General features: G+C 39.9%; 4 protein-coding genes across 6 annotated transcripts in view; 3 read left to right on the top strand and 1 right to left on the bottom strand.

The window, feature by feature from the left end:
- Positions 1 to 22478, top strand: part of fchsd2 (FCH and double SH3 domains 2) — a 61408-nt gene extending 38930 nt beyond the window's left edge. For both annotated transcript variants that reach the window (XM_080053370.1, XM_080053371.1), the window contains 11 exons: positions 1267 to 1383; positions 1516 to 1620; positions 5286 to 5375; positions 7827 to 7889; positions 12255 to 12389; positions 12749 to 12832; positions 13030 to 13207; positions 14460 to 14680; positions 18124 to 18316; positions 18494 to 18588; positions 22229 to 22478. In XM_080053370.1, coding sequence (XP_079909496.1) covers positions 1267 to 1383; positions 1516 to 1620; positions 5286 to 5375; positions 7827 to 7889; positions 12255 to 12389; positions 12749 to 12832; positions 13030 to 13207; positions 14460 to 14680; positions 18124 to 18316; positions 18494 to 18588; positions 22229 to 22321 — 1374 coding nt within the window. In that variant the 3' untranslated portion in view covers positions 22322 to 22478. The remainder of the gene's footprint in view (positions 1 to 1266; positions 1384 to 1515; positions 1621 to 5285; positions 5376 to 7826; positions 7890 to 12254; positions 12390 to 12748; positions 12833 to 13029; positions 13208 to 14459; positions 14681 to 18123; positions 18317 to 18493; positions 18589 to 22228) is intronic.
- Positions 22479 to 26755: 4277 nt separating this feature from the next.
- On the top strand, positions 26756 to 42653 carry LOC307248425 (NACHT and WD repeat domain-containing protein 2; the record flags this gene model as incomplete). The annotated part of the gene is made up of 10 exons (XM_080024823.1): positions 26756 to 26837; positions 26958 to 27046; positions 28190 to 28297; positions 28638 to 28838; positions 29096 to 29237; positions 29325 to 29464; positions 31293 to 31643; positions 31965 to 32066; positions 38572 to 39352; positions 39475 to 42653. 10 exons carry the CDS (start codon positions 26756 to 26758, stop codon positions 42651 to 42653), a joined length of 5175 nt encoding a protein of 1724 aa, XP_079880949.1.
- Positions 42654 to 45623: 2970 nt separating this feature from the next.
- LOC307248531 (putative E3 ubiquitin-protein ligase HERC4) lies at positions 45624 to 57921 on the top strand. The gene is made up of 23 exons (XM_080024939.1): positions 45624 to 45894; positions 46666 to 46822; positions 46930 to 47006; positions 48141 to 48368; positions 48961 to 49052; positions 49165 to 49292; positions 49433 to 49587; positions 49895 to 49950; positions 50129 to 50220; positions 50342 to 50404; positions 51039 to 51135; positions 51327 to 51507; positions 52625 to 52776; positions 52959 to 53081; positions 53217 to 53315; positions 53499 to 53669; positions 54515 to 54655; positions 54972 to 55138; positions 55295 to 55361; positions 55463 to 55533; positions 55766 to 55949; positions 57183 to 57285; positions 57438 to 57921. The coding sequence occupies exons 1-23, from the start codon at positions 45675 to 45677 to the stop codon at positions 57668 to 57670; spliced, it is 3057 nt and encodes a 1018-aa protein (XP_079881065.1). The 5' UTR covers positions 45624 to 45674; the 3' UTR covers positions 57671 to 57921.
- A 1032-nt stretch (positions 57922 to 58953) lies between these two features.
- Positions 58954 to 68246, bottom strand: yif1b (Yip1 interacting factor homolog B). 2 transcript variants are annotated; one of them, XM_080024941.1, is made up of 8 exons: positions 68112 to 68246; positions 66401 to 66500; positions 65345 to 65474; positions 65027 to 65131; positions 64537 to 64673; positions 63676 to 63831; positions 62941 to 63034; positions 58954 to 60510 (listed from the first exon to the last, which is right to left on the bottom strand). In XM_080024941.1, exons 1-8 carry the CDS (start codon positions 68146 to 68148, stop codon positions 60355 to 60357), a joined length of 915 nt encoding a protein of 304 aa, XP_079881067.1. In that variant the 5' UTR covers positions 68149 to 68246; the 3' UTR covers positions 58954 to 60354. The 2 variants fall into 2 exon arrangements, with proteins under 2 accessions (XP_079881067.1, XP_079881066.1); XM_080024940.1 differs by having other exon boundaries at positions 68103 to 68235.
- Between the last annotated feature and the right edge of the window lie 3843 nt (positions 68247 to 72089).

Genomic DNA, 72089 nt, shown 5'->3' with positions numbered 1-72089 from the left:
GTAACACACTTTTATTACCAGAGTATGGGAACCCCAGCCTCTCAGGTCTGTACATCCTGAGGCTCAGTTTGTGTTGGTTTGAAGTGAAGTGACTTTTTTCTGTTTGTAGCCAGAATAGATGTTTTACTTTACATTTTTTCAAATGTTTTAAACATTATAGGCTTTTGATGTAAGCCATAAACTGTACCAACAGTATTTAAAGGAGCTGTAAGCGGAATGGTTCTTTTAGCTAACTTCCTGTCAGTTACTGCAGTTAGCAGTCCCCTCGCTCGTCCCTACGTCACCACATTAATGCACTGCAGTCTTCGAGCAGCAAGTTATCTAGCATCATCTCAGATCCATAAGTGTGATAAAACATGATAAAAAGCATCAAAACAGACATTGGGAAGGATTTTTACCTGCTCCGCCATTGTAGGCGCATAAACATTCACCCATGTGTCGCTCTGGCGTGCACCGGCAGTGAGACCATGAGTGAGACGGGTGCGGACGGGTGTCGGTTTGTAGCGTTCTCTCTTGTCATTGGATAAAATTTCGGGATACTCCATAACGTTTAATTGCTTATTACATGCAGAGCAGCTGACTAAGAGATTTGCTTTATGAAACGTGCACATTGTGTTAGTGATTACTGTATGAATAAAGAGCGATTTAACACTTATATTAATATAAATAAACCGCTTACTTCACCTTTAAATGTCAGGACTTATTTCTGCAAAACATGGATCAAAGTTTAGATTTTGCATTGATTTTAGTCTGATAATTAGAAGACACAAGTTACAGCATTGTTGAAAAATAAAGCAGTTGCAACTATAAATGTACACGCAGTTCTAAAAAGTATCCTTTTTGTTTTCTGTAAAATCAAATATACAAATGACTAAATGTGCAAAGTAAAACACCTTTTTAGGTATTATTTATTCACATTTTCACATGCAGTCTCATACAGTAACACAGACATATACACACACCAATGCTTTTTTGCCCATGTGATTTTACAGTGGATAGCACTAGAGCTTTGCAACACGCTGTATTAATTAAGCGAGAGGGAAAAAATCTTTCTCTCACCGTTTTTTTTAGCTTAATTAACAGCTTCTGCATATCACACACATTGTGCTGTCGTCGGCAACAGTATACTTATGTTTGCACTTGTGTATGTTTGTTTGCTTGCTTGTATGTGTGTGTTTGTTTGTGTGCGTGCGTGTGTATATGTGTGGGGCTGGGTACATGTGTGTGTTTACCCATGCCTGTCTGGTGCGTGTTTGTCTATATTAGAGTCGTCAGCTGGAGTCGGACACGGGGACGACGGAGGAGCACAGCCTGAACAAGGAGGCCAGGAAATGGGCCACCAGAGTGGCCAGAGAACACAAGAACATCATCCATTATAAGAGGGTGAGAGGAACACACCCACATTCCTCACACATACACAGTTTAGAAATGCAATTCGTGAATATGAATTCAGTTAATTTTAAAACACATACTATTTCTAATCACGTTCTGTGTTTCTGAATGCTTTGTCTTCAGCGTTTGGAGGAGTATGAAAGCCATGGCTTGCCCCCCACAGAGCAAGGTAGACTAGATCTGGAGATGAAGATAGAAGACACCAAAGAAAACATGCGTAAAGCTGAGGTCTGTCAACATTAATTTTTTCATCACAAAGCTATTTAACAGTAATAGGATATGTTCCCTTAGTGTTCTTCTATTTAACCCAACCCCTTCTGTATTAGGATTACCTGTTCTCCCTGTTACTGTATATGGGTTTGGTTTCTCACAGTCCAAAGAAATGCAAGTTCAATATCATGCATAGCAGACGAGGTATGGACAACATTTGGATGAATGTTTAAGATTAATAGTGATTTGGATATGCAATTAATATGCAATTAACAAACGGCACTCTGGATCGATCAATACACCTTTCACATCGCAGCAGAATTCAAATAATTGAAGTTATTCATTAATTTTTATACGCAAAGCCCAATAATGCCTTGCTGTACGTGGTTACGCTGCATTGTGTTCGGTTGATGAGGTTTTAAAATGTGTGTTTGTGTTCGTCTGAATACGTCACTGCGACAGTAAACGGGTGTAATAGCAGCCCAGCGTTTTAGGCTCTCTTTTTTAACTGCCCCGTCTTCCCCTTTCTCATCTCGTTCGCACTCCCCGTCTTGTCCTTCGTCACCTGTCAGCCCTTTCCACTTTACAAAGAGTTATCTATCATTTATGTATCGATTTTTGGTACATTCAACCTGTCACATGCCGAATGAGATCACTGCATCATCCCTCAACCCTCTCAGCATGTCTGTCTCTATTCTCTCTCAAAAGTCTCCGCATCTGCGCTTTTTTAGTCTTCAATCTCTGTTTTTTTTTCAATTTCATTCTCCTCCTTCCATTTGCTGAGCTCACCTTCTTTTAACCCTGCCTCTATACCTCCAGTCCATACTACCTTTCTAACTAGGCTTTCACATATCTGGCACCCTCTGCTGCCAGGTTTGGTGCTACCCACTGTGTGTTTCAATCTACCTCACACTGCAATAATTGCTTTTAGCAGCTCTTTAAAAAAATATATACCGTAAATACATATTTTTTTGGCATTTTGACTCTCTCTCTCTGTTCTGGTCTCTCATGTTCACACTGTATGTCTGCTTTTCTTTGCTCTCCCAAGGCCGACATTACCTTGAGTAAGATGATGAATATTTTATGAGCTCAATTGCTACAAATGGCTCCATCAGAGTGCTCTTATCACAGAATTATAAAGGGATGGAAAGCGGTGCAAAACACATTATCCAGGTTTGATTATAGATAGATCTATATGGGAGATCTTTAATTTTACATGAAATCTCACATTCCTCCCATCAAACATCTTGCAGTAACCTTTTCAACACATTAAGCGCAAGAAAATAGATCTAGGCCTATATTTTAGACAGAGAATGAGCTCTAAAGAAAATAACTTAGATGCAGTGATTGTCAATTTATATTTTAAGGTACCTTCTCTATTCGGGGAATGCATGGTGTTTTTTTTCCGGTATGGTTTTCAGTGTAATCATGAGCTTAAAACTCACTGTTGTTTCAGTAGCGTGTCTGAAATACAAGCTAAAGCTCAGAAAATTGCTCCCTGCCAGTGAGAAAGAGTGATAGCGTAGTTGGCCTCGCTACTTCTCCTCGTTTACCGATTTTTCATAAATTGCCTCATTTGCTTGTCACAACATCTTAAGCGATTTTGACGGCCAACTGACTTTTAAATCAATGCTTGTAGTCGATGCACTGTCTGTGCTAATCGTCATTTAGTGCATGAAGTGTATTTGAATCAAGCAGAAAGATATAAGGATTGGGTTTATTATTATTCGGAGATAGGTTTGATATACAGTACATACCTGAAGTAAAAGGGACGTCTTGACCCCACAATTTTCCATCAGGATATTTTATGGTAAACATGATGCAGGAAGCAGAAATACTAATGCCTCGAATCATGTTAAACTTTAAAGGGCTTGCAGACTTGTATGTGTCAACCCTCAAACTGTTTATTCATGGTTTATGGTTACTTTCCAAGTATATTTAAAGGCAGAGAAGCTGTTGCTCAGCCACAATAGTAAATTGGATTGATTTGTGTCCATAATAAAGAAATGGTGGAAATTAATTTCTTGTAAATTGGTCAAAGAATACATGATCAAAATATAAATATCTCCCCTGTTGTGAATTAATGTGTTCCTTTGTTGTTGCATATTAAGAAAAAAGCGGCAAAAACCAAAAGCAATACAACAGGTTTAATGTTTTGTTCCTTTGAATCTATTCAGCAGTGTTCAACACTTTGCACCTCTATCTTTAGAAGGATCCTAATGTTCTCTGTTCGAATGGAATCAATAGAGTTGAAAAGAAAGTGCAGTTTTGTACTCTGTGCTCTGTACAAATGCTTGTCGATTTTACGGCCTTTTTTTGAGTGCTTGATAAGCTAGAGACTGAACACCTCTTTCTCCAAAATGAATTGAATAGTTCAACAAAATACAAGCAAGTGCTCAAGTGATACATGTGATAATGGTCAAGTGAAAATGTCGACCACATTACATTTACAGTAAGTATTATACAGTATATTGTATACATTTGTAAATCCACACAATAATCAGTGATCGGTACTACCCCACTGGCTGCTGTGCTATGGACTCTAAAGAGTGCACAAAAGGCTAAATATGTTTTGGCCTTTATTTGAACTTTTATCCTCAGTAGTCTGGTATGTTTACGGCCCGACGGCAGCAGAAGCAGCAGCCCAAGCTGGCACTTCCTTCAGCATTTGTTTGGTTCTGCTAATGTGAAGGAAAAAACATGGAGGCACTTAGGAGTCTCATTTCTTTTATTGATCAAAGCCAGGGAAGTCTGCCTTGACAGTGTGTGTCTGTCTCACCGACTGCCCGTCGCTGTGGGAGGGAGCTTTCAGCTACCAGTCAGCCCCGAAAGCATTGGTGAGAAAGGAAAGAGGAGGGGAACAAGATAGAGAGGAAACGGATGAGAACAGTGAGAGTCAGCTGGAAAAAAAGAAGAGGGATCCGAGATGAAAGAGTGCGTTAAGGAGGCGAGACGGACTGAATGTAAAACTCACGGGTTTCCTTACTTCATTGTATTGTTTCATTAGGAAAGAAGAAAGCACATATCCGGTGCGTACAGCTCTGTAAAAGAAAGTACAGCAACGTTGGAGGATTTACCATTTAAGAACTGTGCTGCGTGTAATTGAATACACCTGAAAGGCTATTAAATTAACAATAAACAAGTGAAGATTTGATGGAAAGTTGGCTACGAGGTTCAACTTGAGTAGTCTTAAACGTATTACTATTGAGCATGAAGACAGGTGTATCATGACTGGAGACAGTTTTTTATTTTTATTTCTCTGGTGTACAGGTTCACCTGAGGTCTTTTCTCCCTCATCAGCTCCAAAACCAATTACATATGAATAATAGCTGCTGTCTGGGTGATAACTGCATATATAGAGGCCTGCTGGTACTCTTGATATTCATGATTTAAAATTATTTTCATAGTTGTGTCCTTCATCAATCCTATCAGTCATAGGATTTAACTGAACAGGTTAACTGTAGTGATATGGACTTGCATTGTCTTTGTTAGTCACAGGCTTAATTCAGTGTTCCTATTAGGTCAGTCAAAGTTCATTTACTTCAAACAGGTCTCTGTTTGAAATAAAATGGGATAGAAGTTATAAAAATAACAACTGTGGTGTTTCTTTTGAAGGAAGAAACTATGCAGGCCTTGAACATGTTTGATGTTCTTAGCATTCCTGACCCTTTCTCTCTCCTAAGACAATAAAGCTAAAAGCTGAGGCCCGGTTGGACATCCTACGTCAAGTGGGGGTTGCTGTGGATACCTGGCTGAAGAGCGCCATGAACCAGGTGAGTTATGTCTGTGAGTGAAGGTGTGTAACCACCTATACCAGGGCTATTCAATAGGCGGCCCGCAAAGGAATATTTACTGGCCCCCGCCTTGACTTTTTAGTGGTGCACAATTAATGTACTTGCACGTGCGATGTGTGCTTTTGCATGGTCATAACTGCGCGAAAGGCCGCGATCTGCAGTAAATAAATGTGCACGTGTCTCCAAGCGTTTCTCTATCAGCTGCTCTGTGTATGCAGCTTTGCGGGCGCGATTGTACCGCAGTGTAAGTGTATGGTCCATTATTTGTATTTAGTGTGTCTGCATAATATTGCACCAGTAGAACTTTGCATGTTTGCACAACATTTGTACCTTCACATAGCAAACAAAATTGCACAACTGTAAAGTCAGTGTCTGTAGTTTTTTTGTATTCAAATAAGCAGTTGTTTATTTCTGTACTGTGCATTGGCATCTTTGAGCAAAATACAGCCAAAATTTTCACCGCGGCTCCCATGCCCCTGGACAGTGATCCCTTGACAAACATATTTTGGGGGGAAAACACTGTAAGGTGTTGCACTTAGAGTAGCCTACATTTATTTCTATGTTTTTTGATAAGCTGTTGCATTCTTAGTAAACCTAGGCCTACCTGTATTTTGATAAGCTGTTGCACTTAGAGTACATTTATTTCTATGTATTTTGATAAGCTGTTGAAGAGTTAACCTGTTGTGTTTTCCTGAACTGATAAGATTGTTAAACACTTAAACAACAGGCAGCCTATGTTAATCAAATAGGGATTTTTTTTGATAAGCTGGTGAACTCTATTTGATAAAATAAAGACAATATATGCACTCCTATGTCGTTGTAGTGTTTTACAGTATATGTAGCTATTGATGATCAATTTTAGGCATTTTTTTCTGGCCCCTCATTTTGGATCATTTCCACCAACCGGCCCCCATTCAAAACTAATTGAATAGCCCTGACCTATACTCTACTTGTGTGTGTGTGTTTGTGTGTGTGTGTGTGTAAAGGTGCGAACACACTACACGCGTTACCCGCGTATGCTTTACGTGCGTAGCTAAAATGTTGCTTGATCATTTTGTGTCAAAAAAATGTTCTACGCGCGTAACGTGCCTAGTCTCCCTCCCGATATTGTATTTCCCTAATCAACCATGGCTGCGATCAGACCCGACCCGACACAACAGCGTGCATGCACAAAAACAACAACAACACGGCCAACAACTGTGCCAAAAGACAAACTGAACAGCACAAATAGCCTAACATTAAAACAGCATTGCATATTCACGGCAGCTGCATAACAAACACAGTTACAGCAGCATCGGTGCACGGCGGCACAACATAAAGGCAAGTAGCCAACGTTACCCTACCTGGCTGTGACAGGGGACCGTGGCTGGCGTAGATCAACACCGGTGCTTCATGTACTTGTCGTGAAAGTCCCCCGGACATAGCCGTCATGTTTGGGTTCATAATATGAGGCGCTAGCCGCCTGCACACAACAGGGTGAGTTAACTAATGCTATACGGCGCTAACTTGTTTTATCGGCTAAAGCACAGCCGCACATATTCACTGAATTAACCAGGAAGTCCATTCTCCTGGTTTACTCTCCCCACGTCTTCTATTCCCGAGCTGCTGTCATACAGCACCGGCTGCCTGCAATACATTTTCCTCCTCGGTGTCTCTCAGCCTCTGTGTATACTGTTCTCCGACTATGCCAATATATGTGACGTCGGGTCAAGCCCAACGCTGATTGGCCAACGCGGCTAATCGTCACACGTAGGAGCGTAAAAAGTAAAATGTTTTGAACTCCGCGCGTAGCTGCGTATATACGCGGCTCATACGCGGCTAAAGGGCGTTTCAGACAGAACGCGTTTGTCGCCCCTGGCAATGCATTCTCAATGGAGAGGCGAGCGGGCTTCCGTGCTCGTTGAACGCTTGCGCGCGCTCGTAGGGGCCGTTGGAAAAGTTGAGAACTGTTTATCTTTTTGTCGCGGCGGTTGAAAAATCACAATCGCGCTCGTCTGCCCGTCACTTCACACGGGGAGCGCAAAGTAAAGCCGCAGTGCCAGGCGACAACGCTAGCGGAATGTCGCCTACCGTCTGAAACGGCCTTAACGCGGCTAAAGTGTTGCTTTAGCGCGAGTAACGCATCTACGCGCCATGTACGCGCGTAAACCAATGGTTCCCTATGGAAAAATTGCCGATTTTACACGCGTCTGTACGTAACGCGTGTAGTGTGTTCGCACCTTTAGTCTCTCTTCTCTACTCTGTGTGAAAGTGTGAAACCGAGTTTGATACATGGTTGTGGGTGCATTCATACATACATGCTACCCCTCGAAATGGGTGTGTATTTACATCCCTTCACGCATGAATTCCAGTTTGTGTAGTGCCATAGCTTGTGTTTGAGTTTGCAATATGTGTATAAAACCCCTGTCACTCTCTCTGTGCATGCTGTAGGTGATGGAGGAGCTGGAGAATGAACGTTGGGCCAGCTACACTTCCCATGATCCCTCACTGTCGGTGAGACACCTCCCCCCTCACTGTATGTGCGTTGCTGGTTCTCGCCAAGTCAGCAGAACACGTCCTGTTTTCGTAAAACAGAACGTTTTATTATGAAATTTGGAAACATTTGGAGGAATAAATCGACAACAAAGATGTAGACATAACATAAACCCTGAAGTGTCTAACAATATAAAATATAATACATATATGTTACAGTGCATTAATGATTTTTGACAAAAGTTTCTGACTTGGCTGGAAAGTGCAAATCTCAACAAATCTCTATAAATTTGAAGCAGACGAAACCTTTTCACCAAATGACATGAGTAGCTGATATTTGTTGCATGCATTGTGACCTCTTTTACCCTCTTCCAGGGGTTGGTGATTTTTTTAATTGGCTCAACTGTCTCCGGATACAGTTTTTCTTCTTGAACAACACAAACACTGCACTCAATGCAGCACACAGGTGTCGTTTTAGACTCTAGAGCACTGACTCATCATAGTCAGAGACTTTTCATTCATTCTGATTTAATTTTAAGTAGAAACCACCCAACTATAACAGTTATCCTGACAAATCACTTCCTGAATGATGTAAATTGTAAAATAATTGACCTCAGCCCTGCTGCCTAATCATCTGGCACATCAGTTACAGCCTCTTAAAACGCCCCACTTCCCCACCAGAATACTGATTTAATTCTCGCACATCTCTCACTTTTTTATTTCATGACCCCTTACTTTAATGGCATGATAGACTGAGCACTGATCTGAAGCCTGAAAGGAACCTCACCCCATAATCAATGAATCAACGAGTGTGTGTATAAACTGCATGCACATCAAGGGGGGTGGAAATGGACTCCAGGCAGCTCAACATCCCTCTTCCTTCATTGACACAACTCTCATGTTTTACGCTAAATATGTTACTAGAGCCGGGAGCCAGTTGAGAATACAGAATAAAAATAGGGGCAAAAAGCTAGCCCGGGTTCTGCACAAAAAAACAAAAACAAAAAAAACATCTACTTCCACTTCTTAAGCTCACTTATTATATTAATGGATTAATTAAACAAATATGATAAAATGTGTTAAACTGTGAGCTTTAAAATGGTGGATTTTGTTAGCTTTGGATAGAGCCAGGCTAACTGTGTCCACCAGTTTCCAGTCTTTGAGCTAAGTTTAGGGGCCCAGCTACATATTTTGATTACAAACATGACAGTGCTGTTGACTTAGTTATTTAACCCTGTACAAGAAAATTAATAATCAACATTTGGAACCATTCCTTAACATCAACCTTAAAAGTGACCACTTTTCCCCAATGGGCTGGTCAAACAATAAATATGTCTTCTTTTGTCTTTTATAGCTTTTCTGAAACAGATGATTTCCGTGTATGTTTTTGTTATTTTTTTTAAATGTCATTGTGTGTCGGAGACTTTTTGTGTATGTGTGTTATGGATATTATTTACATTTGTGCATTTGTGTGTACGTTTCTGTCTCGTAATTGGCTAGGAGCAGAGTGCATGTTCACGACAGGACTTTGGGGGAAAAGTGTGTATTTGTGTGTGTGTGTGTGTGTGGGGGGGGGGGGGGGGGGGGGTTTGTGTGTGCGTGTGACAACAGGACTAAACATAGTCGGTCTGCTCCATTGGAAACCCTTGACACTCCGCTCACATGATGTTGCAGCTCGCAGCTAACACCATAGAGAGAGAGAGAGAGAGCGAGAGAGAGAGACAGAGAGAGAGAGAGAGAGAGAATGAGTGTTAGAAAGTAAGAGGGAGTGTGGAGAATGAGGGAGAGAGCAATCTAGGAGACAAATGGAGAGAGGGAGAGATTACAGAAGGAGTTGTGCTGTGACAGTGGGAGCGGAGCGTCAGAGAGATAATTGCTGAAGAATGAGAAAAGAGGGAGGGAGAGCCTACTGAGAGGAGGTGGTGTAATGTGGAGGAGAGGATGAGGGGGAGAGGTGGCGGGGAGTGATAATGTCGAAGTAAAATTGGATGCAGAGGTGAGAGGGATGGGGGAGGGGGATTTTGAAGAACTGCAGAGAATGTATAAGAAAATACTTTCTGGCAACAGTATGCTGCCAAAAATATATATGAATTGGCATGTTTGCAGTCATTGGTAATGTTGGGGATTTTATCTTTGAGCATGTGTTTTTCCAAATTTGAGCAAGTTTTCGTTCAACTTCCTCCCACCTTTTATATAAGATATATCAGTTGGAGGCTAGACTTGCTGAAAACTCCTCTATCTGTTGTGGGTGTCATTAAGAGAACAGACCAGGACGCACATTCAGGCATTGACAGCACTTCAACAGCCTTTGATTTTATTTGGAGTGCACTGGAGCTTAAGAGACTGACAGCAGCAAAGATAATAACAAGGCACATCAATTAAAGAAATAAAGAAGGAGAGGAAAAACAGTTGGAAGGATTGATAACAGCAGTTTTTGCTGATTAGGGAGAGGTCAGGGAGTGATTGGAGAGATAAGAAAGGATGGATGGATGGATGGATTGTGAATAATAACCTGCGGACAAAAGCACAGAACAACACTGAGAGCGGGCAGCAGGCTCTCTCCTGTGCCCCTTACTTCATTCCATTTTATTATTACAACTATGAAATACTGTAAGCCATGGACCCTGGGTCCCTCAGGCAGCCTCTGCCTTCATTACAATATCACAGTTATTACCTTCAGGACCTATAAAATCAGCCATTGGTCTGTGCAGTTGCTACACATAGTAAGATGTATTTTTTGGGGATATTTTATTGGGTTATACTGGTCATTTGACTCCAAGGATAAAGTTGAATTGGCTCTGAGGCAGTGCAGGGTACTCTCAAATCAACGCAGTAAAGGGGATAAGAATGACGTAAGACAACAAACATGCAGTCAGCAGAAGTAGGGCCCTGTCACCAAACCTGAAAATATGGGAACAGACGTCAAGTTGTTCTTCATCACACTGGATCATTCCCTATTTACAATATAAGTACTTTCCCTGAACAGGCGTTAGTGGGAAAGGATTTATTACGGCTAGGGGGAATTAAAAAAGCACTAAGCCTTGGGTAACAGGCCAAAACAGTTACTCTCCTTACTTGAGTGTGTCTGCTAATTAGCAAATGTTAGTTACCATGCCAAACTATGACAGTGAACAAGGTTAAACTGTACTTACTAAATGTCAGCATGTTAGCATTGTTTTTATGAGCATTATGCATGAGCAACATTTTTTCAAGAAAAGACAGAAACATAAAAGTATGAAGCATATGTATTTCGGTGTTAATGTTATTAAGTTATCATTCCCGTTGGAGAAGTTTGATCAAGGTTTCCTTCTTTATTACACCTGAAGGCTATTTTCCTATAGCAAATATTCTCATGTCTAGGAGAACATCTTGTGATATCATCTCATATACAAACACACACATATTTGTTCTGCACTGGTGAGAAGTTTACTGTGTCAACAGAAATCTGATGACTAAACACAATGACTTAGGAATATACACACACACACTCTCTCTCTCTCTGTCACACACACACACACACACACACACACACACACACACACACACACACACACACACACACACACACACACACACACACACACACACACACACACACACACACACACACACACACACACACACACACTCACTCTATTGTTATGGCCAGGCCAGCTTGCTGTGTGTGGTGGATCGTTCTACCACCAGCTAGATCACATGTCCTTCATACAAGCCAGTGAAATGATTACGGAACAAAAGAGGGAGGGGCTGGATCTTGTGAAACATTAGCCCCTGTACACCTGTCCCTGAAAGCTGTAGCACCCACACTGAACAGAACAGGCTCAGAAGCTCTGCCAGGAAGGAAAGGTAAGCATTGCTATGGATGACTATAGGTCAGAGATAGACAGCAAACACACAGAAAGACATGTGTAAGCCTGTATTTGTTTAATGCAACAGGTTGACGACTAAAGCAATGTACTTGTGATTATAACACAGCAAGAGCGTCAGTGGTAGAAGTGGTGAACAAAAGGGTTTACGGGAGAGTACAAAAGGGAACAGAGCAGTAGATACAGGCCATGCAGCTGGTCATCATATTGAGACATCAGGAGTTAAAGCAAGGAGCTTATATACAAATACATATTTTCTAAAATTGCCTTAAACTGCGTCTCTCTCTAGCCTAACTTCACGGATAGTAGTAGTATTTTTGAGTGTTATGAATGTTTGTGTGTTCAATATGTGATTGACTTCATATAGGAAAAACTTTTGAGTTTTGTGTATTGAGAGAACTTTTTTTGTTTACTTGTCTCTGGAGCATGAAAGCGTGTTTCTTTAGAGGTGAATTTTTTTTTGTCCTTGTAGTTATCAGAAGGGTTTGACTTTATCTGGCTGTGTGTGTGTGTGTTAAAGGGCACAGTGGACTTGGAGCGTGAGGACGGAGAGGAGTGTGAAGAGAATATGGAGGTTTTTGACGACAGCAGCTCCAGTCCTTCGGGGACCCTACGAAACTACCCGCTAACCTGCAAAGTTCTGTACTCATACAAGGTATAAACCAACACACGCACACACACACACACACACACACACACACACACGTAGTTACCCGGTTACACACCTACACATATCAAATGTCTGCAGTTTCCTTCTCAACCACATCACAGTTTCACACACACTGGGAAGTGTAAAATGCATATGAATCTGCTATTTATAACGGTTATCTTTTCTTAAAATTATAAAAATGCAGTGTTAATGATGGCTCAGTCTAGTATGCAGTATGTTTTACTGTACTATAGGAATTTCTTCCCGACAGAAAGAATAGTTTACTGTAAAGCCACTGAAAATAAGATCTCCTCTTTCTCTCTGCCTGTACCTTTAAACGCATTCGGTGTGTGTCTCCCTCGCAGGCCTCTCAGCCGGATGAGTTAACTATTGATGAACTGGAGATGCTGGAGGTCATCGAGGATGGAGACATGGAGGACTGGGTCAAGGTGCACAAACACAGACACATGTGGCAGTCAGACAGATGTGCATTACTGTGTGTAAACAGTTACAACAGGAGAAGCCATGTTTGGTTTCACAGCCTTATCTGGTCTTGGTGTTTAACTTTTTTCTTCTTTTATGTTGCTTTTTTGTGCGTGTGTGTGCGCCATGTGTGTGTGTGTGTTTGTGTGCGTGTGTTTTCCAGGCTCGCAATAAGACAGGTCATGTGGGTTACGTCCCAGAGAAATACCTGCAGTTCCCGGCCTCTAACAGTCTGCTGAGCATGCTCCAGTCACTGGCCACTCTCGATGCTCGATCGCACACCTCGTCCAACTCCACCGAGCCAGAGCTGCACTTGGGCTGCATCAATGGTGACACTAACAGTAAGTGTGCTGTAAAAACCTGGTAGTGGCAATTTATTCTTTGAAATTAAAATGCATGCAAGGAGTTTTTAAGCAAAACAAGCTCTCGTACCGGTGTGTAAATTATTTTTTACCTCCCTATAATGAGGTTATTATGTGCGAGTCTGATTAAACATTTTTCTCCCTGCTGCACCACTAGAGTTGCTTGGAATCAAGCTTTAGACAACACTCATTTTGCAAAGCAGGCTGTTGTTAGGATAAGCCAGTGTGGTTTGTTTACCTTGCTCAGTCATGGAAAAAAAGAAACAGACACAAGAGCAAGGCAGTTGTATACAATTGGTCAAAAAGAGAACAAAACTGATCAGTTCAGTAAAACAGGCAAAAGCTTAGCCGAATCGATGAAAGATATTTCATATAGTTATGAAAGTGAGATCTATAATGTTTGATATTGAGATGCTGCATGGAGTGTGTAAAAAGGATTGATTAGCCCCAGCTGGACGCTTTTACTCTGCTGCACTTATCCGATTGACAGTGAAAACTTAATTACCTCAGATGATAAAGTCTCGTGTTCAGGATACCTGATTGCACAAACCTTTTTTCACTGCACGGCAAAACTATATGGTTAAAAAAAAGACCTGATAAACGCAAGTCAAGTCAAGTTTATTTATATAGCACATTTATAACAGCTGAGGCAGACCCAAGTGCTGTACAGTAAAATAAGTAAAATACATTACATCCAAAACATCATAAAGACACGTAAAAGCAAAACATTGAAGTAAATTAAAACACAAAACAATAGTAACATTTCTAGTAGACACTGCAGGATAAAACACTCAACTAGAGATAAAAGCCAAGGAAAATGGGTTTTTAACAATGACTTAAACTGTTCAGTCGTGGCAGCAGATCTTATTTCAAATGGTAAGACTGGATTAACATCTTGTCATCTTCCAACAGTCATTTTTTAAGTCTTAATTCTTCCTTTCTAACCTGCCTTCTTTGCAACTTTCTTTCCTTTTCTGCTCAATCTTTCTTCAAGCCTCTTTCTGATGCTATGTGTGTGCTGTCACTGAACTTGGACCAAACGGACGAGAAAATTCTAGAACCTAATCATTATTACAGTTACCGCTCCCTGTCGTCTCTGTTGTGCAGTGCGGTGTGCACCATTCTCTTTAGGACAATAAGGTCCAGACAGACAAGGATGAACATTTCCCAAAGAATAATGATTCCTTCTTTGTATCTTCTTATTGGCTTTCTTTGTCTCCCTTTGTTGCAGTGATGTATGTCCGCGCACTTTATGATTACGAGGGCCAGGCGGAGGAGGAACTGACGTTTTCCGAGGGAGCCGTGATCCGCCTGTTGAACCGCGACACGCAGACGGATGACGGCTTCTGGGAGGGCGAGCTCAACGGACGGGTGGGCGTCTTCCCCTCTGTGCTGGTAGAAGACTTCACAGAGAACGGGGAGCCCACCGGTGGAGTGCTTGGGGATATACAGGTAAAATATTAACTGAGGCGTAGGTGATAAACGCAATCTTAAACATACAGACTGTGTGGTAAAAGCACAGAAAAACAGATTTACAGACAGATACTACCACTGATAATAACACAGAGACGTTCAACAGATCTAGATCCAGAGCTGGAAACATAGTCTTATCAGTCTTTCCTCAAGGCAGAAATACCAAAGGACATAGTGTATCCTCCTGTCCCCCCGAACCCTCCCTTCCTGGCTGTTGTCCAGTAGATCTATCAGCAGGGCAGAGTTCACAAACAGTGGCTCAGAACTGCGGTGATCCTGCTGTACTGTGCTGATTAAACTGTTTTTTAAACTTTGCCGCAATCACAGAAAAAGGTCTTATCTGTGGCACATAGTGCTGCCCTATAAGAGGTCCGGCAACAGGAAGGATACAGCCTCTCCCTTCCTATGCGCCTGTAGACATAACACACGCCACAACAACTCTTTACGGCTTTTAAGTTATTATGTGGGGAAGATTGGTAAAACTGGTTGCTGCCAAAAGTAAATTTTTATGAAGTGTCAAGTCACACTTATGTAAGGCATTCCTTAAAGTATCCCTATAGTGTTACAGTAAATACACAAGTTTGAAAGCTTTTTTAATCAATATATTAACTTAAAATGTCCATCAAATTACTATAAAGTTAAAGGGGTTGCCTCTAGTGACAAACCAACAGAGACCTTGTAGCTCCCCTCAGCCCAGTAGTGATTTCAGCATTTTTTAGGTTTGTGGCTTTGGTATTAGCACCAAACAGTAAACAGATACTGGGAAACATAAATAGTGGAGCATTTAGAGATGAAGAGATAAATATTTTCCACATGAATTGGTAGAGACCAAAAATAGATCTAAAAGAGAGGGAATATTGAACCTTATTATGTCTTCCTGAATATTCATCAGGTTGACTAGACCTGACTCCTAGTTAATGCTAATGTCGATCTGTGTCTATTGGATGTGTAAGTAGGCAACTGTTTGCCAACAATAAAAGCTATTACAGTCCCCTCCATAAGTATCGGAACAGTGAGGCCAATTCCTTTATTTTTGCTGTAGACTGGAAACATTTGGGTTTGACACCAAAAGATGAATATGAGACAATAGCTCAACATTTCAGCTTTCATTTCCAGGTATTCACATCTGGATCTGATACACAACTGAGAAGATATAATTTTTTGAAAAAGAACACAACATTTTTAGGCAAGCAAAAGTATTGGAACAGATAGACTTTAAATAAATTAAAGTGAATAAACCGTAATATTTTGTCGCAAATACTTTGCTTGCAATAACTGCATTAAGCCTGTGACCCATTGACATAACAAAACTTTTGCATTCTTCTTTTGTGGTGCTTTTCCAGGCTTTCAATGCAGCCTCATTCAGTTGCTGTTTGTTTTGGGGGGTTACTCCCTTCGGTCTCCTCTTTAGCAGGTAAAATGCATGCTCTATAGCGTTTAAGTCTGGAGATTGACTTGGAAGTCTATAACCTACCATTTCTTGCCCCTGATGAACTCCTTTGTTGTTTTTGCAGTTTTTTTGGATCCTTATCTTGCTGCATGATGGAGCATCTTCCAATCAGTTTGGTTGCATCTTTCTTTAAATTGGCAGACCGAATGTTTCTGTATACTTCTAAGTTCATTTTGCTGTTGCCATCATGTGTCACTGTGTTGTTGTCAAGATAAACCTTTACCAAAGTGATGGAAAGGCTAAAGTTTGGAGAAAGAAAGGATCTACTCATGATCCCAAACATACAGGCTCATCTGTGAAACACGGTGGAGGCAATGTCATGGCTTGGGCTTGCATGGTTTCTTCTGGGACGGGCTCATTATTCTTCATTGATGATGTAACACATGATGGCAACAGCAAAATGAACTCAGAAGTTTACAGAAACATTTTGTCTGACAATTTAAGGAAATATGCAACCAAACTGATTGGAAGATCCTTCATAATGCAGCAAGATAATGACCCAAAACACAACAAAGGAGTTAATCAGGGGCAAGAAGTGGAAGGTTTTAGACTGGCCAAGTCAATCTCCAGACTTAAACCCTTTAAAGGCCAGGACACACCAGCCCGATAATCGCCGTCGTCAAAAAAAAAGACGAATCTGTTTGGTGTGTGCCGTGACGTCGGCCGACGTAGAGGTCGTCGGGCTTGTTTTGAGCCTGTCGGCCGCCGATTGAACATGTTCAGTCGGCGGCCGACCGTCTTTCATTTGGAGCAATTTGATTGGTGGAGGGCTAGCGAATCAGTGAAGCCCGGAAGTGAGGCGGGTAGCACAAACAGCTAACAACAGCTAGCCATCGTTTTAATGTGTTTGTTCGTTTCGTTTTGAGAGTACTCACATGCATCAACCCTTGTTGACTGCTCGACACCATGCTCGACACTCTCTGCTAAAAATTGTGCTCTTATGGTCCATAAATATAAATACGTATTTCTATCTATGTTTATGCTCTAGAGATGTCCAATCATTTCCGGCTTTCGTATTTTTTCGGGCCACAATACAGATTAGCGCCGCCTGCTGTTGTGGAGACATTACGTCCCGCGAGCGTACGGAAAATAAACAGTCGTCTCGGTGTGTTCTTTGGCCGCGACGGGAAGACTGGAGCTTCCTGAAACGGCCGACTCCATTTTTTGCGTAGTCGGAACATGTCGGACTGGTGTGTCCTGGCCTTTAGAGCATGCATTTTACCTGCTAAAGAGGAGACTTAAGAGAGTAACCCCCTAACACAAACAGCAACTGAATGAGGCTGCGGTGAAAGCCTGTAAAAGCATCACAAAAGAAGAATGCAAAAGTTTTGTGATGTCAATGGGTCACAGGCTTGATGCGGTTATTGCAAGCAAAGGTTTTGCGACAAAATAGTACGTTTTATTCACTTTAATTTATTTAAAGTCTATCTGTTCCAATACTTCTGCTCGCCTAAAAATCTGGTGTTCCTTTACAAATAATGATATCTTCTCAGTTGTGTATCAGATCCAGATGTGAATACCTGGAAATGAAAGCTGAAATGTTGAGCTATTGTCTCATATTCATCTTTTGGTGTCAAACCTAAATGTTTCCAGTCTACAGCAAAAATAAAGGAATTGGCCTCACTGTTCCGATACTTATGGAGGGGACTGTATAAGTTTGAAAGATTATATTATTATCATGTGTATATTTTGCCTGCTGCCCCCAAGTGGCCAAAAAATACATTCATGTAAATTGAATGATCTACACTTCAGATTAGATCGACTGTACATTATTCAGTCAGCCTTATTATGCATAGTTTTCTTTCCTTTCCATACATATTCTTGCACATTGACATATGTTTTTTTATTTATTATTATTTTGGATGCCTATCTTATGACTCCAAACGGTGCAGCTCAGTGAGTTGACCTCATATCTTTGGTGCTGTGAGAAAGAGCACACTACTTAAATGTTTTATCTGTCCCCTTTGTCTAGATTTCGCCGTCTCTGAAGTTGCCATCCTCGCTGCCACCTCTTCCGCTTTACGACCAGCCACCCATCAGCCCTTTCACCAGCCCCGAGACCTCCACCCCTCCTCCTCTCCCGCGCTCACCCTCCACCACACTTAATGGGGAGCACAAGCCTCCACCGCCGGCCTCGTCTCACAAGGGACCGTTATCCACCCATAGTAAGACAAACACACACACACAGAGAAAATGTTTGTGTGCAATTAAGTTAATTAAGAAAAGGTCATCGGTCATAGTGGCTTTTTTTCTGTGAGTAATTAGAATCCACCCCCTCCCCTCTCTCTCTCTCTCTCTCTCTCTCTCTCTCTCTCTCTCTCTCCCTCTCTCTCTCTCTGTAGACCATAGCTCTGGCAGGAGTCCAGTGTCTCCAGGATTTCCTCAGACTCAGCCAATGCGGTTCACCCCTGAAGCAGGCCCTGGCAAACTACGACCTGTGAGCATGACAGTTATTTAAGAAGCGTGTTTAGTGTGTTACATGTTTATGGATTATTCCTTTGTTACTATTTTATGATGATAAATCAGTCATGACTAGTTTGAAGTGTCCAACCAATATTTCCATCACGGTTTCAGACAGAGCCGGCCCAAGCCTTCAGGGGGCCCTAAGCGAAATATGATTAGGGGGCCCCTCTCCAATGTTAGCGCTGCTGAAACTATAGATCTTTGTTAAATATCATTCACACACCCAGTGTTTTCCGCTAGTGCCTCCACTGTGCGGCTGTGTGAAGATATTAGACAGCCGAGATTCAGACCCTACTAGGGGGGTCCGGGGGTATGCCCCCCCGGGAGATTTTTTTAACCTTTTTAAAGTGAAATGCATGAATCTGGTGCACTTTGAGAGGAAAATTAAGAGGCTAAATCTGAGAAATGTTGTGTGGACAAATAATTTGGAGACACTGGGTCAGATGAATTAGAAGCTATTGAAGAAGGACACATGGATTTTCCATAAAAATATTAAAGGGTAACTGCACCCCCTGTTTGAGCTACTGCACGATTTTGAAAAATGCTTTCAGACCATGGATTCTGAATTCCGTTTGAGAACCATTGTTTTTAAACATTCCGACATCAGCCGGCCGACTTTCGGGAGGGAGGGGGGCGCGCGGTGTCAGTGAAGGAGGGGGCTAGCTGCTAGTAGCTGTCACTCAGGAAGATCTGAATGACATGACTTCATTGAAATATCGAGTGACACAAAGTCTAACGGCACTATCGCTACACAGTGAGCTCATATGCCACACAGATGGGTCGTCTGAGGTGGAGGACTTGATGACGTACATTAAGTCAACATGTACGTCATTTTTCGAACCCAAAAGAAAAAGTTTTTTTCAAATCTTAGTAAAGTTCTAAAATGATTTACAATACAAAACATTTCTTAAATTGCCGATATTTAACATATTGCAATTTTTTTCAATATCAACACCAGCATATAAGTGTTCCTTAACAACATAGTGATTTAATTCAGCTTCTATCTCAAAAAACAAGTAAAAGGGTGCAGTTACACTTTAATATAAAATAAAATATTATGGGTTGGGCTTGGAGCTCTTTTTCTTTTACGGGACATATTTCTCTGTAATATAGTGAATGCATTTAAATGCAGAGAGGAACGAAGCAGAAGAACTCTGTTGTCCAGCTACTGTATCTTTTTTTCCACAGACAAGGCTGACATAGGCTATAGACCAGGGGTATTCAACTAAAATTCAAATAGGTCCAGTTAGAGAAAATGTCCTCAAGCAAAGGTCCGGAACATCATAATGTCTAACTTGCGTTATGATTCAGTGTGATATATAGTGAAGTAGCCTAGTAGTTGTATCAACGTCTGCATGTAATTAACAACTGACTGTCAGATCAATATAGAAAGAACAATTCAAAAACATTTCAACAATATTTATTCTCACTTTTAAATAATTATAGATATATAATACTGAAGATATATGTATTTAAGTGACTCAACTGAAACTAATCTCTTCATAGAGAAGGGCTGCATTTAAAAATAAAATGGTGAAAATAAATATAATAATAATCTTAAAATAAAGATAAAATCTATAATTCATTTTTGAAAAATTAAATAATTTTGAGAAATATTTTCAATGTATAATTTCTAAACTTCACTATACCTACTATGTTTGTTTAACATAGTAATCTCCCACTTTGTCTAATACTGGATTTTTATTTTGCAATTTTGAAAAGCTCTGAAAAAGTGACATGTCAGAAACTAAACCCCTGTAGGGGGGTCTGGGGGTTTCCCCCCCAGTAATTTTTTTTTGTGTTTTTAGAATGTAATCGGAGCATTCTGGTGCATTCTGGGGAAAATAATAAAAGAAAAGGTCAACATTTAATATAGTTAAGATGAATAGAAAAATTAACAAAACAACATAACTTGCTAGCAGCCAGATAACTGGACTGAGGGACGGATGACCACTAGCTTTCGCTAATGTTAGTGGGGGCTACTGCCAAATATCTTGCTAAAAAATTAACCTGTATTTATAAATTCTGCCATTACTAAGAATATGTAAAACTTAAAATGTAGATAATTGAAACTACATACAAAAAAAATTTAAAAATAATGTTTTTCCTGTTGCTGTTGTGGGCAGTGATGCAGTGCTGCTGGCGATTGGTGATTATGTCAATCTTATGTCTGTGTCATTCACACATAGGTCTACATCAGGGTAATAGAGAGTCCACATGATTGCACCTTGATCGGTTTTCACCAGTCTTACAAAAGGGGAAAAAACCATAGATAGTAAATAATAGGAAAAAACTCAGCTGTTGATCGCTCGTTAACTCGCTCGCGACACACGGAGCCGGTGAGCGAGCGTGCAGAGAAAGCTGTCTCTCACTCTCCTCCCGCTGTCTTTCTCACTCTAATCTGACTTATTTCGCTGAAATTCTCGTAATTCTTGCACTTCTCTCTGTCATCTCTCGCATGATAGCTCACTGTCTCTTTGTCTGTGAGCCAGCCTGAGCCGGGAATGCACAGATTCGATTGGCTGCCTGAGTAGCAGGAGGCGGGATGGCTTAACTCAAAAGCATTTCCTGATTCGCTAAACCAGTACCGTAAAGTCTAGAAAAGCTGCGCCGGTCAAAATAGAAGCGCCCCGTCAAAATTTTAAATACTTAAATAATTGATTGACTACAGGTCCGGGTCCGTATAGGACGGCGTCTGGGTCCGGACCCGGACCGCGGTCCGCCTGTTAGTGACCCCCGCTATAGACTATACACAGTGCATGGGCAACTGAGGGCAGCCCCATTTCCAATTGTTTTTAAATAAACTCAATACAGACTGTGCATGGATGTGAACGTGACATGATCAGATAATTTTGGATTTCCTCCCAGATGAACTGATTACATTTTTAGGCTATTAATTATCTAGACCAAAACATGTTATTCCTTTTTTTGTATGATAACTCACATTTGCATAGTATTATGTTAATACCAAACACACAAACTAAAAAAAAAAAAAAAAAAAAGATTTTTTTTTTTTTTTTTTAGGGGGCCCCCCAGGCAGTCGGGGGCCCTAAGCGGCCGCTTAGTTCGCTTATGCCTCGGGCCGGCTCTGGTTTCAGATGTCAGAATCACAAAGTGAAGTTTTAGATTTAGTGGTTTTTGTCTAAGTTACATAAGCAGGTCATTATTTTTTTTGTCTCCCTGGAACAAGGCCAAATGAGAAATTCAGATCAGGGAAAGACTTTTCACTACTGGGGAAAGACTTTTTTTAAATAGAAAGTATATCGTGGTTGTTGTGTGTTATATTTAATATTTGTAGGTATTTTAGAATGACACTTATTTTTTCTCATTGCGGTGTTTTAAACAGCATTCAGTGAATTAGTATTCATTTTAAATAAGACTGGATTGCACTGTGTGGCACATGAACCCCACATATGATTTATATTCAAAATATTGCTTATTTAGAACAAAAGAAGAGAATATATATGCTTTACCTTTGGAGATAAAATAACATTATGCTGTTTGTGAAATGACCTTAAGTAGGCCATCTCCTTTATTGCCTTGAGCAATAGTAGTTTTCCTGACTTTGCCCTTTTTTTTTTTCTTAAACTTACACTTTTTCTTTTTTCTTGCAGGTGCGAGCTGCTCCTCCTCCACCAAAACAACACCCCCGCCGACAGCCGGAGAAGAGCGACAAGACAGAGGAGGTGGAGATCACGCTGGTGTGACAGACAGACAAGCTGCTTACAGAGACATTGAAAATACAAAACAGATGACAGACAAATGTATCCCACAGGCTGGGGGAACTGAACTGCTCTGAACTCAAGTCAGCCTAAATAAAGTGACCTGACGTAAAACAAGACTGAATCACGTCAGACCCTCCCTCCCCCCCCCGGCCTCTCCATATCTTCTCTCATCCTCAAGTTGAGGGGGAGAGCAGACCGAGGTGATGACGGCAGAGTATTCACTTAAATAATCTCCGTATTAGCTTCCTAAAGAAGTGCAGTAGTAGCCGCCCCCGTATCCCTCTCCGCTGTACCCTCGTACTTCCATTCTTGCCTTAAAACTTCACCTCATCGGGCTGTAAACTGGAGAGGAGGAAGAATGTTTAGAGGGGGAGTGTGAGGGAAAGTTAATGATGGGTTTGGCAAGTTTTCTTTTTATCTCATTCAGCTTACTTCCAGTTTTTGCAAGTCAGTTCATCTCTCAGCACAGGAAGATCATTCTGCTACGACAGAGATTTCACTTTTTTTCCAAACTTCTTTTACAAGTAGACATTTAACTTGAAAAAGTAATGGAGCCCTGAAACTGACTAAAACTAAATGTTTTTAAGTCAAAATAAGTCAAAAATACTAGCACATGCACAATAATATTGTTAGTTTGAACATTTTAAATGCAGGCAACATTTCCTTTTCAAAACCACATTTCTATTTTCCTTACGTGTGTGACGCAATAATTGAGATTTTTAAAAATAAATTGAAACAATGGCTGCGGCCAAGTGGCTTGGCTTTATTAGTTTAAAAGAAAAACACTGGTAGCTAAAGACACTGAACACCAAGCCTCCCAGCTAGCTAACTGTCCTCGTAAAAAACAACACCAGCCAGTTCATGTTATGTTAATCATCCATACACTGCACTGCATTCTGCTGTAGCCTACCATCACTGAATAAACCCTGCTAACAGTAGCTGAAGCACTTTAGTCTGCAAGTTAACCCTTTATATAAAGCTAGCTAGCTAAACTTTTTGAAAACAGACAATCTACAAAATGTTGAGAACACATAATTCAAGGATTTGTTTGCATTTCAACTCAAGTAGCGTGCCTCTCTTAACTCTGTGAACATACAAGTAGCTAGCTTGCTAAAGTGATTTAGCTTCTGTTAGAACAGTCAATATAATGCTTCAGCAGTATGCAATATAGCACACAATTGATTAACGTTAGATGCATTGGCTTGTGTATGTGTTGTTTTATGCTAAAGGTCAGCTCCAGCTTTATAGCTAGCAAGAAAAGCCTATGCTAGTTGTTTTTAGCCCTCAGTGTTTTCATGTGAGCTAGCTAATTTTGTCTGATAGGCTTCAAATGGGTAAAATAGGGAAAAACAGGAAAGTGATAAATTAATAAATGTGACCCAAAAACATAGAAATATAATGAGCTAGTGAAAGATTAATAGAAGAAAAAAAATTGGGTACATTTATCACTTATATAGCAAGTTATGTTTTTGACTTATCTGATAGGCTACCTGTTACAGAGCTGTAGTTTTGGGTTTCGGGGCTCCATAAAACGCGAGCTGGTTGAGAGTGAATAAGTATCAAACTTGCTGATCATTTCATGATTTGGATTGTAGTTTGGGTTCAAGTGAATTGACAGAGAAACTGGGCTGGTTTATGGATGCGTGCCCCCCCCCCCGCTCCCCCAGCCACCCATCGCCAGTCCTTCCCTTGCCATATATAGTCCTTATCATAATACGTATCAATGTGTATTAGTACAGTACATTACTGTTGTCATAGGAATGTTATGCACAGCGTTTCATATAGACTAAACTCAGCTGAATGGAAGAAAAAAAACATGTCTGATATGTATTGGAAGTTTTTATCCTCATCTTGTACTGAAAGGGCATTGTAAATACAGTATGAGGGAGAGACAAGCGGGGAGAAGGAAGAAGAGGGTGAGAGCGAGAGAGAAGTAGGAGGCTGGATCCTCCCCTTCTGTTCTTTTTACTCCACCTCTCTTTCTGTCCTTCCTTCCCTTCTCTCCCTTCTTTTCTCTCATGTCTTTTCTGTCCGTTTTGGCAGTCGAATCGGTGGCTATCATATACACACATATGTTATATTACGCACATATTGCTATATCTCCTCACATTCTGTGCACGTGTATCACAGATTGCTTCAGGAGGAGGATGAAGCCGGTTGTGCTTTCAAAGGCATTGAAAATGTATGGTATTCACTATGTGGTGACAAAGAAAAAGTTTTATTTGAGATGGTGTACATACTGATCCTATTTGGGGTCAGATTTTTTTTTATAAATCACATAACAAACTGTTTTTTTCTTTTTTACTTTTATCCCCACAGATCCTATCTCCTCTTTCATTGATTTTGTTCACCTATAGCATACATCCACCTTTAGTTGACGTGCGTGATACGTGCACAGGTTTTATTTTTACCCTCTTGTCTTGCCAAGAAACTCCCATCACATCCACTATGTGGAGAGGAGGAAAACTTCCATAAAAACAAATTAGTTTTCCTTGTGTCTTACATTTCAACCATGATTAGCGCTGGTATGAGAGAGAGAAAAAGAAATGTATACAATAAATGCGTCACGATTAATGGACAGTCCAAGCAAAAGACATTCAAAATGAAGCTAAGTACAATTCTGTCATTTATTTTTTATTTGTTTAAGTTGGCTATACATCTTTCCATCTCACATGCCCTTTACGCCTTTAAAACTCCTTGCCTAACAGGCAGCACAGCACTTTTATTTATTTGTCCTAAAAGTAGCAGTACCTTAACAGCATCAGAATGGACAGAGGGAACTCAGGAATCAAGTGTCCCTCTTCTCATTCAGATTCTGTGGTTGATCCTCTTAATTTCAGTGTGACTGACAATTTTTTTTATATCCTCCACTCTTTCAAAGAGAGATAATTGTGGACAATGTCATTTGGTGTTATAAAAAACAAAACATTCATGTAGGGATGTTTTGAATGAAGCGTGTGTGGTTGTTTAAAGGGGGAGAGAACACATTTTGATCAGATGTGTGTTTGATTCTGAAGATGTAAAGATGTGTCCCACTTCCTTCCTACATATTTATTTCATCCAGGGTTTAACCATGCTATTTAGCAATACTCAAAGATGTCTGCGTGGAAACTACATTTGTTTGTATTTTTGAGTCTGGCATTGATGGACAATAATTTTCTCAAAAAATGTAACACACAATAAAAGAGGGAGCTCCTCACAGCTTGTTGTGAGACACCTTCACAACTATTGTGGAAAAGTCTTGTCTTTGTGAAGGCCTACTCCAAAGTTGCATAATCTTAACTAATTAACACATAAATTGTCTTCTTGTTTACTCAATGTAAAAAAAAGTATTGGGTATGACGATTAGTTGGAGTTGGGGCACAGCTTTAAGAGAAAGAAGTCTCCTCTGAAGTCCTCATCTACATTCAGATTGATTTGGAGGTGGAGGTAAATTATGTCAGATCGAGAAAAAAGTGATGCTAGAAATGACTAAATATGTCATTCAAGTATCAGCTTTCACAACATTTTGTGTATCATCCATGCCTAAAAAAGTTAAGCATGCTGGTGTGTCAGATGCAAAGCTGTGGCCCTTTGACTTGTCACAGTGTGGTTATTTTTCACAGCAGCCTCCCCCTGAACTCTCCCAGAACGTATTTATAATGGCTTTCAAACTTGTTTTCATTTGGAGCAGCGTCCCACAGAATAAATGCTCAAACAGTCTGTCCATCAAATAGAAGTTGTATGGCTTTTTGTTGCCAGTTGACTCTTTTAGTTGATTATTTTTAACAGTCCCTCCACAGTGTTAAATTATTGGGTGTGGGCCTGGGTTTGAAAAAAATAATTATTACTTCATTCTTTTATTTTGCGTCCCTTGATTTGGTGCAGCTGCTGCTATTCACAACATGGAAGAACAACTGGCCTCTCTCGCTTCACTGACTGTTGCCATGGTGACAATAATGAGAACAGGTGCAAAAGTCTTTCTGCATATTATTATTGGCTGTACAAAAATAAACAAAGTTTGTATTTATTGTGTACAAATGTTAATTAATAAAACAAATATTGTAAAATTGTTTGTTTTTGTGTGTTCATGTGCGGTGGTCTCACTTCTCACATCTAATTGTGTTTATTTATGCACCTGAACTGTCCAACACATTTGAGAGAGTAAACTATTGACCGCATGTAAAGTAAGCCTGTGTGTGCCTGTGTGTCATATACAGTAGGCTATGTTCCAGTGGCAAGAGGTGGGTGTGATCATGATAACACATTCTATAAACACCCGTGGCCACAGTTTCCTGAGCGGAGCAGGAGGCAAAAAGAAACAGCAGCGCAGAGGAGCACAGCAACAGCACAGCAACTTTTTATTTGGGCCACAGGATATGTTCATGCCATATGTTTTTCTTCTTATTGCTTTTTAACAATAGCTGTTAAATAAGCATGCGCTCCAGGGGGAAACAAATGGACCGGTCTCCTTCAAAGTCCACCTGTGTGAAACTCTATTTGTGCTCAAACCCAGAGGGTATGTAGGCTATACATGGACATACCAACTTGACTTTACTGAAATGTAAAAAAGCAAATGATGTACGTGAGTGTATGTGCATTTTTCCTCATGTGTATGTTTGTGCTCTGTACTGTTTAGACAGCGTAATGGAGCGTAGAACTTTAAGAGAGACAGTGTTTCCCAAACTCAGAGAGCTCTGTCGGCACACAATGGGACTGGACCTTAGGGTGAGTAGGCCTACACTCTCATTTTATCCAAATGCTGCTCACTGCATAAAAAATATATTTTGATAATTGCATATCTGTATATGCGACAATGCTACTTTTTTCTGGTTTAAGTTTTGGTACTGATTTAAGTTTTAAGTCATGTCTGTCCTTGTAGGAAACATATAAATACAGACTGTATGAGGCAGGATGCAGGGGCTTTTGATGCTAAAATAAGTTGTACACTCACTGTTTGTGACTCACTTTTTCTCATGACAAAATGTTTTACTTATTTGTCTTCACATTTTTCTTATAAAATGTTTGATATAATGGCTGTTGCTGCTATCAGAATCAGAACCAGGATTATTGCCAATAAGGTGTTCACGGGGGCGTCCTTAGCTCAGTTGGTAGGGCGTCCCCCCCCATGGGCCTCGGCCAGCAGCGGACTCGGGTTCGATTCCAGCCCGTGGTCGTTCTCTGCATGTCACTCCCCTCTCTGCCCCATTTTCAACTCTGTCTCTACACTGTCATTAAAGCATAAAAAATGCCAAAAAATATCTTAAAATAAAAGATAAAATAAATAAGGTGTTCAACATAAAATTAATTTGCCTTGGTATTTATGTATAACGGTCACAAAAAACAAATCAAGACAAAAGAAAAAAAAAACATTGCAAAAGTCAGGAAGCATTTATATAAAATTAATTTTTTATTTACAATAAAATATATTTTCATTGTTGAATTACACTATTGTTAATGCTTACATTGGAATGCTAATTAAATTGCAATATTATTATGGTAGTTCAGGTGTGTGTAATCTTAATTATTTGGGAAGAAAGTGCAGCCAATTCTCCTCAACTTTGCCAAATTAAAGCTGACAAAGAAAGGAGAAAAAGAGGATGTGCAGCTGTAAATTTGTGTTTGTTTGTGTGTGTCCGTTCTGCCAGTGCATGGTGCCGTCTCTTTCCAGCAGAACTTGTAATTAGAAAACATTAAACAATATCATATGTCACTGAACCACCACGGGGCCAATTGTTATTACTCCTCGCTGTGTGCTTTCATAAACTGATTATCAGTCATCTCTGCTCTAGATTATTTCAGCATTATCTGGTGGTGGTGTTGGTGTGTTTGTGTGTGTGTGTGTGTGTGTGTGTGTGTGTGTGTCTGCAGGTCATAGACCCATTTGAGTCCAGTGATTCCAGACGTTGGCCTGATGAAAACACCAGACAGCAGCTGATTAAAGAATGCAGAGAGAGCTCAGCAGGACCTTTTTTAATGGTAAATAAAGCCCCACGGGTCATTTAGCCACGGGTGTAGAGTAGTTCACCATACCTCAGTCTCTAGAGGACATCCATAAGTTTAAATATATCAGTTGAATTATAATTTGAGATATACGGATTGATTAGCTGTTTTTTTTTTCAACCAATGCAGTCTTTTTCTCGGCACAGTTTCTTTGGAAATAAAATTCAGATAATTATTTGAAAAATTAACAAGCTTTCATCTTGTCTTACCACATGGCAATAACTCATGTATCAACTTTCCTTATTAGATTTTTTTATAAAAAAAAAATGCTCTGAAATGCTGCTGTTCCTCTTGCGTCCACATGGTGGTGCTGCAGGCTCTGGTAGGACATCAGTATGGCCAAGCCAGTCTGCCCGCTCAGGTGGAGGTGTCAGAGTTCCAGATGCTGCTGCAGCAGAGCCAGCAGGCAGGCGTCAGCACCCAGGAGCTGGAGAGAGTGTACCAGAGGGACCAGAACACTATCCCCGCCTCTTACTGCCTGAGGCCTCTACACAGAAACACCTTCTGCTGTCCACAGGTGATGATCACACCCAACCTCAGATGATTGATCGGTCTTAATCAAGCAATATTTTCCTCATGACATTATTTAAAGGTTCTGGAAATATAAGTTAACTTTTTGAATCAGTAATAATATGTGTGTCATGATGTGTTTGGAATCATATTTTTGTGATAATTTGCCTGTATGAATCCTATGTATTTGTGTTCTAAATGTTAGTAACCATTACACTGTGCTGCTGATTCCTGAAAAAGGAATTAAGTGTTTTTGTTCAGCAGGCAGATGTAAAGGAGGGAGAGGAGATCAAGATGAAGGCTAAAGAAGAGAAAGAACTGAGGATGGTGATACAGTCCACTGTGAGTCTGTGTGTCCGCAAAGGCCACATGAACCCAGACAGAGCCAACAGCTACTACAGATCAGGTGAGGAATCCATGTATGTTTTTTTTCCTTCTCTTTTGCTCAATATTGAAATATAATTTCACTTGTGATTTGCTGCCTCTTTTTCAGCCCTCGACGCAGATCTAAGATTTGCTCTGGACAACCGACCTAAAAGTGACATTATTGGACGCTGCCTGGTGTATGTCCACAAAGTCATCAACGCAACAGGAGAGGGAAAGAGGAGCCAGGTGAAGACACCAGGTTCCCAGGTTAGGGTATTTTATTATTATTATACCACTCATGTATTATCATATTCATCCATCTATGATAAGGTACATTTAACACACGCAGAAGACACGAATGAATCCACTCATTCAAAGTTAACTCATGCAACACCTATTGTTCAGTGTTCCTTGTTTTCTTAGTTTTGAAAGGAAAATATTTTTCTAATAGCTCGCCATGTGGGTTAGTCAAAAACAGCTGTACTTGCAATATTTCGCAACACCGCAAAATAACGCTAATTTTCTCAAGATAATGGTGAAAAATAAATACTATAAAATATATACAGTATAAAACTAATTTATAGGGAGAAACAACCTTTTGTTTTATCTACTTATCTCGAGATCATCAGATAATTACTTATCAGTATATATAACAGCATACGTACCCTTTTTTTAGGTAAATGCAACCACGGTTATTCTCCGCTTCCATATGTGGGCACATTTGCCTGTCAGAAACCAAATCCTTACTGTTGTTTTCATAGAAGGAGTAAGGAATCTTTTGATAGATTATGCACTTGCTCATTACGTTTGATTTTATTCTATCCCTTCAGTCTTCTATAGCTTCAGCTAAATAAGCACTAACAGGTTCTTAGCCAAACATGGAGCTATACTCACTTATGAACTCAACTCATTGAGTGACAATGAGCTATAGAAGAATGAAAATCAAAGTATATTTTATTCTTTGGATTGCAGAAAGTACAATGAGAGTCTGCTAAAAGATGGGTCAGAATGCACAGCATCACTATTCCTCCTGGAACCGGATTTAAACCATATAAAACCTTACTGATGGGAGGTTTCTGGTTGGTCAAATTTGAAATTATATTACCAGACCCTTTTGATTAGTAACCGTCTGGGGTGGCTGTGCAGAGCGCTAAACACTAGGGCAGCCGGTCGAGAAGTCACGTGTTCAAATCGGTTCAAATTTCCTGCCATCGTGTCGTCACGATTCCGGATTTTTCCATGTATGGTAACGTGCTGCTCAGGCAAGCTCCGGCCATGCCCCCACCTTCCTGCTCTCAAATCTGCCCGCGCGCTGCTGAAATTGTTCCGGAAGGAAGGTAACCAATCACAACGGAGTGGGGTTTTCAGGTGTGGGGGAGGTGGCGAGAAGCACAAAGCCGAGTGTGGAGAGTTACTGCTGTGCGCGCTAGGGTGAGAGGAAGAGTGTCCCGAAAAATCTACATGGTTTTTTGTGATGTGATTCGTGTCAGGTTGCTCTATAGCAGTTTTTAACAAGAAATTAAGACCAGAAAAGTAGTATAATAGGAGATCTTTAAGTAAAACTCTCTTACATCCTGTAACATAAGTTATACTCCTGCTTTCCCTTATCTCTACTTTAGCTCTACTTTTGGAAAATACAGATATGCTTTAGTATCCACACGTCAGACTTGTTTTTTTACCTCTCTTCAGTTCTTGTGCTCACTTTCTTAACCTCAGAGCTTGATATTTACTCTAACCAAAAAAAACATAACAACAAGGTTGCTTTGATTACATAAACACATCTAGGTTGTATGTTTATGCGAAATGTTAACTTTCTAATAAATATCCTCTGTAAACTACTTAAAATCAATGGCATCAATCATTCTGATTCAAGTAAATGTGATAAAAGGTCATGGCTCCAAAAAAAGAAATTACGAGATGAAGTCTCTCTGCAAATTTTAGTTTATTCTTAGTTCCTGATAAAAAAACATTACTTTTGTCACAATAAAGATAGAGATGTACTTAAAACAGCTTTCACATATTTATGTTTTATATACTTACATGTGCAAAAAAAACTTTTATGTTTTATAAATTATTTATCATCCTGTATTTTCAGGCTGCTGATGATGACCAAAGGACAACACCCACTGATGGAGAGTTATTCTCAGAGCTTTGTGACACATTCCTCCCTGGTCTCATCATGTCTGCAAAGCTTCTTGTCTATACCATCTCCACAGAGTGTGACCGTCGCCATGGTTACACTACAGCCAGGAGGCGGATCTATACCGAATCTCTGTGCCAGCAGGTGCACTCTGACCTTGTGGGATTGATTGACAGTTGGAACGTCTTAAATACCAGTGAAGGGAGTCAGCTTGGTGATGCTTTGGCTAGAGAGCAGGCTGAGCAGGAGGAGCTGTGTCACATCTTGTCCCGATTTTATGACGTCATTCGGCCAGAGGAGGAAGAGGTCAGGATTAAGGCGCTTTTTCTGGGTGGTTTCTAGAGAAACATGTGATAAATTGTTTGCTTTTTAACTGATTATGGTGCCGATATGGTCACTTTGGATCTACTGTTAAAATAGCAGTGTGACAGATTAATAATGCAGGAAGAATAACAAAAACATATTGTATCATGTGGCAGGTACTGATCAATAGATAGGAACCAATTCAAAGTCACATCAAGTTCTATGTGCGGTTCTATTTTCGCTGTGTTGTGACACTATTTAAAAGTAATGAAGTTCATTTCAGCTGCAATGTTTGAGCATTAGTTTACTTTTCATTTGTTGTAGATCAGAGCTTATGTGGAGCAGAGTGAACAACGACACCCCCTAGTGTTGACAGGAGGGCCATGCACAGGGAAGACAGTTCTGCTGGCACACTGTGCTCAAAAGGTAAATGAACAGAAGTTAAATGTGATGAAGAAGTGATGGAGAGGTAATTGTCAAGGTAATCATCTTGGCCTTGGATATTTATTAATGGTTAAGATTACTGGTGCCATAGACTTTGACCTAGAGTTGCCAAATTATCTCACTGTTGTCTCTGAAATGTTGCATGTGTGTCGGCCCCACGCAGGGAACGGATTTTTCTATGAAGTATGAACTGTGTCTCTGTTTACATGCTCTGTACTAATAACTTCTCTGATCAGATCTTTGAATTAAACTTTTGTATTCAGGGACGGACAACTGAAACTCTTCAAGTTATTCTTTATTTATAACTATAGTCGACAGAAACATGTTTCCTTTATCAGTTTCTTATAAATTGATACATTTAGTATAGTATAACCAAAATCAAAAATAACAAAACATGAGTTGTGTTCTAATTAGATTAGAAGTACCATTTCGACTCCTCCTTTCTCAGGAAAGTCCACTTTTTTGTAAATGAAAAAATTTCTTAATCACTTACTTTAATTACTAAATAATTAGAAAGTATGAACAGAATTTAGAGTGAAATTCATATACCTAACTATTCATAGTTATTCTCTATACTATTCTAGCCTCTCAAATGTTTCATCAACATCAGTCCTCTAGTTGGGTTTTGGACTACTGCACAAAAAAATGGTGATTGACATTATATACAATTCTTTGACCTTTAATAGACCAATTAAATTATAGATTTTCGGGTAAATAATCCTCTGATTAGCCACAGTTATCATTACAGTTGCAGCTCTTTTTACCTCAAAAGAGAAGAATTGGTGTCTGGTACCTAGTAAGTTAATCAAGAGAAATTCCCATTATGATCAAATCAGGATAAATACATTGTGTTCAAAAGACTAATTACCCAGGGGGCAAAGTGATTTTATGGACATGGAGCGTTGTAAAAGGTTGTTCACCAAAAATTATATCTAGGACCGTCCACGATCACAACCTGGGTGGACAACCTTGTCAACAAGCTGCGCGAAAGCTACAGCGGGCCGACATAGCAAATCAGAACCACTGTTTAAGTGAATGGGGGTGAATGGGGATGGGCTAATGTGGAATTTTTTTTAACTTATAGATATAATTATGAAACTTTGACAGTTGATTACTGACATTAAAACAAAAACATTTTGTATTACAGTATTTTCCAAAATGTTTAAATAAATATGAAAAATCATCAATATCTTACTAATGATGCGTACATTTGCATATCTACAAAGCCCCAAAATCTACATGTTGGAAGAAAACAAAGTCTATTTGTTTTTAAATTTTGAAAACAAAACAAGTGTCCAACTGCCTGAAGCCTTTCCTAATCACAGTTCAAATTTGATCAATAACCCACAGAAAATCTATGGTAACACTTTATTTGAAGGCGTATACATAACGCTGTCATAAGACTGTCATAAGACTGTCATTACACTGTCATGACACATGTCATGAACATTATGAATGGTTATGAATGGTTATGACTGTTGTCATAAAGTGTCATTCGGTAAATTATGTCACGTTTAATGACACATTGACATTGTATGAGATGTCTTTTTTATGACAACCTGACATAAGCTAAGACAAAATAACTTGTCGATGTCTTGGTAATGACAACCTGACATAAGCTAAGACAAAATAACTTGGTAATGACAACCTGACATAAGCTAAGACAAAATAACTTGGTAATGACAACCTGACATAAGCTAAGACAAAATAACTTGGTTATGTCGACTTGACATTAACCAATAACATGACCTGTCATAAACATGTAATAGTAGGCTTAATAATCAAATGTAAAAAAACTATTTTGATTTATGTTGTAAGATTACATTAAACTGTCATATGTGGAAGGTTTTGATATTGACTGTCATGAGACCTTTATTATACTGTCATGAATGTTTCTGTTGGCCTGAAGTAAAGTGAAACAATTTGGACAGTTCATTAACATGTCATGAAGCGTTATTACACTGTCTAATGCCTTTATAACAGGCTCATGAATGATTATTTTGGCCTCAGGTAAAGTGAAACAATTTGGACAGTTCATTAACATGTCATGAAGCGTTATTACACTGTCTAATGCCGTTATAACATGCTCATGAATGATTATTTTGGACTCAGGTAAAGTGAAACAATTTGTACATTTCATTAACATGTCATTAAGCGGTATTACACTGTCTAATTTTGACATTGACTGCCATGAAACCTTTATTATACTGTCATGAAGTATTGACTTTACCTCAAAGTGAAACAATTTGGACTTTTCAGTAAATATTATTACACTTAATTATACACACAACAGTGTTAACTGCAGTAGTATCCCCTTTATAGATGTAACATGAAGCATATCAGTATTACATGTGGAAAATACCTTAACAAAAGCAATATAAGTCAAGACAGTCTGTTTTATTTGCATTGAGACACTAAACAAAAAATATATACATACACTTAAAACAGAAATAAGAACTACTTTAAAATCAAATGCACTTTCCAGTCCTTAAATTAACAATCCAGAGATTGTATGTTATATAATATATGTTATAATGGCTGCTAAAAATCACCAGGAAGAGATCAGCTTAAACACAAAAAGAGGGCAAATGGCACTCAGCCTTCAAACTTTGTAGGCATGTTAGCTTCAGCATATAACTAGTGCAAACTTGTAAGTGAATACGGTGCTTAAACAGGCAGATTGCAGATCAGCAAATCATAGAGCTATTAGCATACACAATAATAACAGAAATATACATTAGATCAGGTTGAAGTAAATAAAAGATACATAAAATAAAAGAGACTGTGTAGGCCTACTGCCCTGGCAGTGCGTAGTATGGAGCATGACAGCCAGCTAACATTTAAAAGCCCAATAGAGAATAAAAGACACAATGCTTGACTTCTCTTGTTTCTTCGTGAACCTTGTATTGGTAGGTTTTTCTTTGTAAAACTGTAACATAGACATGAAAAAATAAATCAATATACTCACAGTACCAGACCTATACAGACAGTAGACAATACACACTAAGTAGTATATGGTAAGTATACACACAGCTATGCTATTCCTATCTAAGTATTAAACAACACATGACTGTAAAAACACAGCTTAGCATGTATGACAAAGTATAGTGAGCTAGCAAACAATTAGCTTCTGTAGTAGTGTACCTGCTAGCTAACAGGGCCACATGTGCAATCAAATAAACATACAAGTAGCTTACTTTACATTCTTACACCTGAAAGCTAATGTTAACATTGCACACTATCAACACTTACAGACAAATAGTCTCCAAGGCAAAGGCGTTATAAAGAAATACTCAGCAGCATGTATAGGCTATGATGTCCCGGTAGACTGCATACAACTGTGAAAAAAATTGTAAGCTAGTTAACTACCGGAGATTTGGCGCTAGATCCTGTATGCAACACGTGAGGGCTCACTCTGACGCTTTTTCCAAAAATGAAAATATTAAAACTTCATATTTACTTTGAAAAACTGCTATACAACAATAATTACTGACTTATAGTTAAGCCAGCACAGACTGTCTTGACATATTGCAATTGCAAGTATTGTTATATAGCAGTTTTCCTAAGTGAATATGAAGTGTTAACATTTTTATTTTATCTTGGTTTTTGGAAAAAGTGTCAGAGTGAGCCCTCACGTGTTTCATACAGGATCTAGCGCCACATCTCCGGTGTTTCATTGTAGCCTACATTTTGTTCACAGTTGTATGCAGACTATAGGACCAGCATAGTCTACAGATAAATGCTGCAGGGTATTTCTTTATAACGCCTTTGCCTTGGAGACTATTTGTCTGTAAGTGTTGATAGTTTGTAATGTTAACATTAGCTTTCAGGTGTAAGAATGTAAAGTAAGCTACTTGTATGTTTATTTGATTGCACATGTGGCCCTGTTAGCTAGCAGGTACACTACTACAGAAGCTAATTGTTTGCTAGCTCACTATACTTTGTCATACATGCTAAGCTGTGTTTTTACAGTCATGTGTTGTTTAATACTTAGATAGGAATAGCATAGCTGTGTGTATACTTACCATATACTACTTAGTGTGTATTGTCTACTGTCTGTATAGGTCTGGTACTGTGAGTATATTGATTTATTTTTTCATGTCTATGTTACAGTTTTACAAAGAAAAACCTACCAATACAAGATTCACGAAGAAACAAGAGAAGTCAAGCATTGTGTATTTTATTCTTTATTGGGCTTTTAAATGTTAGCTGGCTGTCATGCTCCATACTACGCACTGCCAGGGCAGTAGGCCTACACAGTCTCTTTTATTTTATGTATCTTTTATTTACTTCAACCTGATCTAATGTATATTTCTGTTATTATTGTGTGTGCTAATAGCTCTATGATTTTCTGATCTGCAATCTGCCTGTTTAAGCACCGTATTCACTTACAAGTTTGCACTAGTTGTATGCTGAAGCTAACATGCCTACAAAGTTTGAAGGCTGAGTGCCATTTGCCCTCCTTTTGTGTTTAAGCTGATCTCTTCCTGGTGATTTTTAGCAGCCATTATAACATATATTATATAACATACAATCTCTGGATTGTTAATTCAAGGACTGGAAAGTGCATTTGATTTTAAAGTAGTTCTTATTTCTGTTTTAAGTGTATGTATATATTTTTTGTTTAGTGTCTCAATGCAAATAAAACAGACTGTCTTGACTAATATTGCTTTTGTTAAGGTATTTTCCACATGTAATACTGATATGCTTCATGTTACATCTATAAAGGGGATACTACTGCAGTTAACACTGTTGTGTGTATAATTAAGTGTAATAATATTTACTGAAAAGTCCAAATTGTTTCACTTTGAGGTAAAGTCAATACTTCATGACAGTATAATACAGGTTTCATGACAGTCAATGTCAAAATTAGACAGTGTAATAACGCTTCATGACATGTTAATGAAATGTACAAATTGTTTCACTTTACCTGAGGCCAAAATAATCATTCATGAGCATGTTATAAAGGCATTAGACAGTGTAATAACGCTTCATGACATGTTAATGAACTGTCCAAATTGTTTCACTTTACCTGAGGCCAAAATAATCATTCATGAGCATGTTATAATGGCATTAGACAGTGTAATAACGCTTCATGACATGTTAATGAACTGTCCAAATTGTTTCACTTTACCTGAGGCCAAAATAATCATTCATGAGCATGTTATAAAGGCATTAGACTGCGTAATAACGCTTCATGACATGTTAACAAACTGTCCAAATTGTTTCACTTTACTTCAGGCCAACAGAAACATTCATGACAGCATAATAAAGGTCTCATGACAGTCAATATCAAAACCTTCCACAAATGACAGTTTAATGTAATCTTACAACATAAATCAAAATAGTTTTTTTACATTTGATTATTAAGCCTACTATTACATGTTTATGACAGGTCATGTTATTGGTTAATGTCAAGTCGACATAACCAAGATATTTTGTCTTTATTAATGTCAGGTTGTCATTACAAAGACACAGACAAGTTATTTTGTCTTAGCTTATGTCAGGTTGTCATTACCAAGTTATTTTGTCTTAGCTTATGTCAGGTTGTCATTACCAAGTTATTTTGTCTTAGCTTATGTCAGGTTGTCATTACCAAGACATCGACAAGTTATTTTGTCTTAGCTTATGTCAGGTTGTCATAAAAAAGACATCTCATACAATGTCAATGTGTCATTAAACGTGACATAATTTACCGAATGACACTTTATGACAACAGTCATAACCATTCATAATGTTCATGACATGTGTCATGACAGTGTAATGACAGTCTTATGACAGCGTTATGTATACGCCTTCAAATAAAGTGTTACCAAATTTATTTTTTACACAGTTACATTTCATGTGCCATGGACCAAAAGTGTCCTTTTGGAGTCTCCAGCTGGTATTTTAGGAAACAACCAGACATTCCCTTGGAAAAAACTGTGTAAAAAATTAATTTTCTTTTTTTGATAAAATTTGAACTGTGATTAGCAAAAGCTTCAGGCAGTTGGACACTTGTTTTGTTTTAAAAATTTAAAAACAAATTAACCAACATCTAGATTTTGGGGCTTTGCATGATTTTGATGATTTTTCATATTTATTCCAACTTTTTGGAAAATACTGTAATACAAAAAGTTGCTGTTTTAATGTCAGTAATCAACTTGCAAAGTTTCATAATGATATCTATAAGTTTAAAAAATTCCCTATTAGCCCACCCCCATTCGCTTAAACAGTGGTTCTGATTTGCTCGCTGTAGCTTTCCAGCAGCTAGTTGACCAGGTTGTCCACCCAGGTTGGGATCCTGGAAGGTCCTGGATATAATTTCTGGTGAACAACCTTTTACAACGCTCCATGTCTGTTTTTTAAAAAAAGGGGGTTTTGCCCCCTAGGTAAATTGCAAAGCAATGTTTACAAGACATTTGCATTGTAAAACAGTGCTACAGGAATCTCTATTATACGGTCTTGATCACATGTAAACTAGTGTTCTGTATCTCTCTTTCTGCAGATAAAGTCTTGGCTACCAGACTGTGATCCCGTGGTGCTCACTTATTTTTTTAACCTGTCGATCAGCCCTTCCCTCGAGCACCTGTTGTTTAGCCTGTGTTATCAAATAGCCATTAGATATCCCAGCAAATCTCCTTTGGAGCAGAACCTCAGCGACCTGGATGATCCTAGCTGTATCACTAACCTCGAAGACTACAATTCTAACTGTACCCCATCAACATCTTATGTAGATCCTCGCCATTATCCCACCACCAGAGAGCCTCTTTCTGACCATAACCAAGACCTTAGTACCGTAACATGGTCAGATCCTTCAGGCATCAAAGAACTTGACATTTGTATGTCTAAGCTTAAAGAACGTCTCTCATCCCTCCTCTCATTCATGCCTTCTACTAAACAGCCTCTTATTATAATTCTTGATGTCCTGGGTCACACCAAAAACAACTTTGGAACTCAGATCATTGAGAGCCTACCCTCGCCCCTTCCTCCCAATGTCAGACTCATCCTCAAAGTCTCCCTTAACCAAAGACAAGCCCTGCAAACCATTAACGCACAAAGAAGTCACTATTTGTCAGAGGCCAGTGAGAAGGAGTCAGGATACATGTGTGTACAGTTGGGATTGGTGGACAGGATACAGTGTGTGAAGATGTTGGCGTCCTTGCTGAGCAGCACAGGGAGGAGGGTGACGTCAGGACAACAGGTGCTGGTCAACCAGGCGCTGACATCTTGTTGTCTGACTCTCTACGCTCGACTCCTGCACCTACACACCTCGCTCTGGCACTCTGGTATGACACAAAAATTCATTGTTGGTTTTGGTCTTTTCCTTGAATTTGCTCAATCCTTTAAAATGACCAGATCAAAAACCACTCCTTCTGCCCCTTTTTCTTTTTCTTTCTCTCATTCTCAGATTCAGATGTGAGTGAGTCTTCTCTCCCCGATGGCATCCATTCATCCATTTCTGTGCTGCTGGATCACCTTGAGCAGAAACACGGCCCCTCTATTGTGGGTCGTGCCGTCTCCTACCTCACTCTGTCCAAGACCGGACTCACTGAGGCTGAGCTCGCTGATCTGCTATCTTGTGATGACGAGGTGCTGTCTGAATGTGTTCAGCAGGGGGAGAGCCCTACCTCCAACATGAGACTCCCGCAAATCAACACGGAAAGACTTCTATTGGATTTGAGGGGGGTTCTCCTGAGTAGAACAGTTTCAGGGTCTTGTGTTTTGTTCTGGGTTAGCAGGCATTTCAAGCTTGTTGTAGCTAGGACGTACTTAGGCACTCATGAGTTGAGGAGGGAGATCCATTCTGCGATGGCGGACTATTTCAGTGGCCGGTGGGCTTGTGGAAGCACTAAACCACTTCTTGTAAACCAGAAATCTGGGCCAAACAAGGACACCGTCCAAAAAGAAGTGCACATAGACAGACAGACATGCAGCCAGCCGTTTGACTTTGCCTGTTCTCCCAAAGAGGTTGGCCGGGCAAACTTGAGGAAGGTCTTGGAATTGCCGCATCACTTGAAAGAAAGTGAAAGATGGAAAGAGTTGGAGCAGGATGTATTAATGTGTTTTGGGTTTCAACAGGCTATGGTCCAAGCCGGACTCCTGAGAGATCTGGTAGTTATGATGGAATGCAGAGAGTGGTCATCCCACTTCTGTTTTCCAAGGGAAAGAGCACTCCTAGCTAGCATATTAAAGTCTTGTTCTTGCTTGCTGCAGAGCTCACCCCTGCAGCTGGCCGCAGTGATTGAGGCAAACCTCTTCCCTTATCTGGGTGTCTTTCCTGCACTCAAAAGTTATGTCAGAGAGATCAGACGAGAAGAGAGGAGGAAAACAGGAAGTGGATTAGGAATAAGGATTTGCCCTGCGCCCTCCTCTGTTCCCTCCATTGAGTGTTTGAAGTGTGATGCCGAATCAGAGGATGTCTCGGTTACAGAAGCAGCAAGGACAGAGTGTGGGGTTGTAACAGAGATCATGGATGATGGCACCGCTTGGGTTTTGAACGGCTCCGGCTGTGGTTTGGCCAAACTGAGCTGTGAGCAGAAGGAGCTGAAGTTTGCAGGTGTGAAGAGCAGTGGTACATCAATGCTGCTTACCACGCAGTGCAACAAGCTGTTCTTGTGGGATGTAACAGGCCCAGAAACATTTCTGCAGCTCAAAGAGCCTTTGAAAACAGAGTTTGAACCACAGTCAAGCCCTCAAATGCCAATCGAAATTGAGGGATTTGTTGTGCGTCAGAAAAAGTTATTTATGTGGTGGAAAGACAAGAGTTTTGTGAGTGTGTTTGATGTCCCCAGCGAGACCTTCAATCATGTACAGTGTCTCCATAATGTGACGTGTTTGGTTTGCTCCTCTAATGGCTTTTACATGTACTGTGGGCAGGAGGAAGGCATGGTGTCCTTTTTTGACACCAACACCGGCAGCCTCCTTGGCACCTGTTCAAACTCAAACCACACTGCAATTGCATTAATGATCCTCTGTGAAGATAGCTGGGAGATGACATGTGTCGACAGGGCAGGGAATGTGACCCTGTGGGATATAGCAGCTAAAACACAACCCCCCAGACTTGTCAAAGAAATATCTACCGTGGGTAAATCCAATTCAGTAGTAAATACAGATTACTCGGATGAAATTGACACTTTGTTGGTGTGTCAATCTCACCAGGTTACACTGTGGGATACATGCCATTGGGAGCTGTTGGACCAATTCTTGGCTCCGCAGGGGAGGGCCTTCACCCAAGCTGTTCTCTCCCAGGATGGCCACCTGTTTCTGGCACTGTTACACACTTGTCAACTTGTCTTGGTATGGAGGGTCAGCACAGGGGATTGTGTTCTCGCCTTAGAAACAAACAAGCAGCCTCATGCGCTCCTCAAACTGGCCTCAGATGTCATTTGTGTGGCTCACGACGGCTGCCTGACCATGTGGGACTCTAGGATGATAGACGCTGCAGGGGTGACTCCAAAAATGGGGTGCGGAGTGAAAGAAGTAGTGGTCGAGGGAACAGGGGAGTGGTTCTACACTGTGGATGGGTCGGACACAGTGTGGAGATGGAGATTAGAAACAGGACTTCCACATGATAACTTCCTACATGATGGACCCGTGGAGAAACTGCAACTTTCTCCAGATAACATCCACATAGTGACCCTCTCAGCAGGGGAAATCTACGTTTGGCAGACGGAAACGGGTCAGAACATCCTGCGTATGAGTGGCAACAAAGCGACAGACATCCTGATCACTCCGAATTGTAACTTTGTTGTGAGTATTTCTGATAGACAGTTGTCCCGGGTTTGGAAGCTGGTAAACGGGAGCATTGTGTGCAGCATACACCTGTACCTAACTGACGCCCAGGTGTCTCCTGAGAGCACTTTCCTTATTGGCCTTCGCCGTGGAGACCTGTTGGCTGCCAGTCTGTGGACGGGCTCGATCAGCAAGCGTTTCTCCGGCGTGGTAAGCTGGGAGCATGTTGTTGCTTTCTCCACACTCTCGGAGCACCCAGATTTTGTGGTGGTGATGGCCGCTTCGGGGGCTGTGTACACCTGGAAAGTAGCAGAGGAGACGGTGTGCAAGCACTTCCAGCTGCCTCATACGTTTCACTGTCAGCCGCAAGACTTCCAAATGACCTCTAATGGCAACTATGCCCTGCTGTCCACTGAGAAAGAAGGCATCAATCTCTTGGACCTATCTCAGGTCAGATTGTGCTCAATCAAGGCCGATGGTCTTGTCATTAAAGCCTGTTTGGATAAAACCGGATGCTACGTTGCCTACATATCCTGCCCATCCACCCAGGACAAGAGCTGTGTCTGTTCCCTGCACGCGAGGCCTGTCCTCACGGTTGTTAGACTCGCAGACGGGGAAAGAATAGGAAGTGTGCGTCTGTCTAAAAGTCTGTTGACACTGGTTGTCAGTGAGCAGTTTGTGTTTATAGGATTCGAGGACGGCTCTGTAGGTGTGTTTTCGGTTTTAGATGGTATGAGCAGCTGGGAGTCGGTCGGGTGCAGAGAGGATTTTATTGGTCAGTCAAAGAAATGCCCTTTTGACAGAACACCACTCACCTGGTTACCCCTAGCAACCCCCAATAGTACATGGCCTTAGGTTATTATACAGTGTTATTGGATTGTGGGTTTAAAATGCTTTTAAATTGATGACAAATGTGATAGCACACAAGTAAAGAATGTTGTATATGTGTGCATATGTAGATTCTGATCTATGAATACAAACACTGCATGTGTATTTCTTCTACATTCCTGGGAAACACACAATGGCTTGTTTGTTGGCAGACAACACCTGCAGCATCATTAGTTTCATTTTCAGCTGATCCAAGATGACAATGACTCCATGGAGCATCCCAGCATTTTCTATAGTTTCATTTCTGTGAAAAGACAACCAGTAACAGTTTGTGCCATGTTCACTAGTATGGGTTGTTAACACATACATAGGCCATCTTGATACATTTATTTGAAAAAAAATAAGTTTTGAATGTTGAATGAGGGAATTATTATTTGCCTTATGTTGTATAAAACAGCAATACTATTTTGACATACCTAGATCCCATTTTGTATTCGTAAGAATAAGGCTCCTGCCAGAAATCTCTGAAATTGAGATCATGTCTGTAAAATCACCACCTTTTATAAACCAAATAAATGATTACATGACTTTGTTCCTTTGTGTCATTTTACCCTAAAACTATTTCACCCTTATTCATATTGCATAGGTTAAAGCTCACATATTATACACTTTTCTGTCAATATTATGGTCTTAGAGGTCCCTAATACGTTTTTCTTTAGTTGTTTGCTGAAAAAAACGTTCAGATCATTTATTGTAGTATGCCTCTATACCCTGATGTTCAGCTAATCTCACGATGGCCTATTTTTTAAACCGAGCTGCAGCTCCCCTCGTAAATATACAATCTTTGAGCTGCCCCCGCCCCTCTCTGGAAGCGACGGGTCCATAGCCTGTAGTAGTAGCCTGTCCACAGTGCCTGTACTGAATGTTAGCACGGAAGCTAACGGCTAAAAATATCACGAAAATCAGTGAAAAAATGAGCTTCAAAGTTAAACTTAAACTCTATTGCCTTCCTATGCTTTGTCTGGCTAAAAACGAGGCATGTTCAGACTGCTGTGGAGAATATAAAGAGCGTGTTATGGGCAAAATATCAATGCTTTTCCCGAAGCTAGCTCGGAAGCTAACGGCTAAAAATATCACGAAAATCAGTGAAAAAATTAGCTTCAAAGCTAGACTTTGACTCTATTACCTTCCTATGCTTTGTCTTGCTAAAAACGAGGCTTTGTCAGACTGCTGTGGGGAATATAAACAGCGTGTTATGAACAAAAGCTGGTTGCTTGTCCCAAAGCTAATAGCTATACACCAGGCAATCAAAAATACCAATAAAACAATTATTTTAGTTTCACCGTTTAAAAAAAAAGCACAAGTAGCTTCCTATCCGTTGTGTTATTAAAAACGAGGCATTAATAGACTGCTGTGGTTAAGATAAATTAGTGGAGTATGAGCAAAAGCATTCTGTGTTGGTGTATGTAACATTCAGGCTGTACTATGGGCATCTTGTCGCTTAGCGGGGAAAGCAACATGGCTGTCGCTCGGAAAATTTTCCAGAGGATCTCGGGCCGTGGACCAATAAGAAATGGGGGGTGGGGTTATCATAGACTACTGCACGGTGGAAGTTTCTGGTTACTAATGTGGGGGGGAAGCCCCTGGTGGCTGTTGTATTGCTTATTGTCAATAAAATGTAATAAAAAAAAAAAAAAAAAAATGGGGGGAAGCATGGACATATAAAGAAAATATGGGGATGTGGCTGTGCAGTTTATGACGTCATAAACCGCGAGAATTCTGAATGGAGTATATTGGGGGGGAGGGGTAGGGGTTTCAGAAAGGGGGAGAGTGAGAAAAGGGGAGATTGTTATTTTTTAAAATATTTTGGCAGTCTCTAGGCCAGTGGTTCTCAATTATTTTCTGTCATGCCCCCCCTAGGGGACAGAAATGTTTTCGCGCCCCTCCCCTAAATTGAAATACTATTGAAAACCTGCTAATATTTATTTATTTATCTGTACAAAACCACTGTATGAGTTTCTGGCATGAGCATTATGCATACAATCACCTTATTATCAAATTAGATAACAAAAAAAAATTTCAAAGTTCAGTTTATTACCTCAATTTGTAACATTTAAACAAGTCTCAGCCTGTGTGAATCTCAGGACAGAGAAACAAGAGCAAATGATTCACTGTCTGAGGTTTGCATTTCATTCAAAACATTTTTAAACTGTAAACATAGTTAAGGTGGTGTTTTTTTATTAGTATAGACCAATAGGCCTTATGTGATGTGATAACCAATAATTCATTAATGTTATTATCAGTCTACTTGCTTGATTTCTTTTTAAATAGCCTACAGAGACACTTGGAGACACGTGGACATTTATTTACTGCAAATTGCGGCCTTTCGCGCGGATATGACCATACACAAGCACACATCGCGCTTGCTAGCACTTAATATATATATATTTTTTTGGTCAGTTGGAAATCAAGGCAGCCCGCGTCCCCTCCCCCCCCCCCCACAACTCACGGCGCCCCCCAGGGGGGCGCGCCCCACAATTTGAGAAGCACTGCTCTAGGCACACCGTGGACCCATGGGTATGTTGGAACACATTTAAAAAGTGCATTTAGCATAATAACGTGACCTTTAAAATTTATTTTCCATCTTTTAGAGTTTTTCCCAGAGCTTACAATCGAAAGTGACTTTTGAAAGATAGATATCATCTGTTGTTCTCATGTTGCCTTCCCTGTCTCCTGGTAAGCTAGTAAATTAGAGCTATTCTGTCGTAGGCCTATATCCTTTTGGCTGTGCACTGCAAGCTTTCATCATAAATAAATAATAGTATGCTAAATTGTAGCCTAGCCACTAAAAATCACACTAAAAATCACGTTAAACATTTAAAATGTAAAAGAAATGTAAAAAAAAAAAGTCACAGAAACTGTTGTTCAAAGTGCATACTTCCGATATTAGTAGCGAAACCGACAGCGCATGAAGGCAGCACCAGTTGAGATAAAAAAGAGCCAGGTCAGACGGAGGCTGTGTGTGGACAGTTCAGCCCAGGTGAAAACATGGTGCAGCTGCACTGTTGGGGAGACAGCTCCAGTAGACAGTTCGGTCCGGAGAAAGCCCTGAGTCCGACAACCTGGACCTTCCCCGGGACCATCACCGACATCTGCTGCGGGGAACAGCATACCCTGTTCCTCACCCAGGGTAGAGGCGTATTATCATGCGGACATAACTCACAGGGACAACTTGGTCGAAATAAATGTAAAGATGGAAAGACACAAGGTAGGCAACTTGACAAAAAGAAGAAATATTCACATTACTAGTAGGATTATAGGACTACTACGTTAAAATAATTGGCGTAGGCCTAAGCAATAGTCTACATATCAAAACTAAGTTATAGATGACTTGTTTTATATCTTAGCTTAACTCTTTGGTAACAGAATGTTAAAGTTTCACCTCAGGAATAGGTGTCATCTGTTTTACTTTGGAGGATGATTGAAATAGGTTTTTTGGATCAATCGAAAGTAAATCATGGCCGCCAAAATGAATCTACGTAGGCTAGCTTATGTTATTGCTTTGAGTTGAGTTTCAGTTTCGGTTCTCTTTTTGTCAGTCCTGGCAACGAAAGTTAGCCTATCTGGAAAGCACTTCATTATGCGTTGAGTTCAATGTCAGTTGGGAAAGTTGGACATTTTTAGTCATAGTAGTGTGTTCACAGCTCGGATATGTTGGCTCCATTTGACGTTTAGTCTGAAAAACGGCAAACAAAAGTGTATGGACATAGACATATTAAAACTATTAGTTTACACCATTTACCATATTTCATTTTCAAATTTTACAATGTAGCCTACGCCTCCGTTCAAAATACCACACATTATCAGCTGGCAGTAACTTTACAAGCCATGATAGGGTTTGTAATTTAGGCTAATACAATACTGCTGTATTTAAGTTACTATGTTTAGATACATATTGTTACACTTTAAATCTGAACTGATGTAAACTGTGTGTGTGTATCTTTGTGATTCAGTGTCTGTCTCTTTCGTCCCTCATAAGGTCGTGTGGAGGGGCTGAGGGATGTGGTGTCGATGGCTTGTGGTCAGGACCACTGTCTAGCTGTGTGCAAATCTGGAATGGTTTTCTGTTGGGGGGCACATGACAATGGACAGCTCGGATTAGAGCCCCATCTGCTGTGCAACAGTCACAGACCAAGGCAAGATCTCAGTGTGGATTAAATAATATGACCAATCATATGATATGAGCTAAGCGTTGTTTATTTATTGTTTAAACCTTTTCATACACATGTTCATCAACATGCAGTCGGGTGCTGATACCACTGCTAATACCGGTGATTCAAGTTGCTTGTGGAAACTACCACTCCCTGGCATTGACTGAAGGTAAGGCAGTGTGCCAAATCAAGCTGTTCTATTCCCCACACAGGCATAGTGCAAAGAAGATGTTCTTTAAAGAAGCAGGAAAAGACAAACAGTATATCGATCCTAAGAGATCATCTTGGCAAATAATTAATATTTCATGCAACTTAATTCCACCACTTTGGCACATGGCAACACTGATCATGCTTGTGTTAAGATGTGAATATACAGTAGACATGTCCACACTCCCCTGACCATTTACTCAAGACCAATGTTACCGTAAAAGAAGACCTCTTTTTGTAGCTGTGTACGTCTGGCGTTCGAGTACCTCGCCAATCGTTCATCCGATCTACTTTGCGGGTGTATTATAAGGATGGGAGTCAGGTGCCGAGTACGCACTTATTTGGATCAAGGGTTTTGTAGAAAACGGCGAATAACCCGGTTAGGCCAGCTGCTACCGTAATAGCACGAAAAGACATGCATCAAAATCTAAGCGGTGGCACAGGCTTGTATTGAAAGGGCTGTAGTACATCATATAATCTCCATATGTGTTTCCCTGTGGAATGGATGGGTATACAGAAGAATTTTCTAGAAAATGCTTTACCCAATAAAATACCATTATTTCTGTGTTTCATGTGAAAATGACATTGTTGAATGAGATAAACATTTGCTGATTATAACATTAAAGGATAAGTAAGTGTTATGACCCTTTTAGCTAACTTCCTGTCAGTGTCTGCAGTTAGCGGTCCCCTCCCTCGTCCCTACGTCACCACCATATGAACACACAGCCGTCTTCGTCAGATAGTGCCGCGATGGAGAGCCATGTCATCGTTCAGAGGCACAGAGACCCGCCTCTTTATAGCGCTCTGTCTTCTGATTGGATCAAAACGAGCGGGATTCTCAAATTGTATCTGGCAATTACTTCAAAGCTGAAGGACTGGGAGACCTCTGTTATGAACGGGCGATACTGTTTAAGTGATTGCTCTATGAATATAAAGTGATTTTAATACGTATATTAACAAAAAATATCACTTACTTCTCCTTTAATAAGCTGAAAGGAAAAGTTAGATATATATTTTACATTTATCTGAAAAAGTGTACAGAGTCCCTGCTTACAGTGATTCAAGTTTTTTTTCTCCACTTCTTTTCACTTTCCAGGAGGAGATGTCTTCTCGTGGGGTCGGAACAGTCATGGTCAGCTGGGCCTGGGGAAGGATCTGCCCCTTACCCATAAACCCTTGCTGGTGACCGCTCTGACTGGCGTCGCTGTGAGCCAGATATCAGCCGGAGCGACCCACACTCTGTTCCTCACACTCCCAGGCCTGGTGTACTGCTGTGGGGCAAATAAATCTGGCCAACTGGGGCTCAACAGGGTGGATGAGAAGGGTATAAAATAAGATACTTGAAGACAATCAAAAACTCACTTGTTCACATTTGACAAGCAGCGGGATTTTATTCATTGGTTATTATTATCAAACTGAAAGGTAGGAATGAATAGAATAATTAATTATAAGTAATAGTATGAATACAGTGTTGATCTAGGTAACAGTCCAGTTTGTGCCTTACAGTTATATTCAATTGACAATATACTGTATGAACGTTATTTTGTAAGAAAATATAGATAATGTCAAGTAACATCAATACAGACTGAACTGATGTAAGAAGTGATTATATTACTTTGGTTAACGTTTTTTCAAATTGAACAAGTACACAGTATTTCCAGTTATCACCTTGTAAAATGGGTTCAAATAATTTTTCATCACGCTGCAAACTACCTACTATTTCATCTAGGTGCTTAGACAAGTCTTTCAGGGAGGGAAGAAAGTGATCACTAACTGTGTCAAATGTATTGATCGTACAACTGAGGCACAAGCTGGGGCATTGCACCTCACCTCATCCTCCTGAGCATGTGTTTCATCTTTATATGTTGCATCAATTTGCCCATATATAATTTTTCATTTCCTTTCATCCTCAACAGGCAGGTTTAATATCTGCATGGTACCTGCCCTCAGACCTCTGGGTGTCTCATTTATAAGCTGTGGAGAGGCACATACTGCTGTGCTAACAAAGGTATAAAACTGCATATGCTGGCTTGATTTACAGGATGCAACAACATAATCAAATAGTAAAGATGCTTTAGGTCTTAAGTTTTTGTGATATTATGTGATGCTGTGATTTATAGAACGGCGAGGTTTTCACTTTTGGTGAGGGGAACCACGGTCAACTCGGCCACAACTCTAACGCTAATGAAGTGAGACCCAGACTGCTCGGCGGTCTTGACGGACCTGCCTCACAGATTACATGTGGCAGGTAAAAACTAGGAGGGTTGTAATTTAAATGGTAGTCAAACTTAATTTGGGCTTTTTAGGGTGACACGATCATAAAACGCTTCATATACTGTATATGACTTGACATCTAATTGAATCCACAATTTTCTACTTGTCTGTTAGACGTCACACTCTGGTGTTGAGCTCTTCTGGCCAACTGTGGGCTTTTGGAGACGGAGCCAAAGGTCAAATTGGGAATGGACAACAAAAAGGGAGTTTGTATCCCACTCAGGTACAACTTCCATGGACCGCTGAAGGTGCAGAAGCCATACCCAAAGGTATTTTTGACTGAGGACTTAAACTTATATTTATCCCATTAAGTAATGAAAGAACTCCTGAAGAGAGCACTTCCTCATCTGTAGCAGTGACATGGCTTCCAGAGAAGATGAACATTTTAAATGAACATGTCTCTTCTTCTTGGACAGCTTATGAGAACAGTAACAGCACTTCAAATATAAAGTGAAAGGATATCCAAATACTGTACATTGATTGAAAAAGGAACTCCTTCCCGTTCAGGGAGGAGGTTGGTGTAAGACTAGCATATTTAAATGTAATCTATCAATGGGTTTTTGTTTCCTTATGCAGACTTGAAAATCTCGGCTGGGTGGAATACAAACTTCTGCTACTCTTCATCTGCACCAGTAAGTGTGGATCAGCTTTTTAAAAACTAATTGTTACAGTTTTCTTACACAAAAATTTTAATTGTATTTTTGAAATGAGTTTCATCTGTCTGGATTTAATGTCCAATTGTATCAAACATTTGTCAAGTTCATCAAGTTTGCTGGCTTTATATTTATATTTAAGTTATGTCTTTTTAAGAGCTCACAGCGGGGACAGATAATCGGGCGGCTTGACGAGACCAAACTGCAAAGATGTCTGTCATTGAGGGACGCCAGCCCGGAAAAAACAAAGTATTCTTTTCCCCCCTAACTGTCTTATGGTCGTGATTATGTAACTGCACATGTGAAAGTCTCATATGCAGCAACAACATCCGTTGTAACGAGCCTAATTTTTTTTCTGTTTTTTCAACAGAGAGATTTTATTTTCGATGATTTTGACAAGTTCAAGTCTTGTTGCAAGTTTCACGAAAGCTGAGTGAGTCCCCTTTTCTGTTTGTTTCTCTAAGATAATGAAAGTAGGTTTATCCTAATATCATCTACCCATATTATTGGTGAAGCTACTGTAGTGAGAAAATCAAGCAAACAGTGATATGTTGTATAGCATCAGGTTTATTTTCAATCAAGATAGCAAGAAGACTCCGGAGTGGTCACTAGTTCCAACACACGTGGGTATGTTACAAGGAGTGACAACATGTCCCTTAAATCATGAGCTATTTAAGGACATCGTAGGGACAGGAAGGAGACAGGTAAGGCTGGGTGGGGGGAAGGAGGGGGAGACAGGTTGGGAGGCAGACAGGTTTGAGATATACATTCATATTATAATCGTGGGTGGGGCAGGCTGACCTAGAACAGCAGGAGGCTGTCTGCAGGAACATTGTCACCTTTCAAATGTATAGTCAGGCTGGCTACTCTCCACACGGGAGATTGAGGGGGGATGGTGGGGGGGGAGAGAGAGAGGCCCGTCTGAGTGGTTTGTTGGAAAACACATTCAATATATATATATATATCATTGCACTAAGGTCTATACAAGATATTCCAACATTTGAGTCCAGAGATATCAAAATCTGCTACCACACTACTTTGTTATAATGCTTTGCTTTCGATGTCAGCGGGCCTCCACCAGACCCAGGCGCCATGACTGTGGACCTTGAGGCAGCAAGCCGGGCTTTTGACCAGATGTTTGCAATACCATGGATCAAACAAACAGTTAAGAACACAACCCTTTAATCATTGTCATGCATCACTGAGATCGTTGTTTGAGATGAAATGGCAAAAGCAGTTCCTCTGTTACGTGCAATTGTTTTGGGCATAGAGATTTTGTACAGTAGCGGCTCTTAATTTATATGTCCATGCTGCGTACATTTTTTTTTTATCTCATAGAGTTCTTTTCCACCCAGGTAAAATTTGACGTCCTGATTGGGTTGCTTGACCCTTCAAAAAAGGACCTGAAATCACCGGAGATCTTCCTTCTTCTGCTGACGTGTCCCTTTTTCCAAGAGGACTCTAGCGTTATGAATGGGTCGTTACTGTTGGCTGCCATTATCACAGAGCTGAATGAGAAGAGTCTGGAAACACTAAGTAAACAGCTACAGCAGACTTATGGGGAGACATTTAATGATCCCTGAGCTTATTGTAAATATCACAACAAATAAGATATTGAATATTCTGAGTGGCCTGGCAAATTGACACATTTGTGAGTCAGTGATTCTGGAGAATGCTTGTTGTCAAAATCACTTTTTGTCAAAATCAGTGAATCTCCTCACAATCCTTTACCTGTCCTTTCTTTGTGTGCGCTGAAAAAGATTAAGTGTTAAGACACAGCCTAGGCCCTGTAAACAGACATGTTGCTAGCTACGATGTGCCCCCTCTGTTTACATACCCTTTTTTACATGCCAGTTTACAGAGCCTAGACTGTGTATTAACACACCATTTTTTCAGTGTACATAACTGTTACTAGAATTATTTCATCAAACTACCCGAGTGTTTGAATAATTGAAACTGAGTCAGGCCTTCTTGGAAGCAGGTGAAATTTACTTGCAAACAGCATACAAGGGAATCAACAATGTACCTGGCTTGATACATGGTTGAATACAAAGAAATGAACAGTGTACATGGATTATATGTCCGAGAAATGTGTAGGCGTATACACTCGGTTTGTGTGTCCAGCCCGTTTTGCTGGCGAAAGCAGAAACATTTTTAATTAGGCAGATAACAGGATATGGGAAATTTAGGGAGTCTTTTCTCCTCAACTATTGTGCACATGAATGCGTCATACCTCTGTATGTGCCAAAATCTTATTAGGCAGTTTCTTCTTCAAGGCTAAACAACAACTTGTAGCAAAACACTTTGGAGTTCTTTAAGTTTACTGGGACAAAGTTCAACAGCCAGAAAGCATGTATTGTGCATTAAAATATTATACAATAAAGCAAATTAAATTCTGTTAACAATAACGGTACTGATATGTAGTTGATCGCGAGGGGATATTCACAGATTTTGGCAAAAGTGATTTTGACAAAAAGTGATCTCCAGAATCGTTGACTCCACCTTTTTAAGTTTACATTTTATATTCCCGTTGATGTATAGTTTTCACGCAACCTATTCCAATCACATTTAAAAATGTACAATCCAAAACTAGACGTATTACTCAGGAAGGCCTTTTTAATAAATTTAAAACTGTGTGTTTGTTGTTCTGCAGAAGGCTGGTGGTCGTCCCTGACACCCCCCATGCTAACGAAGCACATCATGGTGTTCAAGAATGCCCTGGCCTTCCTGTTAAAAAATGGCCTCTTGGTAACTCACAACCCGGGAGTCAAATACCTGCTGGAAGCCCTCAAGCTGCTCTACAAAGTCAGTCATTTGTGTTTTTATTTGTCATACTTCATGGGTGTATTGCCAGATCTATTATGGTTTTTGAATTTGGGACTTTTATCCATTGATGGTCTGATAACTGAATGAAAACTATATATATTTTATGTAATGTGTGTAGCCCGTTCTTTGTTTTGTTTCTGTAATTATGAATATTTCCACAGGCAAACAAATCAGGAAGGTTCTACAAAGTCCCATTGAGCACCTTTTATTTGGAGGAAGAAGTCCTTGCTAATGTGGATCCCCACGCGGACGCCAATCTTTGGTGGAAACATTCTGTAGTGGAGGTAAAAACTTACAGTACGTTGATATGATAATACTATGTTAAAGTGTTACTGTGGAACAATTTTTCTGTCTGTCCTGAATAGTTTTAATTTCCTGTTAATTGCTGAAATGATCACCTTTTTTTTTTTAAATAAAAGGATGACGACGAGACACCTGCCATTTTCTGCCGCTACCCATTCGTGTTCACTCTGGTTTCGAAGGTGGCAGTCTTTAACATCGTTGCATCCATAGTGAAGGTACAGTATTAAGAACAGAGAGTTTGTTAACTCTTTGCCAAAGGTCTACATTAATGCTATAACACAATAATACTGCAGTTTCTTTATTTGAGCATCTTTCTCATGTACTGTATTACAGTAGCCAATTATTACTTGCGATCTATTATGAGATGTTTTTAAAAATGAGCGGTTTTGTATTTACAGGAAACGCATCGCTTCGCTCACACATGGGCTTTGGCATGCCCTGATGTATTTCTAGGAGACTCAGCTCCGGCCCCGGTCTTCCAGCTCACTCTGAGACGAAACCACCTGGTCGAGGACACCTTCAGACAGCTCGCTGCAGCCGAGGACTGCGCCTTTAAAAGGGATCTTTTGGTAAGCAAGTCATTGAAACCTTGTCGCTTTAGTGTTCTGAGGTCAATTTGATAGCTTTTGTCTTTTTATTACTTAATTCCAGATTAATTAAAGGGTTACTTACTCAACTTACTCAACTAATTAATTATCATTTTATGTTTAGACAATGTTGCCATAGTTGGTTTCACCACAAGTTGCACCTAACCAATTAAAAAATGTTGCTAAAATTTCGGTGTGAAAAAGTAAAATATTTTATAGATGGCTAGGATAATAAGCAAGCTACATCCATACAAATGTATTCACAGCATTGTTGTTCAAGTGATTGAAAAAGATGGTATAGGATTGGTATCAGTATTGACAGATCGATACTCACGTTGCAATATCAGTATCGGACATGAAAAGTCGTATTATGCCATCCCTGATATTGAGATTTTTAGGTTCCTGGTAGGGGTAGAACTTCAACAGCAATAGATCCTTCAATTCCCATAATGCAACCCAAGACTGACGAGTAGCCATAGACATAACTTAATGTGTAAAATCGGTTTGAGTGTCCTTTGATTTGCTTTGGTGAAGCTTTAATAAAGGAAAATCTAAAACAATAGTTTATTTTATTTGAGTATGAGTATTTAGTAAAAACTAAATTTGATAGACTGAAGCATTCTCTAGATAGAGGCAACTAGAGTCGTGAAGGTGAACTGTAAGAATTAGCCATTCCAAATTGGGAGGTGACAATTTGTTACAAGCATCAGGTGGTGACAATTTGTTACAAGCATCAAATGTCACTGCCATTAGAACTGAAAGTAATTCAGTTTGTGTTAAAGGACACTGGGGGATATTTAGAAAACATATTATTCTGTACTTCCTAGGTGCAATTTGTGGATGACAGGAAGGTGACGAATGTCAACAAGAAGGACCTCTTCCTGCATCTATTTGATGAGCTGATGGCTCCCAAGTCTAAAATGTTCATGTACAACGAGAGCAAGACTCTGGCCTGGTTCCCTCCCATGGTAAGACTGTTTCATTAAAAATAAAATGATGCTTCCTATTCCTTAATTCTTGCATGTACAATTCAAATTATACTTTTTTGTAAGCACTAATTAAAACCCTCGACTAACAGGAACCTTGAACTGTACACCCATGCATATGTTGACTTCATTGAATTGGCCAATTTGTGGCTATACAAAACATTTATAGGTTTATCGTACATCTTGTTGAAACATGTTTCAAGTTAAAGCAGCACATGATTACCCTGTGGGAAATTAGAATGGTTTTGAACTGAACTGAATCCTAATCATGTCTTTTTTTTTGTTATCAACCAAACAGTCAAAAGTGGAGGAGAAGACTTACTTCCTGTTTGGTGTTCTGTGTGGCCTGGCTCTATACAACCACAACATTATCCAGCTGCCCATGCCGCTGGTTCTCTTCAAGAAGCTGCTGCGCGTCAAGCCCTCACTGGACGACATGAAGGAGTTTGATCCTGTAATGGCAGAGTAAGAGTTGAAAAACACAACACAGAGCAGCTTTGCAGTTTCTCTGCACTTGTGTTGGTGGCGCTCTTTCAATTTATAGCTATTCTTCAGTCACCTGGATGAACAACAGTTATATGGTCAGTTTTTCTAAATGGATCTTTTCCCATTTGTCTTCAGGTCTTTGCGGTGCATCCTGGAGGACTACACTCCTGAAGTGGTCGAAAGCCTGGAGACTACATACACTGTAGGTGTAGCCTACTAAAGCTAGAATGATGACAGTGTTAGTTCATTATACAACAACTACTTGGGGCTGCAATATTACAACTGTATTATTGTTTGTTACAGGTGACCTGGGATGGAGAGAAAGTTGAGCTTGATCCGAAAGAAACTGGAAAAGGTGTCACAGCTTCAAATAAGTATGTTTAAACAAAATGACTGTGTGTAACACAGAACAGTAGATATTTAGAATCTGCCTCACCACCTTTAAGATGTATTACATGTCTGTCTGTGTTACTGATATTCCCAACATACTACAGAGACTAGTACTGGTAATGTAGGGGAAAATCAGCCTTTATAGAATATTTTTGGACAGTGTCAGCGCTGCAGGTTGAAGTTGCTAGTGTCATTTTGAATTATTTTTCCGAACAGGAAAGATTTTGTCTCCACATTTGTCAACTATGCCTTCAACAAATCAGTGGAGCGAGTATATGAAGCGTTCAAGAGAGGCTTCTTCAAGGTGTGTGAAATGAAAGTGGTGGACCTGTTCCAGCCCGAGGAGCTGCAGGCAGTGATGGTGGGCCAAGAAAACTACGACTGGGAGGTGTTCAAGCAGGTCTGTTGGAAACTGGGAAAAGGTTTTAAATATAGTTTCTGAAATGTTGATAATGAAATTAATCTTTACACACTCAATTAAAATTCATATGGTCTGAACTCTGGGTTAATAGATTATTTTAAAGAAATACAACAGTGTTCCCCAAAGATGACCAGTTTTTCCAATTATAAGACAATATGCCCTATGTTACATTTCTCTCAACAGTGTTCCAATGCACATCATATGTTTTCAGATCGCCAGATAATTGAAATCTAAGCTATGTGTACTTATTTTGGTTTGATTAAGTGCTGGTTTGGTAGTCACACAAGACCTATGCAAATGCCAGACAAAAAAACACATTCAGATCAGTAACTGATACTGTAACATAAACATAGGAAATAAAATGTAACACTTGTCTTATTGTATAAAGTCAAGTTTGGTAGTTGGCAACCTGGGGGGTTATGCCCCTCTCCAAAGGTTTTGTCTAATATCTGCTTTTATTTGAAATATTGATAATACTTAATTATGTTGGGGCGACTGTGGCTCAGGTGGTTAAGCGGGTTGGCCAATGATCCTAGGGTTGGCGGTTCGATCCCCGCCCGGCCACTTGTGTCATGGTCGTTGTGTCCCTGGGCAAGACACTTCACCCACCTTGCCTCGTGTGAATGTGTATGACTGCTGTATGTTTGAGGTGGTGGTCGGAGGGGCCGATGGCGCTGAATGGCAGCCTCGCTTCTGTCAGTCTGCCCCAGGGCAACTGTGGCTACTATCGTAGTTTACCACCACCGGTATGACTGTGTGTGAACGTATTGAACCTGGAACCCTGTAAAGCGCTTTGAGTACCAAAGAAAAGCGCTATATAAATCCAAGTTTAATAATAAATAATAATAATAATAGATCTCTAAATGATACCATCATTGAGAAGTTAAGGGAAAAAGGCAAACCTGCTAACATCACTTGGCATCTGAAATTTGTCTTAAGAAGTATCTGTTAGATAATTGCAATTGAGTATAGTGTAAAAGATTTGTCTCTGAAATGTGGTGTAGTAGAAGTAATAAGTGGCATTAAATGGAAATATTCAAGTGAAGTACAAAAACATGAAAGCTGTACATCAGTAAATAGTTGCTTTCCAACGCTGGATATAGTTTGCTGTCACTGGGATAAAAGGTGTTAAAACACTAGCGGTTAGCATAGACCTCAAATGTAATGTTACAATTTCTACTTATATTTCTTGATTTTAATTTGGACCAACAGAATACGGTTTACGAAGGAGAATACCTACCTGAGCATCCAACCATCGTTACCTTCTGGGAGGTGTTTGAGAAACTGACAGAAGAGGAAAAGAAGAAATTCTTTTGTAAGTGTGTATGTTATTTTGCTCATAATCATTGCTAAGGTTAAAAATGCAGATGTGTTTTTTTTTGGGTATTCTTGAAGGTTTTCTACAATTCTTTTAAGATGATCCGACAATTTGGCATCTCTCGTCTCATCCCTTTTTTTTTGCGGCAGTGTTCCTCACAGGCTGTGCCCGTGTACCCTTCACGGGTATGAAGAGTGTCGAGATGAGAGTCGCTGTCTTGCCTGACGCCACTGAAATCCATTTGCCAGAATCCCTCACATGTCATTGTCTGTTATTGCTGCCCATCTACCAGAGATACCCAGTGGAGAGGACAATGCACACCAGGCTGCTGCAGGCTATTAATCACAACAGAGGCTTCTGGAAAGACAACATTGCAGGCTGAGGTTACGTAGGCTTCATTAAAAACCTCCACAAGAGCCATAGTATTTTTTTAAGTCATGAAGGGACCAGACAGAGATCAATGTCTTTTAGGAACTTGATGTTTGATGATGGCTTTGAAGTCTTGTTTGATAGTTGTTTTTTTATTCAAACATTCTGTTGTCAAATCTGATGAGAGCGAAGGAAGTGTTGCAAAGAATCAGAAGCAGATATGCCCACACAGCAGAAAAAAAATGGAAATGCAACAAATGCATCCAAGTCCTAACACACATCAATAGGGCCATGATTCAAAGGTCAAATCATCGTGACATTCTTAGCTTAGTATTCTCTCTGCTCAGGTTGTACAAGCTTAGAACTATGAGCAAATATTTTATGCCGTCATAAAAATACAAAAGTGTTTTTAATTAAATGGATGGTTAACTGTCTTTCCCTTTTTATCTAAATCACCTAATAAATGAATATATTTCTTTTTTTAAACTTTCCATTTTTAAAATGAGGTAATTTTAAAAATATGTTTTATAGGTCACCTGTAGTCCAAAATGCACTTAGTTGTGTTTTCTGAACAGAAATGTGAGTCCACAGCATGTCTAGAGATTCCCAAATAAGGAAATAAGTAAACCCCTCTTTTCATTCTCGTTCCAACTTTCTGAAATGATGTTTCTTAATGCGAGTCAGATTTTTCTCTTCCCCAATTACAATGTCAGAATCAGGGAAAACTCTTTTTCCATTAATTTTTCTGTATGCTGCCAATAAATCTTTTCTTTCCGACTATCTCCTGCTAAATTATTCTTATAGATATAGTAAATTATGGAATAGTCTAATGTAGTGGGGACCGACGGGGGGCACTGAGTCTTAGCATATGGATTTAAATACACTTAAAGAAAAGCAACATAACAAAAAACAAATGAATAAATAAAAAAATATCTTAACCATTAAATATGTTGTATATGTCCCTTGGTAGCTTGGGGCCCAAGGCAATTGTAATGGAAACTCTGCCTCTGCCCTCCGTATATATGTGAGCACCAAAATGGCATTCACTTTTACAAAATACTTTTCATGATTTTGTAGTTTTACAGCAGACCTTATATCCACATCAATAAGCTAAAATTATTGAATTATAAAGTGGAATTCATAGTTGGCAATGATTCATACCGCCTTCCCCTCCATAAGTGATCGATTATCAGTCATATCAGACAAAGTTTCATATTTAAAAAAATAATCACATGTATAACAATGAGTATCCAGAACATAAAAAATAAAGCACTTCAGCAACTCTATCAGTAAGAATTCTTTATTTTTCACATCAGTCATATCATTTCAGTGGCTTGATTTAATAGGCTGTATGCTTTCAGCCTACTTAGATGATCAACAAAAAAACAAAAACAAAGATGTTTGCTACATTGAATTGGTCATTTCTAATGAGATGCTGCAAATCAGGACCCATATTCAAATCAGCACTTTTCAAGATATTCAGAAACATTTTTTATTGGCACCTCAGTTGACTGATATAAGCGTTTCAGAATTCATCAATAATACGTTTCATTGGCAGAAAATGCTAAATTCCTGAATTTTGAATAGTTTCCTGAATTAATTTTACATGAATATGAATCATACTCTGGTTTGAGTTAACCTTGGCTACATGAAGAAAAAGCAAAACAGCATATTTCATAGTGACATTAGATGATGTACGAGCACATTAACGCACAAAAAAAGCATTTGATATTAAAACATTTCAAGTATCTCAAGGAGACTAGAACAATTTTCACAGATCAAACCATCTCATCCCTTCCTTTATTCCATCTTACTTTAAATATGAAAAGCAATTAATAATTTAGTTGTTTTTTAAAAGGATATCAAAGTCAACTCAACATTGTGAGGTCTACACCCTTAATGTGGCTTACAGTTTGTAGTCCAGAGTTGTCAGGCAGCAAAAGCCCATACAAAAAGATTACACGGATAAAAATGCAGGTGGAAATACATCCACACTAACACACCAGTTGGATAATCCTCCTTCCACGTCCAGTGTTGACGGCTACTTTCTCAGCCATGAAACCAACATTAAGATCTCCAGTCAAACATCGAATCGGAGCCAGTTGATCTCTTTTGAACCTGAATTTGAGCTTTTTCTTTTTCATTGAATGGACGGGTTAGTGTGCTTCTCTCGTCTGTCGGCTCAGAAAAATCACATATGAAGATTACAGACAGCAAAACATCTGCAAAAATACTTTCTCTATACACAAACATACATGCTTAAATATTACTAAAAAACATAATTAAGGACATAGTATAGAAAAACAACTTAAAGCCAATTTGTTCTTGCTACAAATTATTTGAAGACATTACATAAAAAAGACAAGACGAAACAAAAAAAGGCATTCGTTATGACAAGGGGGCTGTGCTGTGAGAGAAAGGGCAGTGATTCCTCCATTCTTCTCTTTATCGTCTTGTAGCATGTGTTGTTTTGCTCCATGCACACATGGATTGAGTCTTGTGGAAGTGCAGTTCTGTATTTATGTCTAGGTAGTGATGGGATGTCGTCCAGACGACTGCGGCCATTGCGTGTTTCATCCAAGTCCAGCTTCTTTGACGTATATACGTGTGCGTTTGTTCGAGTGTTTTTTCATGGGGTTGAGATGGCTTTCGGACAGCAGAGTTCACTTTCTACACAATGTGTGTGCGTTCCAGGTTTTATCTTATGAGGTGATAGGTGAGCCAGTACATGAAGATGGGTTGTGCTGCTGCTATTGACATGGTGAGGTACATTCTTAGCTGGTTCCTGGCTCCTCGAACCAGCTGCCCCTCCGCCGCCGCCTCCGATAACAGCTTCAGACGCAGAGTGCGGATCTGAGGGGAGAGCCGTTAAAGATATTCTTCGATTAACTATTAAACAAACATGCATATGTGTCAAACTAAATCATCCACATGACTGTTGTCATGTTAATGTTTCATTTGCTTTGTAGATGTTACATGGGAGAGGACAACATATGTGCATAGGCTGAATTTTTTATGGATCGTCACATTTTTCCACCTTGGGACATTTCTTATATTTTCCATACGAGGAAGATAGAACAAAAAGCCATAAAAAATTAACATATCTGAAGGCAAAGCAAAGTTTCATTGAGGTCTATGAGGCCCCATTAGGACATGTGCCAGAGCTGAGAAGTATACATACAGTATCTCACAAAAGTGAGTACACCCCTAACATTTCTTCAAATATTTCATTATATCTTTCCATGCGACAACACTGAATAAATGACACTTTGATACAATGTCAAGTAGTCAGTGTACAGCTTGTATAACAGTGTAAATTTACTGTCCCCTCAAAATAACTCGACACACAGCCATTAATGTCTAAACTGTTGGCAACAAAAGTGAGTACACCCCTAAGAAAAAATTTCCAAATTGGGCCCAAAGTGTCAATATTTTGTTTTGCCATCATTATTTTCTAGCACTGCCTTAACCCTCTTGGGCATGTAGTTCACTAGAGCTTCACAGGTTGCAACTGGAACCCTCTTCCACCCATTCATGACGACATCAAGGAGCTGGTGGATATTAGAGTCCTTGCGCTCCTCCATCTCCCGTTTGAGGATGCCCCAAAGATGCTCAATAGGGTTTAAGACTGGTGACATGCTTGGCCAGTCCATAACCTTTACCCTCAGCTTCTTTAGCAAGCCAGTGGTCGTTTGGAGGGGTGTTTGGGGTCGTTATCATGTTGCAGTACTGCCCTGCGGCCCAGTTTATGAAGGGAGGGGATCATGCTCTGCTTCAGTATGTCACAGTACATGTTAGAATTCAATGAACTGTAGATCCCCAGTGCTGGCAGCACTCATGCAGCCCCAGACCATGACACTCCAACCACCATGCTTGACTCTAGGCAAGACACACTTGTCTTTGTACTCCTCACCTGGTTGCCGCTCCACACTCTTAACACCATCTGAACCAAATAAATGTATTTTGGTCTCATCAGACCACAGGACATGGTTGCAGTAATCCATGTCCGTAGTCTGTTTGTCTTCAGCAAACTTTTTGTGGGGTTTCTTGTGCATCATCTTTAGAATAGGCTTCCTTCTGGGATGACAGCCATGCAGACCAGTATGATGCAGAGTGCGGCGTATGGTCTGAGCACTGACAGGTTGACCCCCCACCCCTTCAAGCCCTTCAGCAATGCTGGCAGCACTCATACGTCTATTTTCCAAAGCCAACCTCTGTGTACGACGCTGACCACGTGCACTCAACCTTCGTAAACTGGGCCGCAGGGTGGTATTGCAACATGATAACGACCCCAAACACACCTCCAAGACGACCAGTGGCTTGCTAAAAAAGCTGAGGGTAAAGGTTATGGCCTGGCCAAGCCTGTCTCCAGACCTAAACCCTATTGAGCATCTTTGGGGCATCCTCAAACGGAAGGTGGAGGAGCGCAAGGTCTTTAATATCCACCAGCTCTGTGATGCTGTCATAAATGGGTGGAAGAGGGTTCCAGTTGCAACCTGTGACGCTCTAGTGAACTACATGCCCAAGAGGGTTAAGGCAGTGCTGGAAAATAATGGTGGTCACACAAAATATTTACACTTTGGGCCCAATTTGTAAATTTTTTCTAAGGGGTGTACTCACTTTTGTTGCCAGCAGTTTAGACATTAATGGCTGTGTGTCGAGTTATTTTGAGGGGACAGTAAATTTACACTGTTATACAAGCTGTACACTGACTACTTTACATTGTATCAAAGTGTCATTTATTCAGTGTTGTCCCATGGAAAGATATAAAGAAAAATGTGAAGAAATGTGAGGGGTGTACTCACTTTTGTGAGATACTGTACATACTGTTGACACTCACTTTAAATTTGTCGAGGATGCCAGGAAGGAATCATTCTTTCCAGCACATAGAGTAAATAACTATATGCAGTGCCAAGGAAACTTATACTGTTAAGTTAGTGCAGTAAACATCTGGTATATCTTTTGTGTCTGGAAGAAGTTGCTGGCAACCAGCAGGAATTTCATATTAGCTCAAAGTACTGAGGCAAGATTGTGTTATGTCTGCTACTAGCTGTCATTCCCCTCAATCATTCCATGTTATTTTAGCTAAAGCCATTGGATATTTATCAGTGTGTGGCAAGAAATAATGGAAAAAGGATTGCAAGTTCCCCACACACATTTACCTACCTATGGTTATGTTGTTATGCAGACCCTCGAGGCATTCTTTGTGTGGATTTGGGCAATAATACATTTTGATTGATCAATGATTAAGAGAATCAACTGTTAGTAGAAGGTGCCACTCACCATAAAGACAAAGATGGCAGCACAGCACCACAGTAAAGAGAGATAGTACGCTGGCTTCCCAAACAACAGCCCTGCAACCACTCCTATGATCATCCTAAACAAACAGAGAGAGGACACAAACACACAGTCAAAGGTTAGGGTAAACATCCACAGGCCCTTTGAGATGTTAAACTAAGAAAATCAACATAGAATTCAAGTCAAGATTGTCCTTAGAATCGTTCCACGGAAAACATTTCATTATAAATGAAAATACAAAATAATGAAAACTAGCAAGGAGGCAGCAGAAGGTGAGTTGGTGAGGAAACTGATGTGATGGTCTTTGGGATAGTTAATAATAAAATAATGTCTTATGTGTCAGTCTAATCTCAATTATAAAAAAGACAATAGTTCAGCTTTGTACAAGACCCAGTGAGGTCGGCTGTATAGATAAAGTCTCATCTCTATAGCCTCTAAGGTTGTAATGGTTCACTGTGTTGAGTTCAGACCCAAAACAGTGGTAGGCTTGGCGCCCAAGCCTGGTGCCTTTAGGGATAACACAAGGTTAAATAACTGCTCTCAGGAAGGGACGGGCACAATTGAATGGCAATACACTTGTGCTGCTGTCGTTGATCGAGCGTCACTAACTATTACTAAACAAGTCAAACCGGTCTCCTGAAATCTCCTTCTGCCTGAAGTCTGGAGAAGAATTTCCACCACAAACATAAAGACTTAATATAAGACAGATGCTGTACAAACCCGACATATTTGTAGCCAGAGAAGGCTAGCAGGTCTATGGTGGTGAGGTCGGTGTTAACGGTCACAAGGTAGAGAGACAGCAGGACAGCCAGGACCTCCATGATCAGCCACACCAACGCTGAGCTGGCCTGAACTCCCAGAAGCTCCGGGGAAAACCTGAAGGGTTGGACAAAATGATGCAGTCACCTTACTATACTGTATATATATAGTAGATAGAACACATGTATCTAATATTGACATCAGTGTGAGGTGGTCGCATTATTTTCTATTATCAAGCTGCAGTGATGTTTCATGATGATTCAAATTGTAGTACCATTTCACAATCCACTCATTAGATGTATAAAGTGAGATAAACTTCAGTAGCTGGGAATACATAGGCAGGCTATGCTGCAGATCATCAAATGAGTCTCAGAAGCAGCTGAGAGGAGCAGTCGATGGACTTGGCTGACCCTTGCTGGGCTCAGAAAGGTCCAAAAGTGTAACCCATTCAAGAATCCCTGCTCTCAACAACGTGTTGAATCTCAAGGCAGATTGGCTAAGGGACACGGGTTTGGGGTTGATCACCCTATAGCTGGCCGCCTCTGGGGAAGGTGCATGGTGTGAATGGCTGAAACTTCCAGTGAACAAGAGATACAAATGCTGATGTGTCCCCTCTTATCTGAGAAGAACACCCACATAAATACTCACTGGAAGTGCTCAGGATCTATTGGCACAAAGAATGAATAACATTCAAGTCCTGTGTTTACCGATTATTGAGACAATAACCTCTTAGGTGAACATTTGAATGATCATAACTCATTTGAATAGCTGGCCTTTTCCAAGCCTCTATCACGGTAATAATAAACATGGATGTATGTGTACTTGTTCTGCGTGCCGAGGGCCAGTCCAGCCACCAGGACGTATGTGATGAAGCCCATGGCGGGGATGTAAAGATCGGGGGCGTTCACATCAAAGCGCGGAGCCACAGGAATGTCCTGCTGGTAGCTCACCTCCCAGTTCTACAGCACACACAAAACACAGGATCCAACACTTGCAAAATCATTACCAAGACGGAAAATCTCAAATAAGTATTCAAACATCTGATTTATTGTTTAAACATTCAATGATAAAGATATGTGTAGGCTAAACAAAAAGAAAGAACAATGTAGGTCTTGATTACTGTTTAAATAAAAAGGAACTACAACAGCTTCAGGCAGAACTAGAAGCTGGTCTTAAGTCTTAACCTGGAGCCTGTAAGGTAGACTTCAGAGTAAATATGAACCCATTTCCACATGCAAAGGATTGCCTCTAACTCTGCAAAGTTGCAGATATATACGAGTAACGGACATTAAGGAAGGGTAACCAAACTGACCTTGTGCATGTAAGGAAAAACCAGAAGGCCCAGCTTCTTCCCCACGTACACTGTATCCACGGCAAAGTAGTATTTCAGTTTGGAAATTGGGATGAACCTGTCCAGCTGAGACATTCACGCACACAGACATACACACTTGTGTCATTTTGAGATGGGGTGTGTCATCTTTCAATATGGGGGAAATCATTTAAAGTGGCCTTTCTGTTCTTGGCCTGATGCATCACCGGGCTTTGGGGACTATTGTGAGGGAGCTTTTTTGCATAATTTCTAGATTTCTAGTTAGCAGAATCAGCCCAAAGAATATATATAATATCTTACATTCTTGTCCATCATTTCCCTTCCCTGGGACGCCAGTGAACTGCCATATGCCATGGCCAGGTTTGACATGGGGTCCGAGAGAATGGACTGGCCAGGATATCCTGCTGCTTGAGGTCCGGCTTGTTGGTTCCTGCCGACAAATACACAATAAAAATGTATCAATTGCGGGTAAACAAGGATAGGTGTGTTTATTTACTTCCCTAACAGGTCTGTATTGTAATGTGGAGGGCATGACGTGTTTGTTTGAAAAAGACAGGATTTCCTTGATGTAACATAGGACACATTCATAAAAAAAGCAATAAGATGACTTTGTGTCCTTCACAAAAATACAACTTTTCTAAACTGCAGGGGCATATGTTGATATAGAATCGACATGCTTTACATTGAGCTGCTGTGTCAACTAGGGGTGTGCACGTGTACACGTGTACACGAGTAACCGTTTAGTAAATCATAACCGTTTAGGAAAAATCAATAAACGAAAACCGTTTAAAAAAAAAAAAATCTTCAAATTTTAAATGTTCTTTTTTTCAAAGTTTTTAAATATGTTCTGGAGACACGCATTTATTGATTTTACATCACTAATAAACTACTTGGGGAGGATAAAAGCTAGTCTGCCCAATCTGTCTGTCCCTCGGCGTGTGTGTATAATGCAAACACACGCACACACACACGGGGAGGCGCCGTTCTCGGGCTCGACTCACAGCCACGGAAGAGTGATGAAAGATAACCTAAAGATTAAAGTTACCCGGTTGACGTGAACTACGCGCGTAAGTAGCCCGAACTTTATAACACCTGTTCAACCTGCATAAACGTGGACATGTAGAAAGCGATAGGCTATATTAATCAGGAAATTAATGAAGCACGATAATGACGGCGCACATGACAGGCGAACGCGTATGTGTGTGTGTGCGCTCGCCTACAGGACGGCGGGCGCACGAGGACAATGACGTCACGGTTAACCGTGTACACGAAAAAAATTCCGTCGTGTACACGGTTAGACATTTTTGTAAACGTTCACACCCCTAGTGTCAACAGTTTAATATTCTGGGCTCCCACCTGTTCCCTCTCTGTACAGGCGTGGCTCCACTTGTATCCTCAAACAGCTGGCTGCCTTCCGAACCCTCCCCGGAACTATTCCTCAGATGCATATCGGGCTCTGGATGAAAGAGAGGGAGTTGTTAGAGAGGGATACCAAACAAAGGAGTACATCTGAACCAAACTATTTGAGGGGTATTTATATTTAGTCAATTAAGCAAATACAAATGAATGCTTTAAGATTTGAAGCATGTGTGGCCTTGCTGGAGCTCAGATTTTTGTTAATAACTACAATGAAACATAACAGTGTTGGCATCACTAGGGAGTAGGGACACCTTATCTTTATTGGACTAACATGAATGTTGGTGACAGAGAGTATTCCCATTCAAAGTGCATATCTGTAGCAGCTTAAGTTAATTAAATATTGTGTACTTTCAACATGCCCATCAGTTTAAAAGACCTATTGTACAAAAATTAATTGACAAATTATGTGTGCAACTGTAAAAACACACAATTCCAGTGTGAATGCTCTGTGTCCAAAAGAAAGAGCTATTTTGGACTCCAATCCCTGAAGCACTATTAACTTTGACACACTTATCACAAGGGCAGATTACATCATCCTGAAGAGGCATTTACAGTTTTGTTAGCCTCTCTCTGTGATGCCTGAAGAAAATATGATGGGTAATAGCTTATACCACTCTAGAGAAAATAGATACTTTGGGCTAGGCGCAATTTTGCATAAAATATGACTTATTTGGTCCAGGCAAAAGTAAAAAGATTTTTAAAGTAGTCAAAATACACAACCAAAAAGCCAAATAATGTTAAACGTCTCAACGTGACCATATTGACATTGATTCGACATCATTGCAAAAGAGGGTCACCCCTGAATTGATCTCTCGGGTATAAATAAAGGTTAAATGAAATGAAAAAATATATCAGAAAATGCTATGGTGTGTGACGTTGTGTATGCGAGACATATTTTTTACATTAAAACAATAAATAGACTATTGCCTATACCAAGTACCTTGAGTTTTATTTCATTTTATTTTAGATGATTGAATCTGATGCATTTCAGACTTTGGATCTGCATAAACTGAATTCAATATGTCAAACCACACTCACGATTACTTTATATGGCAGTACAGTTCAACGATGTATTTTAATGCTTGAACTACTGAATACTTGTGGTTATAATTAATGTTTTATCTGTTGCTTTTAAATGTTATTTTTTTAACTCTTTCTGTTATTTGCTTTTTAGGGAGCCTATTGTTACATCTGGCCAAGGACTGCAGATGGAAACTAGCCTTCTGGCTAAATCTGGCATATTTACAGAAATGTTTATTAATATGCACTGTCCCTGTCAAATAAATAAATTAAATAAACAGCCTGTAAAACAAAAACTCACCCCGGAGTCACTACACAGAAACCTTGACAGAGGGTTGAGTACACTTTAACCAGCATCGCCTATGCAGCGTCAGGTGAAAGAGCTAATACGCATTGGTAACTTAGCCTACTTAGTATGTGTTTGTAAATAATTTACATGAAAGCTAACGGCTACACAAACCTGGTTTGTGTTTTCACGAGCTGTTGGGACGTGAGTTGTTAGCATCAACCGGCAGAAAACAGCGACGTCCAGTATTTTTCAAGAAAGCTAGCAAGTACAAAATGTGCTCGCGCAGCCAGTATGATACAATTGACAAGTTTGATCGATAACATCACGTACGTAACTTACGCTGTCTGAAGCCACTTTGACTCGCAGTATAATCCATTTGGACTAACTTGTTGGTGGCAGGTGAGCCAGGTAGTGAACAAACTCCACTGATACAGTTGCTGCTAGCTAGTTAGCAATGCTTCACTAGGAAAGGAAGTAAACGCTTGTCTTCTTCTGGTATTGTAGTTTCAATGACGGGTTACAAACCAATAAGAAAGGTGAATACCGCCACCTACTGCACGAAGGTGTAGGCTGCCATGGCTTCTCATGAGGATACCAAGGTTTACAGTTTTTTTCGATTGCTAAACCACAGTGGGCACAACTGGAACGACAAGTGCAAAACTCTAACAACACTATGCACAGCAGCGGTTCATGTGGCCCAAACTGTAGCTCGTTTTTCATTGCTTAAACACAATTTTCAAAACTCTACACACTTATCTCATGGCTTAACCACAGCCTGCACAACACTGTGGATTTCTAGCTCTTTGTTCAAATGCTAAAACACTAGTGGCACAACTGTAAACCACACATTCAAAACAGAATGGATTTCAGACTAGTGCATTTCAAACACTGCGGATTACAATTTCAACTGAAACAATATTTATCTTACGTGAGAATGACTGGTAAAAGTTAGTCACCCATAAGAAAATCACTTGAGTAAAAGTCTTACAATAGCCTTAATTAAATGTAGCCTCCTTCCATATCAAAAGTATGTGTCAGGTATTAAAATGTTTAATACAATTGAAACTATAATTCAATTGACTTTTATATACTGTAAATGTAAACTATTAATTTAACTTCCCCCTCTACTCTTCTCTCTCCCTCCTTTTACCCCTCGTCTCCCTCATATTCCTCAGATGCCATTCCAGACATAATAGATGCGTGAGCACCATTCGCCAAACTTGCCAGTGGACGAGGTGGCTGCGTCCATCATCATGGTGTTTGTTGAACTACATTGAATCCTTGCTGCGTGGTCTTGTTGGATACTATTACTCCCCGACTAGTAAATACTTTGTATTTTCATGAAAACGTTGCATAGTGTGCCTTTAAGTAGCTACTTTACACCACTGCATTTCACAAAATTTTCAAAAAACGCAACATATCAGTAGGTTATATGTAAAAAGGTTTTGTTTTGTAAAATAATGTTGTGTGTCTATAATGTTGTGTTTTGACCTTTAAATCAACATTATGAAGCAGTTGAATTAGCTCAACCCTTACTTTCAACATTAAAAATGTGCCTACTGCTTATAAATTACACATAAAAGTAGGAGACTTATTTTGAAATTATATTTCAGTAGGCTACATAGACTAATTGTTACCAAACCTAATGCATGGAAAGTATTAAAAGTAAAAATACTCACTTCATTTGAATGCCTCTTGTTGTTATTATTGATGCATCAATTATTATACCAGCAACGTGTTTTTTTTTCTTGCCAAAGACCTGTTTTAGGAAGACGGAAAGTCAGAGTGTAAAGAAGTGAACCAAATAAGAGGAGAAACACTGCAGACAAATTCATCTTGTACAGACAATCCTCCTCTACAATACTGTATAACACACCAACTTATAAACTGCGGTTATGGTGCTTATTGGTTTAATCAATATATGTGTAAAAATAAAAATAAAAATAAATCCAACACTGTCAATTACTTTTCTCTCTATCCATTCACAATTTTCCTCCTGTTTTTTTCTGTTCTTTTCTGTTAAAATTACGTTGTGTGTCACTCTCTGTGCTGACAGCTGGACTTACTGGCCCTGAGGGAAAATGTGCATCTCTCCTCAAATGGACTGCACAAAAGAGCCCCACATTGCTCTAAAGCTGCCCTGCTGCACATGCACATACCTACATCATTCTCACATGTAGGACACATGTATGTACAGTCATTTCTGAAAGGCCAGAGATGAAAAAGCGACTATTTTATGGGGTTTTCTCACGTGGTAGTAATTGTTACAAAGGCCACAGAGAGAGTACAATAGAAGTCTATAGTTAACAGCTTAGTGGATTGCGACTTTGGAGATGCATAACTGGCTTGGGGTGAATCTGTCTTTAGACAAAAAAAAATACAGGAACTCAGACAAGGTCATCTCAAGCACAGACAAGCAAAAAATGACCTGTACATGTGTTCTTGGCTGTATCTGAGCAACGCTGCCTTTGTGTGGGATTTTTTGTGTTAGACTTAAATCATTTTTTGAGGCCATTTGTACCAACAGGAAAATGCACTTTAAACACAATGAAATGAAATAGGTACAGACTGACAAGTCGTTTCCGTCCACCTGTTTTCATTCACAATTTGAATTTGTGCCTAACAAAACTGAATGGAAATGTTGGAATTTCACAAAGTATCACAACAAAGGGATTAGCTGCTGTGGGAAAGTCCACTACAGAAAAATGAGACAATGCGCAGCGTAAACATGAGATTAAGCATCCAGAGTAATCATCTAAGTAAGTCTTACTTGACAAATATCTTGGTTTTATCCTCAGCTTCAACCTCATCTTTCAAAAACACGTAAAAAATGTAATGCCAATCGTAAATTACAACCTGGCTAATTGTAGATATACTTGTAGGCTATATACTGCAGCAAAACTATATACCACGATGAATGCAACGGACATGCCTGGTTGTTGCATTTACAGATGGTATTTATAAATTTTCAAAGATCCAGTTAAAGCTTCACACTATGGATTACACATACCGTAATTGCCGGACTATTGAGCGCACCTGAATATACGCCGCACCAACTGATTTTTTAAATAATAATTATTTTGAACATAAATATGCCGCACGTGTCTATAAGCCTGCACACACACACACACACACACACACACACACACACACACAGACTCGCAAACACGCATGCTCACAAACACTCGCACGCAAACACACACACACACACACACACACACACACACACACACACACACACACACACACACACACACAGTCAGGTATTGGTGGTGAATTAAGGATTCTTCATTTTGGCGACACCCATATTTGGTCATTGTTTAATCCTAAATGATTATGTGTTGGCAATGAAAATTTGAGGGGAAGTTAATATTATCATGAGAACATTATATAATGAGAACACACGCTTTGTCTTCTTGTGATCATAAGCTACTCAACCTGTTATCACACACAAGATAACAGCTTAGATATTTTACACTAGGCCCAACAACTGCAAACTCATTCTAGACTTTTTTACTCTCTTTGTTGCTGTATTTAATGTTGTTACAGTGTGTACGGTATAGAGACACTTTGACATACTTAAAGGGAAATGCTTAAGGATTCAGATCAATCAATATTGTTTAGTTTGTTTTATTGTTTTATTTAGTTTGTTTGTGAAATATTCCCTTAAAGATGTACATTTAGGTAGATTCTTTTAGGATAAGGGAATCTGAAAGCAGATCAGTTGGATGGGGTTTTTGGTCAGGTAGCAAATTAGAATAGAATAGAATAGAAAGCTTTAATTGTCGTTTTACACAGTACAAAGAAATTCAGAGAGCAGCTCCTTAAAAGTGCATACAGTTATCAGTATCACAATAAAAAGTTTAAATACACACTAAAGAACCACAAACAGACAACAAAAACATATAACGATGGAGGTAGGATATGTCCGGTGGTGCAGTGGTCAGTGGAAATATGTCCACCAGCTTATTTGAATAAGCGGCAAAATCTTTTCCACAGGGATAGTTTTTGGCCGTTTTTCTCTGTCTCTTTGGCGCCGACTATCTTGTCCTTAAAACCTTCCGAGATCCGCTTCACTTGGATGGCTTGATTGATTTCATTTAAGTTCTTGAGGAGGTCCACCCTCTTCTTTTGCAACTGCTGGTGTCTTCTCTCCAGCCCTTTCAGTATGTAGTAAACCACAGAGCCCGTTTCAATGTCCATTTCCCTTTCTTTGGCCCGACACAATGCTAGTCTCTCATCATGCTTTCGAAATGCTTTCTGTATCTGCTGGTATTTGCGTAGAGGCTCAGGTTCAATGGCTTTCTTGTGTGCACG

Source organism: Ammodytes marinus (genome assembly GCF_949987685.1).
Source record: "Ammodytes marinus genome assembly, chromosome: 3".
NCBI lineage: Eukaryota > Metazoa > Chordata > Actinopteri > Uranoscopiformes > Ammodytidae > Ammodytes > Ammodytes marinus.
This window is presented reverse-complemented; position numbering and strand designations above follow the sequence as displayed.

Bases quoted from the DNA above. Each gene is read 5' to 3' on its own strand.
- LOC307248531 (XM_080024939.1), top strand. From the start codon at position 45,675: ATGGTGCAGCTGCACTGTTGGGGAGACAGCTCCAGTAGACAGTTCGGT. The intron at 47,007-48,140 runs GTAAGGCAGTGT...TTCACTTTCCAG, and splicing joins CTCCCTGGCATTGACTGAAG to GAGGAGATGTCTTCTCGTGG. The intron at 57,286-57,437 runs GTAAGTGTGTAT...TTTTTGCGGCAG, and splicing joins GGAAAAGAAGAAATTCTTTT to TGTTCCTCACAGGCTGTGCC.
- yif1b (XM_080024940.1), bottom strand. From the start codon at position 68,148: ATGGATTATACTGCGAGTCAAAGTGGCTTCAGACAGCGTAAGTTAC. The intron at 65,475-66,400 runs GTGGGAGCCCAG...ATTTGTCGGCAG, and splicing joins CCTGTACAGAGAGGGAACAG to GAACCAACAAGCCGGACCTC. The intron at 63,035-63,675 runs GTTTGTACAGCA...CTGTTTGTTTAG, and splicing joins TCTGGCTACAAATATGTCGG to GATGATCATAGGAGTGGTTG.